The sequence below is a fragment of the Tenrec ecaudatus genome, chromosome 13, assembly GCF_050624435.1.
Source record: "Tenrec ecaudatus isolate mTenEca1 chromosome 13, mTenEca1.hap1, whole genome shotgun sequence".
In the NCBI taxonomy this organism is placed as follows: Eukaryota; Metazoa; Chordata; class Mammalia; order Afrosoricida; family Tenrecidae; genus Tenrec; species Tenrec ecaudatus.
Genome location: NC_134542.1, coordinates 9,985,273 through 10,057,361, shown reverse-complemented (window position 1 = coordinate 10,057,361; position 72,089 = coordinate 9,985,273).

The window sequence follows — 72,089 nt, the reverse complement described above, 5'->3', positions numbered from 1 at the left end:
CCAAATAATGCCTGCACCCTAGCTTTCAGAACTCTATGTCACAGGATAAAAGGGTGTTGCTTATGTAATTAAGGTTGTAGCCTCTAATATGGGGAGTTTATGTCATATCATTTAAATGGATCCACTCTAGTTACATGAGCCCTTAAAAGCAGGAAACTTTCTCCCCACTTAGAATGTGCATAACACCTGGAGCAGAAGATAAAAATCAGAAATATTTGAAGTGTAGGAAGAATTTGAGGTGAGAATCTGAGCTGCGGGGGCTCATGTGAAATAATGGAATCATGTCCTCTGGGCACTGATGGAACAGGGACACCTGTAGGAGAAACGATCATCTCCTGGCTAATGCCCACAGTGTAAAGGGACACAGGGTCTTACAACCACAGAGAACAGGATCTGGCCAACAGCCCAAGTGAGCTTGAAAGCAGGTTAACTTCTCCAACCTCCAGTAAGAATTCCACCCTACATTCCAGCTCCATCCTGGTTACTGCTGTCCTTTGTTCTTTTCCCAGATCCTATCTTACTCCAAAGACGGGAAACCCATAGGGAGGATTGGAAGACCGCATCCAAATGATATTCCTTCATGAAGGAAATGAAGAACAGGCTCCCACATCACATTGAATATACACATACAAGAAATACACATGCAGAGTATACAATAGGTAACACATGCAACAGAAAGATCAAGCTTCCAAACTCTAAACTTGCCGTTTCTCTGTATTTGAATCATGCTTACAGAGATTGTCCTTTTAACCAATCCCCAAAATGACACTCTCAGGTGAACACCCAAGAGATCTGAAAGTAAGGATGCAAGCAGAGATGTGCACGCAATGTCCCGTGTTCCATGATTCACAACAGCCCCAAAGTAGTAGCAAGCTAAATAGCTTTCGATAGATTAACAGATATATAAAACGTGATATGCAGAAGGGGGCTCCAAAATGCTTGTATAAAAGTGGATTTTTTTCTATGACGTTTTGAAGCCCCCTTGTACACAAGATGGGATCTTACTCTGCTGTAGGGTGAACGTCCTGACTCACACTACAACCTGGATGCACCTTGAAAAGGTCATGCTGAGTGAAAGCAGCCAGACACACAAGGACAGACAGTGCACACGCTCACTAATATGAAAGACACAGAACAAGCACAGATATAGAGATCGCGGTGTGACTGTGGCCAGTGGTACAGGCACAAGAGACCAAGGGGATAATCATTATGCAAACAGCACGAGTCAGTTTGGAGTGATGGGAAATTTGGCAATGGGTTCTGGTGACTTTTGCCCTCACAGAACTGTGCACACAAAAAATGGCACAGTGGCAAATACTGTGCTAGATGAACAAATTGTATCAAGAGCAGGATACACCGACAAGAGATTATTTTCCTGAATCGTTTTTGTGAATGGATAAGCCACTAAATAATGAATCAACAAGAACTGCTGGGTCTCTTCTCTCCAGCAGATGAAAGGGCATTGAGAATGAACAGCTGCCTACTAATCTCTGGACACGGATGTGTTTTGAGCCCTTGCTGGCTCTAACTGATGTGCGATACACTTCATAGAACGATGTTCCTGGAAGACTGGAAATCAGTGAAGAGAGGTTGATGGGCAGTAGAGATCTAAATCAACGCTGCCCAGCAGAAATGGAACAGGAGCCACAAAGGAGAGGTAGAATGTTCTAGAAGTGGCCCTAGATTTAAGTAAATATTTTCACAGATGTCAACACATAAGTATGAAAAAATTTTTAAAAGCATTTGTTGATTTTGCATTCTCTTTTTTGTTTATTTGTTTTGCTTTTATACAAAGCATAAAGAATCCAAGGTATATTTAACACTTAGCACATATCCGACATCTGAGTAATTCCATTTCAAGTGCTCAGGGAGCCCATGTGTTAGTCAGATCTATACAACTTTGGTCTAAAGTGGAAAACCATCAACCTTTGTTTTAGCAGCTGAGTGCAAACTATTTGTCTACACAGGGGCTGCCTGCATGTAGGGGCCTCTCTTTCTGGCTTTGAAACTTTTCTTTGGCCTACACCAACCCAGCTCCCGCGGTTGTTTTTGTTGTTTTTAATACATGCACAGCCATGGGGTTATTCTGTCTCAGAACAAGCCTACACAGGGTTTTCTGGGACTGCCCATCTTTATAGAAACAGACAGCCTCATCTTTCTTCCTCGGTGTTGCTGGTGGGTTGGAGCCACCATCTGTGTGATTGGCAGCTCAATGTATCACCTACAATGCTGAGCAAACGGAATTGAAAGTTGAAAAACCCTATGGAAAAAGCAACATAAAGGAAGGCGGGGGAAGATTGAATTTATAAAAGGTGATAGATAGGTCACATTCCTGTAAACAAAACAAAGAAAAGCCGCCCTGTCACTGATGCACAAATGGCAAGATGAGTTGTCATCCATCATCGTATCCGTCTCACGTGCAATCACTTGTTCCCTAGAGCCTTTTCAACGTCTCCCTGCTGTGCAGCTTCTACAAGGTGCTTCCTCTGCCTTCCCTTGCTGCTGATCAGAGACCCGTGTCGATCCCTTCTTCCAAGAGCGCACCTGCTGCCTGATTGTGTGACTGGGGGATTCCCCTCTGCATCCAGGGCAATATTTTGGTGCCAGGGATATAATTCCTGATGCATACATGGAAAACGCTTTCTAGGAATGCTGCAGACAGGTCATGGAGTGGTTTGGCTAAGTAAGGGGCAGCAGTCACTTTTTCATACACAAAAATGATGTGGCCTGAGTTTTACTAATCTGTTTAATCCAACTGGCATAGCTAAGACGAGTGTCAGAGATTACATAAAATTAAACAGTAGCAGATTAATTATGAGCTGTATGGGGGAACTCAATAAATACCAATTGCACCATTTTAACTATAAGAAAAGTTTATATCACAAAGCCCCAAAGCAACAATTGCTAAACATCTCCATTACATCTTTGTACTCTTAACTAAAGAGTTGGAGACTCTAAACACGTATATTTGGTGAACAGTTGTTACACTGACATGAAATGGTGCTTTATTTTTCTTTCAGGAAAATTCCCATGAGTTAGAGTGTGTCAGTCCATCCAATCACCGGGGGTTATTTCTTACTGTTGTTTTTTAAGGATTTATTTGGAGAAACAAATTTGAACATTTGATATAGGGCCCCCAAACTCATAAGCAACTAATTCCAACATATTAGTATTATATACTCTTCCCCCAAAAAACAAACACAAAACTGCACTGTCATTGAGTGAATGCCAACTCATAGCAACCCTGTAGGGCAACACAGAACTTTCCGTGTGAGTTCCTGTGATTCTAACTCTTTACGGGAGTAGAAAGCCCACCTGTCTCCTTCAAATCCTACACACACATCTAAACACATGTGTTTTAATGTTTTTGCTGTGGTTGTCATATGCCATTCCATCAATTTCAATTCATGGCAACCTGCATCTGTGTCCAATAGAACGAAACACTCTCCTGTCCTGGGTCATCCTTACGATTTGTTCTTATGCTTGTGCCCACTGATGCAGCCACTGTGTTGATCCATGCTGTTGAAGTCTTCCTTTTTCTCAATGTCCTTTTACTTTAACAAGCATGATGTCCTTCTCCCGGGTCATCATGTCCCAGACCAGACTTCACTGTTCAGCAGGAAAATCAACATTATAAATGCAACCCACGTCGCATCGTTTGCTCACCTTCCTAGTAGAAATACCACACACATATCTTGGAGTTAAGAATTTTAGGCACCATATTAAATAAAACTAGTTGGAAAAAAGTCTTTGAAAGAATCACTTCAGCATTTTAAAACCAGGCCCCCTTTTTAGAGCACTGTATCCCCCATTAATTATAATATGAAGAACTGCCTTGGTCCCTTGAAGATCCTAATAGGAAAGAGGGCCTTGATTGTTCCAGAGTCAAGTTCTCTGTAACATTTTTTTTCTGCAAGAGTTCTAGTGAATGACCAGCATCAGCTGTAAGGGACACATCACTGCAGACTGAGTAGAAGTCACTGACCAATATGTGTCATCTGGTGGGAAGAAAAAGTCTTTCTGGATCCCATGCTGTGCTCAGAGTCATGCTGTTCTCTGTGTGAGTGAGTCGGACTGTCGTGTACAGCCTGTGTTAATGATTCATCATCATTTGCTCTACAGTCTCAGCCTGTGTTAATGATTCATCATCATTTGCTCTACAGTCTACACACACACTGGGAACCTTATTTAGGATAGCGCTATTAATACAAGTTAATGTCATTTACAAATAGTGCCTGCCCAGAAACAGTGTGTCCCTCACACTCAAACTGGAGAATTTAGTTTGACCCCAATTCCAAGCATAGAGAACTCAGTGTGGGGACTGTGCCCCCCCCCCATTGGCCCAGATTTTATTGTCTGATTTATTTACCACTAACCCACCTGCCAAAAGGACCCTAGTAACCCAGAGTGAGGAGTCGGCTGCTAATCAAAAGTCTACAGTTCAAATCTATCAGTGACTTCATGAGAGAATGATAGGCGGTCTGCTGCCACACACATTTACATTGTAAACCTTTGTCAGAAGATTCATAGCTTGGGGAACTCTATGGGGGTAGCTCTCAGTCCTAGGGGGTTGCTGTGAATTGGAATCCACCAGACAGCAGCAGGTCTGTAACACAGCTCCCAGTGTCCATGGCTATGGTCAAAGCCTCGATAGAGAAGAGTGCTTGGCTCTCTATCCTTAGAACTTCTGTTCCCAAAGTCTGGATGTATGTGTGCAGGAAACCCAAACCACACCCACTATCATACAGTTAATTCCAACTGTATGATCCAATAGGAGAGAGTAGAACTGCTCCGTGAAGTTTCTGAGGTTGTAAATCCTTATAGAAGCAGACTGTCTCATCTTTCTCCTTGGCACCAAATGGTTTGGAACACTGACCTTTCAGCCTGTGTGAGTCTGGGTATACTAGAGAAACAAATTCAGAGACCCTCATAGGTGTATAAGAAGAGTTTTATATAAAAGAGCAAGTGTATATTGAAAAAACATCCCAGCCCAATCCAGAGCAAGTCTATAAGTCTGATATTATCCCAACTGTCCAATACCAATGTATAAAGTCCTCTTCAGACTCACCAAACACATGCAATGAGGCTGAATGCACGAAGATCACAGACCAGTGGGTAGGGAGTCTTGTGGATCCAGTGGTGGTGTAAGCATCTCAGCGCTGGCAGGGGTCTCCATGTGGCTTCTCCAGCTCCAGAGCAATGGCTGCATCAGCATAGCTCCATCAGGTTGGTTGTCAGTAATATCTCACAGGGAGTGAGTCTCTCTGTGTCCCGCCTCCAGTGAGCTATTTTATATCCATTGTATCTCCAAATGAGGTCATCAAACTGTGACCTGATTGACAGGCTAAACTCCACCCCTTGATTTTTAAGTCTCAAATTGACAACAGATTATGTAGTTGCCACACAGCCCAATGCTTAACTCTCTGTACTACCATGGCTCCAATGTATATCATAGAGATGTTTACATTTGAAAATGTTGCAACAGGCCTTTGTACCAAGGAGCCAAGGTCATGCTGCAGGTCACACACTGGACTGTGAACTCCTAACTGAATTAGCAGCTGCCCAGACCCACCAGGATCTCCAGAGAAGAGAGAGCTCTTGTGCAGAGTTACAATCTCAGAAAACCCATGTAGGGTCATAATAGATTAGAATCATCCTTATGGCAGTGGGGTTGTGTTTGAGTTTGGGTTTGGTTCAGCATATCAAGGTATCACATATGTATTCCTTTCTGACTGGATCCTGGATGACTAGGATGGTCTTAGAGTAGAACTGTCTATAAAAAGATCTGCTTCTGAGCTCAGATTTTAAAGGCCCTCCTTCTTCTGCCAAGCCGACTGCTTTGTCCTGACCTTGAATTATGTGTGTGATAAACCTGCGATTTCAGATTCAGGGATGCTGACATGATTAGGGAGCACATGCAGGTTGGAAGGCAATGCCATGCACTGGGTGATAAAACTGTGGATGATGGGGACCTCAGGGTGATGACACAGATGCTGGAATCCAAATAGCTTTTTCTAAATAGTCAAGTAGTTGGGACACATACAATTACTTTAATTCTTTCAAAGTGAGTTCATTTTTTGTATTAGGTTGGTTTCATTCAAAACAGTTCAAAAAGCATATTTTTTTCCAAAATTAATCCAAATATTTCTTGAATAAAAAAATCTTGAATCACTTGCTGTTAAATTACCCATGTCTCCTTCTTCCTAGTGTAAGGAGTTGTCATAGGTACACAGATTCTTCAAAAATAGCCCAGTCCAGTGTGGCTCTCTACTTTGTAAAGTTATGTGTCTGTCTCCATGACGATGTTGTTGGATGCTGGTGGGTCAGTTCAGACTCATCGGGATGTTAGGGAGGAAGCCTATCAGAATTCCCCAGAGCCATTCTGTGAGGGGTTGCATCATTGAGTTGACAGAACATCACAGAGCTCCCACCCTCGTGCTTGTGGTACAGAAAGCATGTAGGTTTCACTGACTGGTTGAGAGAATAAGAAAAGCCACATTAGTGATGAAGTCTTGATTTTCAACTCCGCTTTTCATCTTTATTTTTAACTTGGAGGACTTACTGATCTCTTTGTTCAGTGAACTAGCTATGATTTGATCAAATAAATGTACGACCACATTTTATTTCCTAGTATGCTTCATAGAGACCCTGAAAGACAGGGCAGAACTCCCTGTGAGATTCTGAGACTGTCAGCCTTTCCAGGAGTAGATAGCTTCTTCTTTCTCTCTCGGAGAGGCTGGTGCTTTCAAACTGCTGACCTTGAAGTTAACAGCCCAACATGTAACCGCTACACCACCAAGAATCAGCATCAATTCGATGGGCGTGAGCTTTTGCTTTGGGAATACGTGTTTCCCAATTTCAAGCAACCTTGGAAATATTTTTAAAATAGACATACTTAGTGCTTTTATTGTATCACTCCCGAGAGTAGCCAACAAGGTTATTGAAGAATGAGTGAACCCCAAAACACAAACCCAGTGCCATGAAGTGGACGCTGACTCAGTGACCCTGCTCCAGAGTTTACAAGACTGTCACCTTCATGGAAGCTGACCGCCACACCTGTCTGCCACAGGGTGACTGGGAAGGTTCACCCCCTTTCAATGACCTTTCAGTGAGTAGCCAAGTGATTCGCCATTGTGCAACCAGGGCGAGTGCTATCCACTGGGGGAATAAACAGCAGCCCCCCCCCCCACAAGCTAAAGTAGGAGAATAAACAGCTTGGTTCATTTTACTTTTACATCCTTGGATGCCAACATGGTCATCCAAATCAGGTTGGATCAGCTTGTCAGCCAAGGCCGCAGATGCTCTCACTGGGAACCTCGCATTCTGGAACATTCTGCCCTGCACCCCACTCCCATGGGCTTGGCAGGGACCCAAGGTGCCAGCATTTGGAAAGCCATGCAGACATGCTGAGCTCAGTTTAATGATTTGTTATTTTTCCTCCTCCGGTGGCTGCCTCTCTCCACCAATTACAGTAGGACCGAATGAGAAGCTGAGGTTCTGTATGTAGTCTTAACGAGGTGAGTGGTAAGGTTTTTGCCGCTGGGACCATGACAGATAATGGAGACGTCCCAGTTTTCTCTCAGCCTCTAGTCCTGCTGCCTTTTGACATTAAGTGGGCTTCGTCATCCTTGGCGTGAAGTGCAGAGGAATGCTGCAGTGGCTGGGGAATGGCTTGGGTTAGGGACAGCAGCCATCCTCGGGAAATGTAGTGGCGTTAGCAACATGGTTCCTTAAGAACCGTGGACACGGGGAAGAGCCAGTGAACTGCTTAAGATTTGCAGAATCTTAAGTAGCCCCTTGAATTGTGCGCTAAAAATGACACATTGGGAAGAAAGTAACTAGCTGCTCACAAGAAGAAAGGAAATGTGAGATCAAATTCAGAGCTCTTTTGAAAGCTCTTGTTTGGAAGGATGAATATTTAGATGAATGCAGATTTAATTTAGGCTGAAAAATCAACAATAATAACAGCAACAAAAACAACACCTCGCTCCAAATAATTGAATTTTTCAGTCTCCGTTTCCCTTTGTTTTCCTTTCTTACCCGCCCCACCCTCATATCTAATGAACCCATTTAATTTTTAATATGATGCCAAGAGAACACTTTGAGGACACTTTGAAATTTCCATTTATAGTGTGTCTCCCTCCCCATAGTGAACGTAAGTCTGGGATACTCCGTCATTGCAATAAACTAGAGCGATTACAGTGATCCACTTTACAGCTTTGAGTTGGCGGGCGTTAGGGAGATATGCATGTCCACCCTGACAGAGCAATGCCCATTTACACAGTAGGCAGCCTGTCCATACAGAGTCAGAATTGATCTGAACATGACATTCTGTGGACCAGGAGGCGAATCAACTCTTCATTCCATCTCTCCATGATCGGAAGTAATCCCCAACCCACTGGAACTGACAGATCTAAGTGCTCAATACGTGTATATATATGAGAGGGCTTTAAAAGTTTGTTTTAAAAAGTGAGTTGCAAGTTTCATAAAAAATTCCACAAACTTTTATGAAATTTCTAAAAAAAGCCAGGAAAATTCATAAAGCCAATTGCAGTGAGCCATGTTATATTTCAAATATATCTCTTTAAATAACAATAGCTATAGCTATAAATATGGATATATACAATCCATAATTACATCATCTGGTGTCAATTTGAGAATTAAGAGTGTTAAGGGTGGGGTATATCCTGCCAATCAGGAAATAGCCAATGAGGCTTCTGTGTGGGATGGCTTTCTTCTGAGCATTCTGGGTAGATTCCCAGATCTTTCTTCCAACCTACAGCCTTTGATTTAGCAGGTGGTAAGTTTCTGTGCCACCCAGGGAGCCCTCCTGTTTAACCAAGGGCTTGATACCAGCTGACTGCATGGTAGTACTCACCACTGAGGGCGACTGAGAAGGAGGGGGTTTTTTCCATGGAAAAGTTGGAGGCTGAAGTCTTAGTTTCAGTGAGCACTTCACTCTCCAGGCTTCTGAATGTTTTTAATGTTCAAAACTTTGCTTCCAAAATAAACTCTTTACTCTGAAAGAGATCTCTGTTTGTGATTAAATTCTGCCAAAGTAGACTACACATATTCAGTCAGTTGTTAAGGTCTGATTTCTTCTTTGATTTGAAAGTGTGTGCGTGTGTGTGTGTGTGTGTGTTTAATTAGCTTATTTTCAGTGGCTTGAGTCAGGTGTACCTCAGGCCTCAAAGTGATATCCTTGCTCTGCAAGAATACCCTAAACATAAAAATATTTTGAGACCTTAGTTTTTAAGAAGGCACACATACTTTGACAGCATTTGGCAGAGTGAAGAGTCAGTGGACTTAGAACCACTATGGGTGTGATCATATATTTTGAATTCACGTTCTCTTGATAAGAATAATCACTGAGCGGTTTGACTCTGTCTCATCACATCATTATATATTGGAATCCACTGGCTAGCACTGTGTCTGTGGGGTTTGCTATCTTAGCTCATTAAGTTTTTGTTTATTTTCTGGTGATTTTTTCCCCCTTTACTTTGTCCCTAGCTTTTCTTCATATATTGGACCTCCTGGACGCTCTGAATTATGTTTTCCTTATTACATTTTTAGATACATTATTTTATTCATTCCATAGGTATGTATTGAGCTCCTATGTTCAGACACTTGTGTTTTCTGAGTTCTATCAGCACAAACAACAAACACAAATGCCTGTTGCAATGGAGTCCAGAGTCTACAGGAAGAAGCTAGAGCAAGCAATAAGCAGGAGTGAGCGACCTGTCAAGTAACGAGAGCTCAGACCAGAAGCAGACAAAGTGGCCTGTGAGGTTTGCAGAATGGGGTGGGGTGCAGTGAAATACCAGCTAGGGTCCTGAGGAGCCCCTTCACCGAGTGGGTTCCTCTTGAAGGAATGAAGGGTATCTCTAGCTGGGGAGCTTCATCCTCAGCAGAAAATGATTCCCCCCTCCATCTGTCCACTCGACTAGCGATATCCTAGACTGAATCAATAGCTTAGAATATTTATTTTAATTTTACTTTTCTAAAAGTGTTTTGTCCTTCAAGTCAGTTTATTCTTTTTTATGGTCTTCTCTGTTTTAATCACATTGTCTTCCCCTCTTTCTTTCTGATATCTTTATAAAGTGTGAAGCGGTTTGTTTTATTTTCTGAGTCAGGCGAGATCAGATTCAGTATCTGATCTTTCAGTTTTATTCCTTTCATACGCTGCTTTCTGTGCATGCATGTCTGCTTGCTTTGCTTTCATTATTCAGAGGCCACATTTCCCGGAGAGGGATGTGCAGAAATTCTTTGAAATCTGCTTATCATTTATTCTTGAAGCATCTTAAGTTACTACCAGCTCAGGACAACTTGAAACTGAATTCCTGGCTAGAGCGAACTCCCCATCCCTTATGAACAAGAGACAAAACACTGCCCTGTTCTGTAGCATCTTCATAATTGTTATGCTTGAAATGATTGTTTCAGCCACTGTATCAATCCATTTCCTTGAAAGACTTCCACTTTTTCACAGACTCTCTACCAAACAGGATGTCCTTTTCCAGGTCTCTCCTGATAACATGTCTGAAGTGTGAGAGATGAAGTCTGGCCACCCTCACTTCTAAGGAGCTTTCTATCTGTACTTATTCCAAGACTGATTTGTTTCTTCTTCTGACAATGCGTGGTAATCTGAATAGTGTTTGCCAGCCCCATAATTCAAACACATTACTTCATCTCTAGGCTTCCTTATTCAAGGACCAACTTTTGCGTGCACATGAGGTGATTGAAAATACCATGACTTGAATGAGGTGCACCTTAGTCCTCAAAAGATATCCTTGCTCTGCAACACTTTCAAATGGTTTGGGGCAGCAGATTTCCCCCACGCAATACGTCATGTGATTTCTTGACTGCTGCTTCCATGAGCATTGCTTGTGGAACCAGGCAAGATAAAATACTGGACAACTTCAATATTTTCTCCATTGTCCTTATGTTGTCCTTTCATCCAATTGTGAGGATTTGGATGTCTTTACATTCAATCCATATTGAAGGCTGCAATTTTTTATTTTCATCAGCAAATGCTTCAAATTCTTCTTGCTTTTGGGAAGCAAGGTGGTGATACATGCATATCACAGGTTGTAAATAAGCCTTCCGTCCATCTGCTGCTGCATTCTTCTCCATATAATCCAGTTTCTTGGATTATCTGTTCAGCACAAAGATTGTGAAAGGATTCTACCCTGATGCACATCTTTCCTGATTCTAAACTCTAGCCCTGTCTTGTTTTGTACATGTATAGGTTATGCGTGAGTATAAACAAGTACTCTGGAATTCCCATTCCTCTCAGTGCTACCCATACATGTTCATAAAATGGGTACCCTTATATCATGAGACCAAGACAAAGTTCACATCTGTCCAGAGTAGCAAATCCCATCAAGGAGAAAACTAAGTGTTTTTTCACTTTACTTTCCAAGTTTCTGACTTGGTCTTGCAAGTTTGCCAGTGTTTGAATGCACAAGAAAAACTATTATTTTTTTTTCAGTATTTGTAGTCATTGGAGGGGATGGGTGGGATTCTACCCTACTGATGGAAAAGAAATTTGTCCTTTGCAAAAATAAAATATGTTTAGATTTACATAGTATTCCAAGAACTCTTACAATGTGTCAGTTTTCTTATGTGCCAAAATAAAAATAGGGATCACGTTGTTACTGTATGTTCAGTCTTCTTACTAAACTATATCTTTAATAAATTGTCAATCAATTTCTCCTGATGGTGAATCTCTTTGATAGAAAACGTCTTTATATAACCCTTACTCTTGTTAGAAAATGGCATTATTTGGCCCTTGTTGCTGTTGAGATGTTTGGTAGCAGCTTAACTGTCATTCTTTTATAATAAGTGAAATAAATGTTCTTATTTCTCTGACATCCTTTGAAGTTGTTTTCTTTATGTTTCATATTTTGAAATTTGATTGCAGTGGGTCTAGCTAAAATTAGAGTTCACTTTCAATCTGAGGGCTCACATATTACTACAGCTCTGAAAGAGTCTCTAGCATGAACTATTCTTCTATGTTTCTGCCACTCCTTGCCATCCTTTACTTATAAAGCTTCTATTATGTAAATGTTGTAACCCCTCTACCTGGTCTCCAAGCTCTTAACTGTTTTCACACTCGGCCTCTCTCGCTCTCTGCCACATGTGAGTGCCCTAGAACTGGTACTAAAGTTTAGCACACTTTGTAGCTTATTAGAAGGCTGGAGGTTCAAATCCACCCTAAGGCCCTCAGCCTTGAAACAGCCTGTGAATCATAGTTTAACACACACAGGGGCCACAATAATTTGGAGTAAACCCTTTAGTAATGAGTTTACTTGAGTGAAATTCACAATCCATTAACTCAATTTGTTCTGGGTCTGGATCCAAAGTAGAATTTGTTTGCAATCTTTTCTTTGTTGACAATACCAGCATTTTCTTATCATGATTTCAGTAAGTGATTCCTATCTCTTATTTTTACTTTATATTCTCTCTCCTCTGTAGTCCACCACTTGTCTGTCAGTTTTTCATACTGTGGAGACTTGTGTGTTGCAGGTCACTGAAAGCTATGTAAATCTCAGTGGACGCTATGTCACTAAAAGCTATGTCAATCTCTATGCTGAGCAAATCATCAGAGAAGCTGGGTTATAGGAAGAAGAATACTTTATCAGGACTGGACGAAGGCTTATTAATAACCTGTAATATTCAAGTGACAGAAACTTGCTTGTTGAAAGTGAGGAGGACTTGAAACACTTGCTGATGAAGATCAAGAATTATATTCTTTAGTATGGATTAAACTCAATTTAACTAAAACAAATAGATACTATCGTGATAAACTTAGAAAAGATTGAAGTTGTCAAGGATTTCTTCTTGCTTGGATCCAGAATCAATCCTCTTGGAAGCAGCAGTCAAGAGATCAAAAGGCACATTGCATTGTGTAAATCTGCTGCACAAGACCTCATTAGAGCTTTAAAAAGTAAAGATGTTACTTTGAAGTCTACGGTGGTATTTTCAATTACCTTATATATATGTGGAAGCTGGGCATAGAGTGAGGAAAACCAAAGAAGAATCGTTGCATTTTAAGTATGGTGCTGGGGAAGAACTTTGAAAGTACCATGGACTGTCAAAAGAACCGACAACCCTGTCTTGGAAGAAGTACAACCAGAATTCTCCTTAGAGATAACGATGGTGAGACGTCTTCTCATATGCTTTGCGCATTTTGTCAGGAGAAATGAGTGCCTGGAGAGGAACATCATGGTTGGTAACTTGTGGTAAAGTAGAGGCACAGGGAAAACGAGAAAGGCCCTCAACAAGATGACTTGACACAGTGGCTGCATAGATGGGCTCAAACATAGAATGATTGTGAAGATGGCCTAGGAAAAGGAAAGATTTGTTCTGCTTTACAGAATCGACCTTCTGTTCTAGCCGATGTCCTTCTTCTGATTAGGGTCTCATTTCTCTTCTGTGTAGGATTTTTTGCTAATTTTTGTTTCACTGTGAGCTCATTTTCACTTCTCTGAAGCTGTCCTCTGTCTCACAGTGGGCTGAGGGTTTCAGGGGAGCAAGCACACAAGAGTCTTCAATGGTGCCTCTTGGGGATCTTTTGACTGACTCTACTACTGAACTCTAAACTCTGTGCTTAATCGTGGACAACCATTCTCCCCCTCTTGGTCTTCTTTTCCATGGTGATTCAACCTCACCACTTAGTCCCGGGAACTGCTCAATTTCGGACACCACTGCCCTCCTTTATAGTTTCCCAATAGGTCATGAATTTATGTTCTGGAAATTGTATAAAAGTAAGCACTCTTTCTGATACTACCTTGTGTTTTTCTCAAATTCTGTCCTTGTCCCTTTTGTCTCTTCTGCTTTTGGGTGGGAAGTTTCCCTCGGGCAATAGCACAGCTGTAGCAAAAGACTGGATCATCAAAGCTTCAAATTGATAAATATATTTGGCCAGGAGTTCTCTGTAATTGACTGGTGTGCCTGGCCCAGCCCCCTTACACTGGACAATATCTTCATACACAGTAATAGAGACTCCAGCTTAGGTCTAAAATGGCCTCAGTTACTCAGATAAATCAAAGTGTTTCATTCTGTTTCTCCAGGGCAATGAGGGTTGATGAACACACACTGCTTCCAACTTCTTCCTCTTATAATTTCGAAAATTCCTTGTTTACCAAGTTAACTATTAAGAAATTTAAAAAAACAGACATTAATAAAAATATAACAGCTCACCTTGGCAAAAAGAAAAAAGTTATGGAGCCGAAATTGTGCTTACTGACTCAATTTAACAACTATGACAAAAGACAAAGACTGGACCCATTTCTTTGTAATTTGCAGAATTGAGGGCCAGAAGCTAAACTACGTGCTATATAGCTAAGAAAGACCACTGTAAGACAGACCAAATGGTGGCTTCTTACAATGTATTTCCCATAGATTTTTGGAGTGAGTTACTTCTATCCAAACATTATTTCTAATATTGTCTAATGCAGAAACATTGTTTCTGTATTGTCTAATACCAGTTATTCTTGTTTGATCCCTTCAAGCCAATTCTGATCATAGCTACCGGATCATTGTATACAAGGGAATAAAGTGGTGTGCCATCCTGTGCCATCCTCCTGGCTAGGTCGGAGCCCACTGTCGTAGCCACGGTGTCAATCCACCTCATTGAGGGTCTTCTTTTTGCCAACCCTCTACTTGCTGCAGCGGGATGTCTCCAGGGCTTTCCCACTCACATATCCTAAACATTGGGCCACGCATCACATTGATTCCATCGTACACTGAGAAAGAATCCAAAATGGAAATTACATTCATCCTCTTATTTCGACTGGAAGTCAAATTCAAATTCTTATTGTGATAAAAGTGCCTAAGGGAAATAAACTGTTGTGTCTTCCTTTGAAAAGGGGAACCAAATGTGTAAAAGACTGAATTCAAACCTTATATTGGATCAATGAAGTTTATTTAACATTTGCTAAATAATTCAGTTATTAGAATACACTACTAGAAACTGTTGATTATAAATCTTTTTTACATGAAAACTGTTTGGACCAGGTCCCAACAAAGGCAGCCCCTTGTTTCAGCTTCTGGAGAAGACACATGACTTAGCTGAACTTCAAAGCACCTGAGCTTCAAAGCACCTGAGCTTCAAAGCACTTGCCTTCAGCATTTCACAGAGCTAACCTCCCCGGACAGAACACAGCCCACCCTCTCCATAACATTGTTTCCTAAGAACAAGAGAGTCTCCTTGGACAGAACACAGCCCCCCTCTCCCTAGCATTGTTTCCTAGGAACAACATGATTCACTGACAGGACGTCACCTGGCCCTCAGAGTTGCAACCCCAGCACAAAGCACCTCCCTTTCCCTTACAGGCTCCTATGCCTTTAAGCTCATGCCCTGTATATGTCCCGCTGCCCTTGTACCAGGTGCAACTTCCCTGACCTAACTCCTTGGGTCTCAGAACCCACCAGGGGGCTCAAGGTGCCCTGTCCCTTTCTCTGCTCTTCCTCCCTTCCCAGGAGTTCTTTCCCTGCCTCAATAAAATCTTTCTCAACTTCACATTCCTGGCTTAATTCTATCTCTGTTCCGTGCCTCTGTCTCCAACCTTTCAAAAACAATGCCCATTCAGCCAATTAGTTACTTTAGATAAAAATTATGGATAACTCTTTCATGTAATTCTAAAGTAAAAATGACAGAAAGCTACATAAAGCAATATTATTTCATACTTGATCAAAAAAACAGAGATAAAAAACCCATGCAATTTAAAAATAACATATTATTTGGGAATTTTAATTAAAAGGACATAATAAAATGACTAGAATGATTTTGTGGCAAAATTTTATATTATATGAAACTTTTAACTTGACATTTTACCAAGTTTACAGTGCTATAATGAATGTAATTCTAAAAAGAGATGAGGTTAGGAAAGGAATTAGAATCATTCTGACTAGAAATAATTCTGCCATGTCTTGATGTAACTCCTCCCAGTTCTTCCAATAATCTGGTCTTTACAGAGTCAGATAGTGTTAAGGAGAAGAAAATAAATTTTAATACTTTGACATGATAAGCAATTGAAAAGAAAATAATTACTCTGTAGAGAAATGTCTGGACTAAAAAATGAGAAGAATGGCCAAGAAAAAATTATCATATTTATCCTTTGTCTTCCCCTCATATATACATCAATTATTTTTTCTATGGGTGAGCAATAAAGTAAAATGTTAGAATGCAATAAACCTAAATTGATTATATTTACACAGCTTTAAAATGCTACTCATGCTTGCACCACTGTGGCTCATTTTGTTTTTTTATTTAATAAAATTAGCATTTTAATAAAAATAACCATGAACTCAGATGAGTCATCCATGAATGATATTAGAGGAAATAAGTTAAACTTCAACATTTCTGGTGGTTGTTTTGCTGCATATGTATGAGTGGGATAAGGAGATCTGATTATCAATTTCTGGAAGCTCAACGCTGTAAGAATGGGGACAAATTTAAATAGTGGTCTATTATTTTCCATATAGTAATTTTACATAGAGTCACTGTGCCAAGTAATAATAGTTCAACATTCAACTATTTCAAGAGCTAGCATATGATCAAGAATTGCGGGGGTTGGAGGAAGAAGTCCAAGTTGCACTGAAGCTATTAGTGGAAAACGGGCTTCACAAACTGATGGAGCACCCACTGAAAGGTTTCAACAAACTGATGAAGCAATGAAAGGGCTCACAAATTTTTCCAAGAAATAGAAAATATCTACTTGGCTAAAAGAGATCCATATTTGTGTCCATTCCAAAGAAAGATACCTCCACCAAATCCAGAAATTATCAAACAATATTATTACTATCACGTGCAAGTAAAATTTTGCTGAATATAATTTCAAAATATTTACAGCAGTACATCAATAGGGAGCGGCCAAATACTCAAGCTGAATTCGGAAAGGAACATGGCACAAATGCTATCAGTGTGACATCAGCTGGATCTCAGTTGAAAAGCAGACTGCCAGAAAAACATTTTCTACTAGTGTTTTACTGATTACACAAAGGCACTGAATTTTGTGGTTCATAACAAATTATGGATAAAATGAAGAAGAATGAGAATTTCAGAATATGCTCATGTGGAACCTATATATAAACAAAGAGGCAGTCATTATGAGCAGAACAAAGAAATATTGCATGTTTAAAATCAAATCAGGAAAGTTGTGCATTAGGGCTATATCCCTTTGTCATACTCAATCTGTATGCTGAACGAGTTAGTGCAAGAAAGTGAACCATATGAAGAAGAATGTAGGATCCAGACGAGAGAAAAGCTTATGAACAATCTGCCATTGACACAGTCTTACTGGCTTCAGTGAGGAGGACTTGAAGCACTTGCTGATGGAAACCAGAGTGCGGTCTTCAGTACGGATTGCAATTCAATATATACAAAGCATAAATCTTCATGATTCAACCAGTAGAAAATATTGTGAGGATTAGAGAATAGATTGAAGCTGACAAGGATTTCATTTTGCTTGGACAACCAATGTTGGAAGAAACGAAACCACTGTTGCATGGAGCCAATCTGTTGCACAAGACATCTTAAAGTTTGAGGGCCAGAATGTCCCTTTGAGGACTAAGCTGTGACTGACCCCAAGCCTAGGAATTCTCAGTCACCTCACATGCCTGTGAAAGTTGGACAATGAATGAGGGATTTGGCAGAAGAATGGATGTATTTGAATTATGGTGAAGGAAAAGTACTGAAAATGCCATGAACCATAAAAAGAACCAACAATTCTGTCCTGGAAAATGTACAGCCAGGATGCTACTTGGGAGGTAGGATGATGAGACTTCATCTTACATTCTTTGTCCATGTTATTGGGCTAGAAAAGCCCCTGGAGTAACACCATGCTTGGTGAAAGAGGGCCAGCGAAAAAGATGAATGAAGACCCTCCAGGAAATGGATTGACACGGTGACTGCCACAATGGCGCAAGGATAGCAGCAACGTGGGGGTGCCGCGGGTCCAAGTAGCATCAGCTCTGTTGTACATAGGTTTCCTGTGAGCCAGAACCAACTAGATGGGTGTCACCTGCCAACAATTACTGTACGACAGAGGAGAACAGAGAATATTTTAAGTCTAAAATCAGACCAAATGATATAAATAGGGGCAAGCGAATTGGCCACTTCTCCTTTCGTTTTTCCATTTATAAAATGAGAAGTTTTGGAAAATTCACTTCCAACTCTTACACCCCATGGTTTTGTCTTAAAGACTTAGTTTGATCCTAATTAAGAAGCAGGCTCCTTCTGAGGTCTTGATGTAGTCAGTATACTTAAAGGTGTCTTGAGTGTAAAACACAGATTCATCATTATGTGAAGTAATTGGAGCAATGCAATGAGCCCATACCCCATTAGCAGCTAATTAACATTTTAAATGACATTCGTAAATGAATAACAAAAATGGATGCCAGGGAACAAGGTTACCTCATCAACACTCCAGCTGTTATTTCACTCCGAGCTGTGCTGCTGCCCAATATTCCAATAAATTCTCTTTTATAATTTATGATTAAGCAATGTTTATGAAAAATAACAATATGCTGTAATTACAGGGGAAAAAAGATCCAAGTCCCAAATATTTCTACTTCGTGTTGTGCCTTCATTTTTCATACAATCCTCTGAAATGATTTTAAATATTATTTCATCATTCTTTAATCAAGTAACAATTATCAATGGACAGATAATCTAGAGGGAAGAAAAATGTTTTTCCCTATATTTTCATACTATAATTATTATTTCTATTTGGAGACATAATGCTCCTCCAATACCTCCCGATATTAAGTTGCTTTTTTCCCATTCATGTTTCATGTGAGGAGCATGCTATTGGTCCATGGTGAGCAACCTAGAATGATTTCTTTGCTCCTCATTCACTGTGGCTATGATACTTATCCATCTGTAAAGGGAATTCTATAGGAGATCCATCTGGAAGCTTTAGGCTTTTGAGATCCTAGAATAAATGTGGACTTTACCCATCACTTGGTCCAATAGGCTTGTTTATCAATGAGGAAATGGAGAAATTTAATTTGCACAATAAAATATATACTTCCACCCTTCAACTGCACCTTAGAGTTGTTGTGAAGTTGCTTTGGGGGTAACAGTGCTAAGTACTTGATCAGCACCCTAATTGTGAATCATTTGATCCAAGATTAGTAGAAAATGAAAGTGAGAAAAACAAAAGAGCAAGCCAACTTTTCAAGTGCTGCCATCTATATCATCTTGCATCTTCAGGGGATTTAGTGCTTCTGTTTTACTTTCTTTCTCTCAAGCCCCAAATTTACGCCATTGGACCACAGATGAACAGAATTGAACTTAATCATGATTGTTGTTCTGTGAATCCAGATCATCAGTGCGCATTGTACAGTCTTTTAAAAATATAGCTCCAAGTGTTTTAATAATATAATAAATTGAAAACCAACAGGAAATTAGAATTTTGACATTCAATGACAGAGTCTTCTTGCCTTCTTCCAAGTTAAAAGCTACACAGAAACTTATTTGCTTTATTTTTCTCTTTATAGCCATTTTTATTCGGATGTCTGTAATCATGTGTTATTTTTACTAGCTAATTTCACCTTGACAATTTTAACATCACAATTAGCACGTCACTCCCTTCTTTAAATCCTTGCCTGACTTTGCAATTCGTCCAGAAAATAATCTGAATGCTTGAGTATTACCTAAAAGATCTCAGCGTTCTGGCTCGTGTGCTTCTCTCGAGTGGCCCTGGCCATCTCCTCCAAGTTCACCCTTGCCTAGCAAGTCTGGGATTTGTTCAGCTCTTTGCAGTGGTCCGGCACTCCCTCTTTATGAGTATTGGATGTGTCCTTCCCCCTGCATGCCTCCATTCCCCGGACGGTTTCTGTTTATTCTTCAGAGTCTGTTGAAGTGGCATCTCTTCAGAGATGCCTCTTTCTAATGCAGTTCTACCTTATTTTCCCCATCTCTGTATTCTGATGTTTTTGTATAATGTGGAGGTTACATACTAGATGTTGAAATTATACGTCCCTCCTTGATGTATCTAAGGAGCCCTTATGGCTTAATGGGCTAAGGTCAATGGTTGAGCCTACCAGCCACTCCATAGGAGAGCAATGGAGCGATCTCCTCCCACGAGGATTTAATTTTGGAAACCGTATGGAGCAGTTCCACCTGCCTTGTAAGGTGGCCATACATTAGAATTGACCCAATGGCAGTTGGTTTTGTTTGTTTTTCTTCTTGGATTTGGTCCACAACTCTGAAATTCAGTGTCATCAAGTCCATTTCAACTCACAGAGACCCCTACAAGACCTAGTAGAACTGCTTCTGAAGGTTTCCAAGACTGTGACTCTTCAACAGAGTAGGATGTTTCATCTTTCCCCCATGGAGCAGCTGCTGGTTTCAAATTATTGACCTTGCAGTTAACAGACCAATACACAACTCCTACACAAACAGGGCTCCTTTTGGCTCAGTGTCTCCCCCGAATTAGAATGTGAATTCCTTAATTCTAGGGATCTGTGGACCTTCTATCCATGTCTCTATAACTCCCATCAAATTATGAGTGGCAACACGAACTGGAGCATGTGTAACACTAATAGAGCGGATTGGAAAGTTTCAGTTATCGCCACCCCCACCACCGCCACCGCCACCACCACCATCACCACCACCACCATCACCGCCACCACCACCGCCACCACCACCACCACCACCATCACCACCACCACCACCACCACCACCACCACCATCACCGCCACCACCATCACCACCAACACCACCGCCACCACCATCACCACCACCACCACCATCACCACCACCACCACCACCACCATAATTATAAAGATAGGCCATCTTTGAAGCAGAAGAGAGAGAGAAATCCTAGGACCACTGGAAGTGGAGTGCAACGTCCATCATTACTAGTTTATCTGGATCGTGTTATTGTTTGACTCCATGATGACTTATAGAAACCAGTTGCTTCAAGGATCAAAGGGACATTGAATGGGCAATGACGTGGGTAGGCTCCTCCAACTTCACCTACTCCAGAAACCTAGAGTCCAGAAGAATTTAAACTACCTCTGAGACCACAGCATTTTTTCCATTTGCCTTATTTTGTCTTTTTGAAGGTTTATTATCCATCTAGCAGTGGCAAACACAGTTATCAAAGATACGGATGCCCCAAGCTTGATGTGGAGGGATGATTCGTGAGATTTAAGAATATATATCTCAAAAAAGTTTTCAGTGGGTTGGAATGAAAGTCAGCATTGATAACATGAAATTTAACAGGACTGGCTTTAAAGTCATTTATTGCAGCTCAAATGCTATACCATAGAGATATTAAACTGGAGGGAGACAGTACCTGTCTGCGAGCAATATATGTAAAAAGAACCTCAGGGTTCTGATTGACAGCCAGATTAATATGGGAAGACTGTGCTGTGGCTGCCAGAAATGTTAATGGTTTCCTAGACTATATAAATAGAAGCCTGGTGTCTAGGTGAGCTGTGCCACCATCATCAGAGTGCAGAGCCCTGGGTCCATCCATCATTACCTGCTGTCTCCGTTTGGGTAAAGCCCCTGTGTGTGTGTTTATTGTATAAATGGTACTTTTACATGCACTTTTTTGGGTACATTTTAAAAGTTATAGTCACATTGTTATAAAATTCATCTGGATCAAATTTTCTGTTAATCTTATAGGAGAGACTTTGAAAAATGTGTGGGAAAAATCCATTATCTTTCCATTCCATTTTCCCACAAACTTTTTGAAGGCCACTCCTATGTAGGTTGTTCTCTCCCCTTCCTACATCCCTTTCCCCTTCCCATGCTTTCCTGCCTTCAGAGGTGTAGTCTCCCAAAATGCATCTTTTCTGGTTTTACAAGTGTCATGTAGAGCCAACAATGGGTCAACTGTTCTTCTCGACTGTATGGAGATTTAAAAAGCATGGACCCTGCTGTCCCCCTCGCTGTTGTTAACAGCTGCTGTCCTCCAGCCTGCAACTTGTGATGACACAGTGTGTAACAGAACACAGCACTATCTAGCCCTGCACTGTCTTCCTGATGACATTCAGGTATGGTCCTTGTGATAAGTAAGGATTTTCCCATTGGATGATTTTCAGGAGTAGACCGTTAGGACTTTCTCCATCTTTCCTCTTAGCCTAGAAGTGCAACTGAAACCTGTTCTGCATCATATCTACTTGCAAACCACCACAGACAGACAGGTGGTGTCCACACACAATGCGCTTTGACTGAGAGTCAGACAGAAGCCTCCACTTGGAAGCCCAGGTGCCTACCACTGAACTGCCACCCACCTAGCTGGGAAAATTCAACCTTTAGACAAATAATTATAACCCTAAGAGAAAAGATTAAACAAGGTGGTAAGTAAGAGCATTCATCTTCTGCAATCTCACAATGAAAATTATGCTCTTCAACCAGGAGACTCCTGTTAGTGGAAGTTGGAGAGTCACTGGCAAGGTCAAGTCAGGCTCTGTTCTCCTCACTTATCCCTCCGGGCCTAAGCTCATTAGGCCTTCTTGCGTCCCCCTTGAAGCCCCAGACACTGGTGCTGCTCCATGAGATCGCTGCAAGCTGTCTTAGGACAGCTCCTTGTTGTCCATGGAGTTTATTTAATGCTCCACCAGCTTCAGCACTTCTCAAACTTTATTGTGCATAACGACCACCTGGGGATCTTGTTAACACGGCCAAATCCAGTTCAGGAGGTCCAATGGAGACTGAAACCTACACAGCTAACAAGCTCCTTGGAACACTAGTGCTGTGTTAGAAAATTTTTCAGTTTTCATAAATCCTATTGACAAACTAATTAAAAACCAGCTAAAGGTTAAAAATGCTACTTGGGTCTATAAACTGCACACACAGAGATGTAAAGCATGTATCAAGAAAAGGACTCAGTAAAATGCTTAAGAAGTGTGAAATAATTTTGAAATACTCTTTCAAATAATTTAAGTAGGAGATGAAAAATTTGGAGGAGTGCATACACATATACTACTGCCTAGGAAATATTTCTAATTTCTTTTCCTTTTTTGGCTTTTCTTTCTAGGATGTCATTGAGGCTGTGGCTAATTTTATATCTGTCGATACCAATGATTAACTACTGTACATATCATGCTACCCTGTATATTTCATGGTACAATGTACATACAATTGTATATCTCCTGCTACAACTGAAAACCTCATACTGTAATGACTGATTCCTGAGTCTCCTCATTATGTGTATTTCTTTGGTGATTTCTTCATAGACAGTAGCTCAGCATAAAATAATTACAGAAGAAACAAAAGTATGTAGATGTGTTAGGTTGAGTTGTCTAGAGCAGGGGTCCTCAAACTTTTTAAACAGGGGTCCAGTTCACTGTCCCTCAGACCATTGGAGGGTCGGACTCAAAAAAAAATCTATGAACAAATTCCTATATACACTGCACATATCTTATTTTGAAGTAAAAAAGAAAAATGGGAACAAATATAATATTTAACATGAAGAACAAGTAAAGTTAAATCAACAAACTTACCAGTATTTCAATGGGAACTATGGGCCTGCTAATGAGATGGTCAATGTCAGGTTCCACATTTGTCCCCGCTAGTCCTAACAAGCGATGCAAGTGTACATCAGTTAGTCTAGATCTGGTTGGAGATTTCAGATGTTTCATTCTGGAAGAAGTCTGTTCACATACATAAGTGCTGTGAACATTTATGTTGAGTCACAGCAAAGATGGTGGCCATTTGAGTGCATGGTTCCCGAGATTAACAGATGTCTCAGAGGGGAGAGATGCATGGAAGTTAGGGAGGCTGCTTGACTTGAATGTGTCTTTCAGAGAGTCACAATTCTGCAGTTCAGGTCAGCCAGTTCCATTTGGTAAATTGTATCCCCATTTTCAATGTCAATTGAAAACGGGCTATGGAAAAGCTGCATGTCCTGTTCATGGAGATGAAGCTCTTTAAATCTAAATTGGAACTCCTTCTGCAACTTTTCCAGTGAATCCACATGTTTTACTTGGGAATGAAACCAGTGGTTTTGCCGCTAACAGATTTTGAGTTGTGGGGAGATGGCAGACATTTCCTCCTTCCCTTGTTCGATGAGGAGCCCTGATTTTACTTCAAGTGCTTTCACATGTGATTGCTTCTCACAGAGGCGCTTCCCCTTTCCTTGAAGCTGCACATTGAAACTGTTGAGAAGCTGTTACAGCTGTCAACAGGCAAGGTGCCATTTCCATTCTGCATCATTGAGCTCTGGTACTTCTTTGCTTTTTGAAAGCAGAAAAACTATAATCTGTGGAAATAAGTCATAGAAATGTTTCAAAACTCTCCCTCGACTCAGCCAATGGACTTCTGTGTGGTACAGAACATCTTCATGGGAAACAATTAGCGCTGACAGAAATTCCTGAAATTGTCTGTGGTTTAGTGAATTAGCTCTATTGAAGTTAACACAAGATCCACCATTTTCATAACAGAGTCCCACTTCAGTGATTTACTACACAGCGCTTGTTGGTGGATGAGGCAGTGTATGGCTATTGGATGAGAATAGTTTGTTTGTCCATCTCTTGGTTAATGTGAGCAATTACTCCTTTCTTAGACCCCCACCATGCTAGGAGCACCATCAGTTGTCACACTGGCGAGTTTAGCCCAGCCCACCTCCAAACCACTCACAGTTTGGCACCTTTTCATAGACATCCTCTGCTGTAGCTGTTCCTTTGATGCTTTGTAGTACAGCAAGCTCTTCTGTGACTTGAAAAAGTCATTTTTCCCACGAATAAAAATTAGAAATTGTGCAGAATCACGAACACCATTACTTTCATTGAGTGCCAAGGAAAAGTAAGAACTTGTGTGTGTGTGTGGCGTTTTGCAAATGCTGATGCAAATTGTCTCCCATTTCTTCAATCTTCCTGTAATTATAGGTCCTGAAAGGCTCACTATACTAAATAAATCGGCCTTCTCTGGACACATCTCTTTGGCAACGGAAAGAAGGCATTCTTTAACAATTTCTCCCTCCATGAATGGTCTGCCAGTGCACGTTATTAGCTTGGCAACTTGAAAACTTGCTCGCAGTGATGGAATATTTAGCTGCTTCTGCTTCACAAAAGTATTTTTCTGAGTTGTCAATGTATTTTTCAGTTTTAATATTTTATCTTTTACACTTCTATGACCAAACGATCGTATTTATCTGTATGTTGAGTTTGATAGTGTCGGCACAAATTGTATTCTTTGAACACAGACACTATATTCTGGCATATCCAACACACAGCTCTTTCCTTGTACTGCATGAAAAAGTAATCATAAGTCCACTGTTCTTTGAATGTCCTACACTCTGAGTCAACTTTTCTCTTTCTTGATATCATTGTTTCCTAGGGATTCCAAATTGCTATTAGTAAAATACATACATACATATATACATACACACACACATATACATACATACATATATACAGTACTACAAAAACAATATACCAGCAATAATTTTGCCTACACAGAGACATATAGACTGCACTGTCCATTAATGCATTCTGATCAGTGGCCATCAATGCAGCCTTGCCAGTCCACATCATTTCAGCCTTACCGGTGCCCATATTGGTGGAACTCCGTTTTTACCTTGGGCTCACACTGGTGTGGTGCGGGAATCAGCAGGAGCGCAGAGCCGGTTCCTCCGCCACCTTTCCGGTTCACACTACCCTGTGCGAACAGCACTACGATCTATGAACTCGCACAGGAAGAAGGTGCGAAGAAGGTGAGAAGACCCATGCGATCAGATTCCACTGCATGACAAAAGAAGGCACGTTTGCCTTTTTTCTTCCGAATCTAATGCGAGTTCAGTCAGACAAGCATATGGCTGAGCTCTCACTGCTCAGAGATCACAACAGTGTGAACCGGGTCTTACACAGCACACAACATACAACATCATACACAACAGTGTGAACCGGGGCTTACGAGCAACAGTGTGAACCAGGACTTACACAGCACACAACATACAACATCATACACAACTGAATACCAATCAGAATAGAAATGCACTACTGTCAATGAAATTGGGCTTCCTACTTCTTGGCTGCCTGCAGAGCCGGATTAAGTTCCCTTGGGGCCCTCGGCAGATTACCAGTTTGGGGCCCCCATGTGATAACACTGAAAACTGACCATTTGCATCCACACTGAGTACCTACAATTATCATTACCAGTGAGCACTATTTGCATGACCACTGAGCACTGACAATGTGCATTAGTACTGAGCACTATTTGTATCATCACCGTGATGCAACCCCCCCTAGAAACCACCCCCAACCAACTAACCAACTTAAAAAAAAAAAAAAAGACCTCCTAACTTCAGGGAAAAAATGGCCCTCGTTAACAGCAAAAAAAAAAAAAAAAAAAAGTCCTGCTAACTGAAAAATTAAAAAAAAATAGACCTCCTAACTTCAAAATAAATAAATAAATCCTCACATGTTCTCACCTCGGTCCTCAGGCAGCAGCAGGCTCTGCACACACCCGGGACTGGGAGGAGGAGTGGAGAGCCCAGAGAAGGAGAGGCGTATGAGAGTGCGGCGCACATTCCACACATGCGCACTTCGGGCCCAGGACCAGCCGGCTGCTAAGCAGGACAGGCAGTGGCAGCAAAAACACCCAGTGGGCTGAATAAATGTCATCAGCGGGCCGCACGTGGCCCCTGGGCTGTAGTTTGAGGACCCCTAGTCTAGAGAAATAAGCCAGTGACACTTGTGTTAAGTATAGGAAAGAATTTTATGTCAAAAAGCAACTTTGTATCAAGAAGATACCCCTGCCCTGGTCAGCTCAAGTCCACAGGTTTGATGTCAGCCAAGCCCTCTTCAGACACATGTAGCTGCAGGTGTCAAAAGGTGAAGCAGGAAGCAGAAGATCACAGGCTGGTGAATGCAGAGTCACATGGATCCACAGTCCCAGGAACCATGGCAGGGTGCTGACAGCTCCCCTGGAGGCAGACACAGTCCCAGTGAAGTCTGAGACAGGAGAAAGGTGAAGTTGCGGAGCGGAATTGCCTCTTCATTCTCACTCCTATGCAAAAGGCCATTCTCCCAAGGAAGTGCCATCAAGCTGCCACTAGATCGACAGGTATAACTTCACCCCTAGTCAGGCGTGTCTAGCTGGCACATATTCAACTACTACATCAGGCACCGCTTTTGGCTTAGGTGACATCAGAGGGTCCCACCAAGTTTGGGGGATGTCAATTATATTAAAATATGACTTGAGGTGGGTTTAAATTTCAGATCATTGTCCCATTCTAAGGAATGTGAAGAAAAAATCTGGGAGAAATATATCTTTTGGATGATAATATAGCCTCCATGTAAATCAGTTTATGAAATGAAGACAACTATCATGTAAATGAGAAGTAATTTTAGCAAAAATGTGTTTGTCTCATCACAATTCATTGTAATTTGAACTGTTTATCAATAGGATGAGAAATTCTACTAAGTGGAGTACATTGGAAAGGAAAAAATTATTTTAGCAACCTCAGAGAAATATGAAAGTTCCTATGTTTTATATGATGTCTAACTAAATATTTGCTGTCATTGAATTATCTGTGATTGTGTCAAAGGTAAAAATATAAATATGTTTTAAACAATAACATCCCCCTGATAAAGAGAAGTGGGTCAAATGAGCAAACTATTTGCTCTATTTCTCACCTCTCTCTTACAGAATCTGAGATAATCCCTAAGAAAGGGACCAAGACTTCATATAAGAGATCATCCATGTCTTTAGCTCATAATAATTAACTCCACCCTGATATTTTCCCTTTAAAAATAAGTTAACAGAAATCATTTTATATTGTACATTATGTATTACTTAGGAGGGGGCTTCAATTAGTATGTGGGAAAACTCTATTACTTTAAAAATGTTAATTAGGTGGCGGTCTAAAATTTCAGGTAATTAACTTGGTTTCCAACAGTACAAATCACTCATTAAACGCCCCCCCCCCCCAAAGTTTACCTTTCACTCACTCCCTGATTCTTCTTCTGCCTTTGGGGACAACTGTCTTCCATATCACCCACGCTAACACCCATCAGCAGTCAAGGCCATTGCTTTATCTTCTCTCTCATTTCCTTCCCTACTCCCTCGGAAAACCCCAAAGTCTGTTCCCTTTGGTATAAATGTCTTTAGCTTTGTACCTTCCCTAGAACAGTTGTCTCTTATATTAATTGTCCTTTGGGGCTTGACTAATTTCACTCAACATTATGTTCCCCAGGTCCATCCATGCCATGAGTGCTCTGTGGTTTTCGAGCAATACATAGCATTCAATTGTGTGTTTCCAAGTTTCCAGAAACTTTGTGAAGCCCATTTAGAGGGTCTCTTTTTATATTTGCATCTCTCTCAGTGATAGTGTTCAATATCTGGCATCTAAGGCAGTTTTTCATAAATATGTGTAGAATGAGTCCACAGATTCATAACCCCCTGAAAATTCTAGTGGCTACAGGAAAAAAAACTATATTGAGCTTTTTCTACAAGTATCACAAAAATGTAACATTTGGGGCTTTTCAGGTATAGATTCTCTGTGACAACTACTCAGCTCTTCCATCATAGGGCAACACCGCCCACACACAGATACTACCCTGTGATAAGCTGGGTTGACTAGAGAAACAAACTCAAGTGACACTGATCTACGTATAATAGAGTTCTTTAAGTCAAGAAGTAACTATATGTCATGAAGGCATCCAAGCCCCATCTAACTCAAGTCCATAAATTCAATACTCGTCCATAAATCCCTCTTCAGACTCACGCAGCCACACACAGTTCTGCAGAATGCAGGAAGATCACAGACCGATAGGTGCAACATCACATGAATCCAAGGATGACAGAAGCATGGAAGGGCTCCTGCAGGTCTCAGGGTGGCCAGCAAGCAGGAGAGAGAAGGCAGAGAGGTGGGGGCGTTCCAGGGCCCTCCTGATGAGAAGACCACACCTTTAAGGAGGCACCATCAGGCTGTGACTGACAGGTTGGATACCCCTCCTACATATATCTTTATCTTCGAGTCGAAATAAAATTATCTAGCTAGCATATAAAGAAATAAGCACAATTGCATAGTGTAAGCAGCTTGCAGTTGATTACTAACTTAAAAGCTGACAATTCAAATCCAGAGCTGGTCAATCTGTATCTATAATGGTTACATCTAAGAAAATGCTGTAGAATGTCTCCACTCAAACACATGGGATCTCTCTGAGTTAGAGTTGGGGGCTTGGGTTTGTTGTTGTTGTTTTGTATTCTAATAAGATTTTATTTATCAGAACAAGTTGCAGGAAATGGTTTGTCATTTGCAAAGAGACTGAAATAGAGTAACGTAGCTCACTGAGCTCAAGAAAGTGTGTGAGAATAAGATAAGAATTGAACAAAATCTCATTCAAATGTTCCCACCTAGCAAGGGTCGAAGAAGTGATAGTCAATTCAATTCATATTCCTAAGGAGAGAAACTGAAAACTGAATAAAATTAATAAAAACAAAAGTTGCTGTTCAGGAAGATTGGGGAGCAAGCAGGGCAGCCAACAGTCCCAGTCCACATAACTCCAGAGTGGGAAAGAGACATCTGGGTGAGCTCTAAATTCACACCTACCTGTCCTTGTGTGGGACCCTGGTGGGTCTGTGGGTTAAACATGGGACTCCTACCACAAGATTGGTGATTCAAACTCAGTAGCTTCTTTACCTGAGGAAAATGTGCTGTCTGCTCCCATAAAGATTTATAGTCTTATAAACCCTGTGTAGTCGTGTTGTATGCGTTGGAATCAACTGCATGAAAGTGGGATGTAATGTGTTTCCTTGCATAACCTTACTATCCTAGGCCTTTGGAAGACACTAGCAATTTGCTTTTTACTGCTAACCTAATGGTGGCAATTTGCACCTACCCTAAAAGAAAAACCTGGCATTCTGATTTGTAAAAATTACAGGCAATAAAGCCCTATAAATTTAATTTTACTCTGTATCTCATGAGGTTGCTTTGAGTTGAAATTGACTTGATGGCTCCAGATGTGGGCTTTCTGGTAATGTTGCTAACCACGATTCCAAATAGGGAGATGGGAGGCCAGGGTTGTTAAGACAGTTGGACATTAAATCGGGAACAACGAAGAAGAATGGACGCATAGTACTGGGGAAGAATATTGATAGTACCCTGGACTGACAACAGAACAAACCAATCTGTCTCGGGAGAAGCACAATCTGAGTGCTCCTTAGAGGCGAGGATGGTGAGACTTCATCTCATGCAATCTGGACGTGTGGTCAAGAGAGACTTGTCCCGGGAGAAGGGACTCATTGGTGGTAAAGTAGAGGGGCAGTGAAAAGATGACGCAGGTCCTTGCAGAATGGATTGACACACTGACTGCAATAATAGGCTCAAACAGAGCAATGGTGAGGATGGCGCAAGATCAGGCAGTTTTCATTCTGTTGTGCATAGGACCGCTATGAGCTAGAATCAACTCGAAGGCACCTAACAACAACAAGTGGGGCAAGGAAACAGTCATTCTGGGTCCCGCAATCACATTCCTAATTATCATGCTGTAATACTTCTCATTGAGCTTCCAACTGCAAGGTTGGCAGTTCAAAACCAGCCCTTCTTATGGAAATGATGAGGCTTTCTACTCTCCTAGAGAGATATAGTCTCAAAAATCCACAAGGGCAGTTCTATCCTGTCCTATAGGGTTGCAGTGAGTCAGAATGGGCTGGCTGGCAGTGAAAGAGTAAGGGGGTTTTGCTCTGTTTTGTTTTTAGTATTACCTCTCATTAGGAGCACTGCTAGTGCATTGATTGAGTGCCCCACTGCTAAATGAAAGGTTAGCACGTGGAACCAACCAGCTCCTCTGCAGGGGAAAGGTGAAACGATTCCTTCTGCCAAGACGCCAGCCGTTGAAAACCATCCACTGGGGGCAGTTCCACTCTGCCCTATAGGACTGTTCTGAGTCAGAGGGATCTCGGTGGCATTGGATTTGGTGTTTTTAATTATTGCCCTTCCTTAGAAACCAGCTTGGTGTTCCAGTCCCCAGTGAACATCCTGTAAGTTCCAGCCTCCACACCTTTGATCATACTGCCTCCTCTTCCAGGAATGCCCTCCTCATACTTCAAGACCCCGCTTAGTCATTTGTTCTTCCAGGAAGTTCTTCACCAAGAAACAGCTGCTTCTGCTTCCCTGGTGATGTTGCTCATTGCCCCTGCTGCCTGGGGAGTGATTAGCACCTACCCAGGGCTCAACGAAGGCTTTTTCAATGGAACTGAGATGACTGGAAGTGATCCATGATGGTTACTCATTTGGTGACATTTCATATCTTCCCACTTATTATATTTTGAAAGATAAATTGTATGTTATTTATTCAAAGAGGAGGGGGCTCACTGGGAAAGAAAACAGCTGACATATTGTGAATATTGGGACTGTGGCAAAATAATGTGCAGAAAACTGGGTATTTATTGATCTCTGTGTAGTGCAAACTAACATTCGAATTATTGCTGTTGCCTGATGGGCTAATTCTCATTGCGACCCTATAGGCTACAGTAGAACTGTCACTGTGAGTTTCTCAGACTATAACTCTTCACAGAAATAGAAGGCCTCCTTCTCCCACTGGAAACAGTGGGTGATTTAGAACTGCTGACCTTGTGGTAAGCAGCCCAACACATAACTCACTACCCCAAATTGACTAGATGGCAGTGGATTTTGTTTTGGTTTGATAGTAGATAACCAACTAAAATCACTAAACATACCTAGACTCCCTGGGGAACACACAGTTAAGTGCTTGGTTAGTAACTGGAAGATTGGGACCCTTTGGGAAAAGGGCTCCAGTTATCTACTTCTCAGAGGTCACAGACATTGAGAACCCACTGGAGCAGACTTCTACATGGAGATGCCCCTGGGTCAGAACAGAGCTGATATTTGACTGAGAAGAAACATTCCTGAGATCATACCTAAAATTTAAAATTGTGTTTATTTTGTGTACTTCTAATAAGATTGGTTTATGTTTATCAGTAAGTCAGAGTTTGGGGTTTGGGGAAATGTAACAGATTATTTTCAATCATGGAGATCAGAAATCCCTCATCCCCATAAAGGTGCTCGTTGATGGATTTGCTGTACCTTTAATCAAGACGTGGCATCTTTCTTCACTCTTTATGAACAGATCAATCTGCCAAGTGGAATGAGGGGAGCCTGATGCATGCCAACTTTTGAAGATAGGTCTAAAGAGACTTTGCATTTTCTGTTTTCACCTGCTTACAGCCCTGAATCCATTGCCCTATGAGCAGCCCAGGAGAACCTCCTGGAGGAGAGACCAAATGGAGGGTCACCAGGATTTGCTTGGGAAAGAGGCCCTCTTGAACCCTCAAATACCTGCTAAACCTCCAGATACCAGCAGCTGTATGAGCAATCATATGCCAGATCAGGAAGGAATTCCCAGTTCACCAAGCCAACAAACTTCTGAGTTTGGGATAGCCTGTGCAGCGATAGATCATTGAAGGATTGCTAATGTAATTGTTGTTAAATTCCCTCTAGTCTATTCCTACTCACAGTACCCCATCTATTCAAAGCACCTAACAAAATGCTGCCTGGACCTGCTCCCTCCTCACAATAGTTGCTCTCTCTATTTGAGCTCCTTGTTGCAATTACTGTGTCAATTCATCTTGTTGAGTCATCTGCTCTTGTCCTTTTCTAGGAATTGACCTCTATGAAAACATGTCCAAAGGACGTGAGACAATGTTTCACCATTCTCAAGTCTAAGGAACATTCTGATTGTACTGCTTCCAAGACAGAGTGGTTCATTGTTTTGGCAGTCCATGGGATACTCAGCATTCTTTGCCAACACCATAATTCAAAGGTCCCACTTCTTCCTTGTTTATTATTCCGCTTTATTAGGCATATGAAATGTGTTCGTTTGGGTAGAGCAGAGAAACAAATCCGGGGAGACTCATGTTTATAAAACAGAACTCTACATCAAAGAGCAACTGTTCATTAAGAAAACATGCCAGCCCAGTCCAGATCAAGTCCATAAGTCTCATGTTACCCCATGTGTCAATACTAGTTCATAAATTCCCTTTTAGACTCACACAGCCATGCAGTGACATCGAATGCAGGAAGATCACAGGCCAATGGTTGGAAAGTCTTGTGGATCCAGTGGTGGTGGAAGCATCTCAACACTGGTGTGGGTCTCCATATGGCTTCTCCAGTTCCAGGACTCTGACTCTATTAGTGTAGCTCCACGTGGCTTGTCAACAGGAATGTCTCGCAGGGAGTGTATCTGGCCTCCAGTGAGCTGTTTATCTCCTTCACGCCTCCAAATGAGGTCATCAAGCTGTAACCTGATTGACATGCTGGACTCTACCCCTGCCCAAATTGACAGGAAATGATGTAACTACCACATAAAGCAATTAAGAACTTCAATCGTGCATCTCTTTATCGTGATATTGCTTTTTAGCTCATTCGTGAGGATTTTTGTTTTCTTTATGTTTATGTATAACCTGCACTGAAGGCTGCAGTTTTTTATCATTACAGGCACATAGTGCTTCAGGCCATTCTCATTTTCAACTGGCACGATTTTATCAACTGAGTATTGCAGATTGATTGCGTTTTCCTCAAATCCTGATGCTGTATTCTTATTCATATAGTTCAGTGCCTTGGATTATTTGCTCAGCATATAGTTGAAATAAGTATGGAAGTAAGTTGAAGTAAGGATACAATCTCAACACACACACTTGCTAAGACCAGACCTTGCTCTGGTTGAGCCTCTTGGTCTAGATACAGGTTCCACAATAAAATCACAATCAAGTGTTTTGGAACACCCATTCTTCATGACATCATCTGTAATGTGTTATGATCCACACAGTCAAATGCCTTTGCATAGTGAATGAAATAACAGAAGCTCTCCTCTGCTAGTCTCTGCTTCCCGTGAAGATCCCTTTGACACATCAATAGGATTCTGTTTTTTTTTAACAATGCTATTCACACTTCATCTACATAGTATATAATTCAATAGTTCAATCATATCAAAAAGAGTTGTACAATCACAACAATCCATTTTAGAACATAGGGAGGCTGATTTATGAGAAACTTAAAAAGATGGAGATTTGAGGGTTTGGAACCAGGTGCTTCATGGGGGTAAGAAGAAGATTATGCACAGAAGTGGAAAAATATTGAGAAACTTGTCAATGAGACTTCAAAAGGAGCAACACGTGGAATTCTAGACACATGATCACTTAGAAGATTAAAAAGTTTGCATAGTGAACCTATGGAGATTCCCTTGGGAAAGTTTGCACACAATGCTTTTTTTTTGCTTCTGCTTCCTTTGTTTTTGGACTATATACTGATTTATGTCTACATGTCTTGCTCTTACCCCTCCTTTCTTTCAAAGAATAACATCCCCCAAATTGTGATTGGAACTATTTGATTCAGAAGCAGTGTTTGACTGGGGGAAGATGAGGGAGAGTTGGGAAGTAATAATTTCAAGAAGACTTGGTGATGCAGGGGGCTAAGCATTGGGTTGCTAAAGAAAGGTTAGTGGTTAGAATCCTTGAGTTTTTGTTTGTTTGTTTGCTTGTTTGTTTTACTCACCTCTGCTCTGGGAAGGAAGAGGTCAATATTTGTATCTTATATGCTGCTTGTAAGCTTCTAGGACCACAGACACAACTCACCAAAGTAGTTTAGAATGTCACCTGCCTGGACTGTATTATGCTAATTGATGTAGATCACCCACCCCACCCCCAATTCCCTCACCAGAGACTATGGTTTAACCCCTCAAGGGCAGTTCCTCAGTCCTTCCAGGTTTGGGGTGATGACTAAGACTTTCTTGCTCCCCCGACTCAGCAGTAGACTATGTTACCACTATGGCCACTTTCTTGGTTGGTTCTGACTGTGACAAAATTCTCCTCTCCTTGTTGGAAACGTCTTCAGGAACCCAGGGTTTCCCAGATAGTAAATGCTAGGTTGGACATTGAAGAAGGAAGACTGTAGAAGAATCAGTGCATTTGAGTTATGGTGGTGGTGAAGAATAATATAAAAGAACAAACAAATCTATCTTAGAAGAAGTACAGCCAGAATGCTCCATGGAGGCAAGGATGAGGAGACTTCATTCTGGCATGTGGTCAGGAGAGACTAGTCCCCAGAGAAATACATCACGCTTGATAAAGTCGAGGGGCACCAAAGAAGAGGAAGTTCCTCGACAAGATGGACTGACACAGTGGCTGCAACAACGGAGGCAAAGAAAAGAACAATTAGAAGATGAGGCAGGACTAAGCAGTGTTTTGTTCTGTTGGACTGAGGGTCACTATGGATTGGAATCAACAACAGTAACAACAACAACTTTTAGTTGTTTGCACTGACATAAAATTGAGGGATTTTGCTTTTTAACTACCTGGTACCTAAAGGTCATCTTTGTTTTTCTTGTCCATCCCAGCAGTGAGGTACCAAGAGTGCAGTGGAGCTAATGGCCTGCCCGGGTGCAGGTCACAAGGTGTTGCTTCTCTTTCGATAATTGGAAAATAATGAGCAGACCAGGAACAGGGGCTCTGCAGTATCCCTTGAGGGACAGAAGAAGGGCCTCCGGAGAACACTTACAAGGAGCTTGTGCTTCCACAGCTGCCTTTCTCACCTGCATGACTCATTAGCTCCTCTGGTGACAGCGAACACTGCTCTACCACACTTACACAGCACTGGCTCAGCGCTACCACACTTACACAGCACTGGTTCTCCTTGTGCCACCAAGGACCAGGTGTATAAACTCAAGGAGGTGATTTAGAAATCCTCAGAAGGCAAACAGATTTCCCTGTTGATGTACATGTGCAAGTGTTTCCCCAGGAGAGCTGAGGAGGCTGTTCAGGGTGATGGCTGCAGCTCCCAAGAGAGTGCAGAGAGAATTCCCTTTCCACCAAAGGCAATTAAATCACAGCTGAATTCATAATTGCTCTTAGACCTATCTCCTTCCCTATCCCACCTCTACCACACACACACACACACACACACACACACACACACACACACACGCATCTCTGGTAGTTTTAGGTATTAGGCAAGCAACTCCCTGGTCTAGGGCACAATGAAAGAGGCATCCACCTTTGGCACAACGTTTAAGAGGATTCCAAGAAATCTAGTCATCATGATACGAAACATTGTAATGCAATCTTTACAAGACATCAAAAGTAATATGAAGAAAGCATTTGATGAACAAAACAATGAAACTTAAAGCAAAGACAGGATTCATGTCGGTGATTTTTTTTCTTGCCCCTCAGGCTTCACTCTGGCTTGGAACAGCACTGGTTACTGCATTCAATTGCCAAAGAGGCAGCCAATGGAATGGAAGTTGGAAGGCTATTGAGAAGACCTGATCGAGGAGGTAGAGTTCGTGCTCCGGCTAGACCAGAGCATGTACACTGGTTCCTATCTAGGAACTGGAAACACAGGGAATCCAGGACAGATGATCCCTTCAGGACCAGTGGTGAGAGTGGTGATACCTGGAGGGTGGAAGGAAGGTAGGGTATAAAGAGGGAACCGATTACAAGGATCAACATATAACTCACTCCCTGGGGGACAGACAACAGAAAAGTGGGAGAATGGAGATGTTGGACAGTGTAAGATATGACAACATAATAATAATTTACCAATTATCAAGGATTCTTGGGGGACCGGGGAGGGAGGGGAAAAATGAGGAACTGATACCAAGGCCTCAAGTAGGAGACAAATGTTTTGTTGAGAATGATGAGGGAAACAAATGTACAAATGTGCTTGACACAATGGATGTAATGTGTGGATTGTGGTAAGAGTTGCACGAGCCCCCAATGAAATAATTTTTAAAAATTATGCTGATGTCTTAGTATCAGAAAAGAGCCCATGATGCCTGGCTTTGGAAGGTAGAAGGGCTCGGGGTATAGAAGCCTCCCAGGCCCAACACAAAGATGAGCCAACTCCTTCTGCTATAATGAACCTGGCTTGTTGCAAGAACCCGGACAAGCCCACATGTCTTGGATGTCGTCCAAAGCAGTTGTGTGGTGAGAGAGGGACAGAAAGGCAGGCAAAGTCTCTTCCTATAAAATTTTGAAAACCTATATTCAGATTTTAATTTGAACGCATGTCTAATTTTTTCTCCTAAGGAGTAGCTGGTAGTTTCAAACTACCGACCTTGCAGTTAGTGACCCAACAAGTAGCCCACTCTGCCACAAGGATTCTCATCTTTCTATGCACACTTAACCCCCATGCAATGACAAAGTAACACCATTTTCCATTTATAAAGTATCAACAATTCTTTACAAAATTGAAGGATTTCTCATCCGCTTCCCAAAGATGGAGACCACGTTATCAGACATTGCATCCGACCTTGACTATGAAGGTAAGTTCAAACGTACATCTATAAAGTCACAGCAGGCTCTATTAAATAAAAATATCAAAGCTTAAAGCACACGGATAAAAACAAAACTTGAGGCACACGAGTCTTGGTCTGTACACTTCTGAAAGTGGTGTTTCAATCTCTCAGTATTCCTGAAGAATTCTTCACCCTTCAATCTATATCCCTTCAAGCCAAGTGTTTTGGTCTCCTCCGGGGACTCAAATCATGTTCCTTTGAGATGTTCTTTGGATTTTGAGAATAAAAAGAAATCCCAAGGGGCATAATTAAAGCCGTGTGAGTAAAATTTCACAATGAAATTCTCACAAGCCAGCCCTTTCTATCACTGAAGAATGGCAGGTTCATTATTATGGTGGCGGTGGTGGGGGGGACCCTAAAAAACAAACACTTCTGGCACAACTTTTTTGGACTTTTTCTCACCAAGTTAGGTTTTAATTTTCTTCAAACTTCTTCCCCATAAGCTCTTGTGAGGAAATCTATCAAATTTTGAAATCCAAAAAACCTTCATGATAACTTTATGAGCTGATCTATCTGCTTTGACTCAAGTGTCCTAGAAGATCCCTGTTCTGATTACATCATTCTGGATTTGGGTTTCTTTGGTTTTTGTTTTGTTTGTTTTTTTAGACATCCTAAAGAAAGTAAGAGTAAGATTGTTCCTGAGAGAACTTGCTTTCAGACATCCACTATTATACAGACATGTTTCAACATATTTCGTTTGAAATAAACACATGCATGTAACTGAGCTGTAAGCCTATACATGTAGGCGTCTCCTTGGATATTAAGTTCTCCTGCCATTCAGCCACCAACCCTAAACCAGTTGCAAACCTTTCAGATGCAAAGATGGAGAACAGCTAGTTGACATTCAATCAGATGAGGGGACATCTCTGATTGTTGCCCACCCATTTCCATCTTCAAGTTGATTCTGACTCAGGATGAACTGCTTCTTAGGATTTCTAAGACTATACATCGGTACAAGAACAGACAGTCTCATTTGTCTCTCTAGGGTGAACTAGTGGGTTTGAACTGCTCAACCGTTTACTTTCCAACTCAACTGGGCCACCAGGGTCCCTTGAAGACTGCCAATTTCCCTCTGACTCTAACAGTCATTGAGTCCATTCCAACCCCTGGAGAAGAAGAGAGAACTACCGCTGTGGGTTCCTCAGATTATAAATCTTACGAGAGCAGAAAGCCTTTATTTTTGTTCTGTGGAGTGGCTTCTGGTTAGGCGCCCGATGTTACTTTTCGTCCTCATAATTTTAAAAGCTAATCTTCAGTTGGTAGATGTTAAAACTCTTTCTGATTCCACATTAAGAGAAAAGACGTTTTTCCATCGTGAGAGGCCTTACAGAGAGTAAATTGCTTTGGGGGAAAATCACAACAATGAAAATTTAATAAGGTTCTAAATGTGAAGTTTTTATTTTTATTTTTAAAGCCCATCCCCATTGTTTATTGAAAGACATTTCTGTAGATTTCCCCCTCAGAAGCATTTTTAAAACACTGCAGAATTATTGCTCAATTTAGAACTGGTTTCAACGGTTCCCCTATGATTGGAGTGTCATAAACACATCAATGTGTAATTTTTCCCCTTCATTACATGTTTCTTTGAAACATTTCAGCCATTTATTCCAAGCAAACATCAAATTGAATGACAATTTGGATAGAGGCATTTTAATAATACTGTCTCTTTATTTTGTTATTCTTTAAAGAAGATAGATAACTTAAGCTAAGCACTAACCATTAGTGCTTTACTTGACAAAATATTTAACTGTAGCAAAGGCAAACAAAGACAACTGGAATCATAACAGTTGATGTTGGGCAAGTGAGATTCCTGTCATCGCACTACGGCCGGCACCGCCTTCTCCCACCATGCTCAGTTATGGCCTAAAGGAGTCACTCAACAGCTTCTCATCACTTAACTGGAAAGCCACAGAAAAGACATCAGGCACAGAGTCTGTGTCTTAAAGTTCTGGGGTATCTCCATTATCCTACTAGTGTTGTAGTGATTATACTGAGCACAGGATGGGGGATCAACAAGAACTGTGGGATCTTGTCTCCAACATCTACAGTCTGTGACCTCAGGAGCATGGACAACAATGATGAATGCCACAAGACTGTGATTACTGACCCGAAATCAAGGTGACCCCAGGCACATGGGAACAGAATGCTGCCCAGTCCTGGGCTATCACCATGGTAGATGCTGATTGGGTTGCTATGATCCAGAGCCATTTTTATTGGTTGAATTTAGGGAATTAGGTCATTATTTCTTCATAGAATATTTCAGGCCGAAGAGTCATGGGAACCCTTTCAACATCATGTCTCCACCGACAAGTGGGTAGTGGCCCCACTTGTGGTGCTTAGGTCAAAATCCAATGCAAGTCTCCTTCAGTGATGGTGAGAATTCTACCACAGAACAACCAAAGCATCAAATTCAAAACAACAACAAAGTCATAGCTAATAATAGATAAGAGTTTTCAAAACCTATGGTATAATGGTGACGCATTGGCTATGATGCACAAGGTCAGCGGTTTGAGACCACCAACTGCTCTGCAGTCGAAAGACGGGACTTTCCACTCCCTTGAACAGTGACCGTCTCAGCTCACAGGGGCAATGCTACTCTGTCCTACAGGGTCTCGTTGAATAAGCATCAACTGGATGGCAGTGAGCTCTCTGTCAGTCTTTGTAATGCACACTTCATGAGCATTGGTCCTTCCAGTCTTTCCCGTGTTGGCAAGGCTAGGCACTATCAAGTTGGTTCTGAGTCTTAGTATTCCCAGATAAAACAGAAAGTAACACCATGCCATCCTCACAATGGCTGTTAGGTTTCAGCCCATTGTTGCAACCACCATGTCAATGGTTGCTTCTAGGGCGCATGATGACTGGACTTCTTTCAAGAAAGGGCTGTTTCTTTTCCTGGCAGCATGTGGTACTTTCAATATTTTCCTCCCACACACACTTCTACGCTTTAAATGCAAAGTAAACATTACTGAGGATTCTGTCTGCTTCCGGAAGCTGTCCATGGAGAAGGGAGGGCAACAACATGTATTTCCACAAGGGATCTCACCCCTGGTGTCTGCTGTCAGCACCCCTTGAGCTCATGACCATGCCCTCTCTACGCACGGTTAGCCAGAGCAGCCTGTGTCCAATAGCACCGGACATAAAAGTTCATCTCATAAAGCTTGCCAAATGTGTTTCATAAAACAATATTATTCAGAATCCTGGGACCTATTTCCAAAGACCCTGATTTAATATGTCTGGGTAAAGGCCTACAAACTTGTAGTTTTACCAACTGTACAAAAGCTAGTCCCACGAAGCCAGTCCTACAGACACATTTCTCTGCCACTGGTTATAGAAATAGTCACAAGCATTTACACCCAGATGAATATTTATACTTAGCACTTAATACCTTCAGGCTTATTGCCTTTCAGGAAACTTTCCCAAAACTCTGATTTCCCTAGGTGAACCACTGCCACTTCCCTTAGCCAATGGCATCTCTAGAAACAACATTCTGGATGGCAGCCATAGTGCCAATGTCTGCCAGCTTCTACTTTGGGCTTGATGATACAGGATTTGCTTCGTTCCTGAAATAAAGCATTCAGAACCCAGAACACAAAACTTGGCAAAGCTGAGGAGAAGAGAGAGGCTGCTGCACATGTCTCCCAGGCGCCTCTACCAGAAGGATGAGCAATGCAGAGAGGGGGAGAGCATTTAGGCAGATGCCACAGTCAAATCTTCAGTTGAATGAATGGTCATCCAGGACACACTGAAACTGCCTTGACCCTACGTGAGATTTGTGTCAATCCCATTCTCAGACGGTTTATCACTGAAATGGCAGGGACCACCAGGAGCATCAGCAGTAAATGTACTTTTAGATTCCAGGATCTCAGTTACTTTGGCAAGACAGAGACTCTCAACAATTTTTTAACTCTAAATGGAACTATATCATAGTTGGTTAAGTAATGGAGGAGGGGGAAAAAAGAAGACCCGAGCTAGAGGGACTGGCAGAGCGGCTGCACCAATGAGCTTAAACATAGCATCAGTTGTGGGGATGGCCCAGGACCCTGCAGTGTTTCCTCGTGTTCATGGGATGGAGGGAGTCAGGTCTGACTAAATGACATCTAACAACCACCAAGACAGATGAGGAAGAAATGGTGATCGACCTCCCCAAATCAGCGAACAACCCCACCTCTGGATCAGAGCAATCCAATGCTCTAACAACCAAGACCGCAGTTAAACCATCTGAGGAAGAAAGAACTGCTATGGAAGCGCTACAGGGTTGCTCTGAGTGGGAGTAGATACAATAGCATTCGGTTTGGTGTGAGTTTTATGGATTCATTATTATCTCCTAGAAGGATACGTTGAAGGTATTGAAACTTCGATCGCTGAGGCTTTGGAAACGAGATCTTTGAAGATGTTCTGAGTTAAGAAAAGATGAGGCCCGGCTAGATGGGACTCTATCCTAATCCTATTATGAACGATGCCTTTATATAGAAAGGTTTCCATCCCCATTTTGTTGCAGATGAAAGCCACTGCGACTGAATACATGCAACATATTAGAATTGTGTTCAGAAAAGAGAAATTATAATTTCCTATTTATTTGATTTTTAGTTACAAGTACTCCTTGGGGGGTTAACAGAGCTGAAGGCATTGGAGAGCACATATTTATTCCTAGTCTATAGTTTAATTATTTGAATTCGAATAATGGATACTGGATACGAGACGATAGAAGGCAAAGTGTGGTTGCCACTCTGCTGAGGGGAGGGCTGGAAGCAAGAGCTCAGACCCAGATGACTGAGAAAATAACAGCGAAGAGGTGGTGGCCAGGCCTGGAGTGGAGTTCAGCTCGGAGCATTAACAACAGCCAAGTCTTTCTGTGCACAAATGTCCTTGGGATAGTTTTCTTATTCATTTCTTTACCTTTTTTTTGGGTGGGTGGCGGTGGGGGAGTGTTTTATGGATAATTGTTTTCTAAACCAATATTAGACATTATGATTACTTTCTCACATAAACATAATTTTTAGAGAAAATTAAAATATAAAATAAGGCAACTCAGGTCAATACTGATGAATAATTTTAAAAATAATAGTCTAGTTCTTAACTGATCTATTCTTTTTTCCCCTTAAGTCCCAAGACCCTTAGTTCTTTTTTAAAAAATCATTTTATTGGAAGCTCTTACAGCTATCATAACATCCCAAAGTTCAATCACATTGTGCAGTGTTGTACAACTGCTACCACAGTCAGTTTCTTCTTGATGTTTTTGAGATCAGCTCCCCTTAATGCTCTCCTTCCCCAACCTCCCCCAACTAGGAACCCTTTATTTCCCCATTTTTCCCAAACCATCCAATATATCCATTTATGTACAATTCTATTGTTCGCTCCCTTCGAGTGGGGTTAGACAGTCATCAGTGCTCTCTCCACACTCCACCCTGCTTCCCCTTCCCTCAGGGAATCATTACTCTTGTTACTGTTTCTGAAGGGTTATCTATCTTGGCTTTCATGTATTGAACTATCTTAATTATACAAATTAACATCTACCAGTCTAACATGATTAATGAGGTAAAACAAATAAAAAACATAATAGCAAGGGTAGTAAATGTGGTTCAACAGTGCTATACTGCACCCTGGATTTATCATCCCTTCCACATGGCCCTTCTGAGAGGAACTGTCCAATTAACTTACAAGTGGGTTTCGTGTCTCCACTACATCCAAGCCCTTTCACAGCAATTTGGTTGCTTGGCTAAACATGATAGTGGGGCAGGAGGAAAGAAAAAAGTAAAAGAAAGACTATATATATATAATTATTTAAACAAGGGTATATTGTTTATATATGTATGTAAATACAAATGCAACAAGGCAACCGATGGATTGGGGCCTCTACTTAAATCTTAATTCAGTTCAAGGATGATTTTTTCTAATAATGTGGCAATCTATGACACCTTCCTGACAGCATGCTGAAGACAAAATGGGTGCATAAGAAAATGTGGTGAAGAAAGCTGATGGTGCCCGACTATTAAACGATAATGTATCTGGGGTCTTAAAGGCTTGTAGTCAAACAAGGGGCCATCTAGCAGGGAAGCAACAAAGTCCACATGGAAGAAGCACACCAGCCTTTCTGATCATGAGGTGTCTACGGAAAAGGTATAAGAAGTTCCTAAGTGATCTATTCTTGAAATAGGAAATGTTTTAAAAAGCACATTATCCTTTCAAATATTATCTTTTTATTTGAATATTGATGATTTTGAAGAAATCAGTTGAATAACCCAGAAAGACAGAAAACCTAAAATTTCTTGAATAAAAACAATGCTCATTGGCTCATCTCAGTCACCAAAGCTATCAGCTACTCCTCTTTCCCCCATCCCCTCCCCTCCCCCCAGCTTCCTGTTCCCTCAGGGAACCAGTTCTGTTACTGTTTCTGAAGGGTTATCTATCCTGGCTTTCATGTATCAAAATGATGGGCTACTATTTGTCTATCAGTTTGTCAGACTGTGGTAGCTTGTGATGCTGGAAGCTATGTCACTGATATTTCAAATACCAGAAGCATGAACTGCATTCAAAGGAGCGTCCAGACTAAGAACAGACTACAAAGAAGGAAGAGGCTATTCAGTTTGGAGGAACGGACTTCTGAAAATCTTATGAACAGCATCCAAGCAGCGTCGGACACTGAAGGCTTAGTGAGAGGACACTGTCAAAGATAGTGCCATCCCATGAGCTCCTCAGCTCAGAAGGCACTCAAAATGTGAGTGACGAAGGGTTGCCTTCTCAAATTAGACTTGACCAGAATGATGTGAATAAAGTCTGGGGGGAATGAGGCCTTGAAGACTAATTTACCGATAGGGCATGACACAACATGGGAGTAAACCGTGGCAAAAATCTACTGGTAATCAGAACTTCGAATGTATAAAGTATGACTCTAGGAAATTGTAATTCACCAAAAATGACAGGGAAAGAATAAAGATCGATGTCATAGGAGTTAGTCAGGTGGCATGGACTGGTATTGGCCATTTTTAATCAGATGACCACATGGTTTATTCTGCTTGAAAAGGCACATCAAGGGGAATGATGATGTATTCATCCTCAAAAAGGATGTGTCAAGATGAAGAGCAAGTTTCAGGCTCTTCTGACATCATTCTGAAATAGTCTATTTCCTTCATCCATTATCTTATGTCCCTTGCTTCCCTCTTGCCTTCACAAATTATAATAGAAACTATCCATAATCGGATAAAGTCCACTTTGCCAATGTTCCATGTTCTATTCTTTGTACTAAATGGGAGCCCTGGGGGCCGGGGATGGGGGTGGGGGAGTGTTGAAGCACTCAGCTACTAATGGAAAGTCTTTGGTTGGAACTCATATGCTGGCCCAGAGGAGGAAGCGATGCACTCGGTCTCAATCAAAATGTGAAGTCTTGGAAACCCCTTGGGGCAGTTCTACTGTGTCCCGCCAGTGCACTGATTGGAAGAAGAAAAGGGTAAAAAGATGCTACAGCTCACGGGCACACAAGACCTCTGTGAGACTGGCTTGGTGATTTCTTCAAGGCACGTACCCCAATATCTCACACAAGTGTCCAAAATAAATCTCTCTGTACTCTTGAACATTTCACCATCTCTCCAGCAAACCGGCTCAGTGGTGAGTCACACAGAGTCTAGAGATGCGTTCAGGCATTTAGCTCAAGCACAACCAGACTTGGACAGCGATTCTGAGGGCAGATGGCAAAGATATTTAGGACCTGCATAAGGTGAACGCCAGAAATACGTTTCATTTTTAACTAGGTCAAGGAGATCAACCTATTAAGTAGTTCTTGTTTTCAATGTCTTTGTCTAGCTTTCCACTTCACTTTGCTTAGAAAGTGTTTCACATAGCAGGAGGGAGATGGAGCACCATTCCTGTTTTAATTGCATTGGTTACTCTGGTGTTTCTCCCTGAAATGCCTTTATTGCTTTGTTAGGTGTTTGTGGGGACCAGGGACAGATATACTTTTGTTCAAATACTTCAGATGCATAGCTGCTATGAAACCAAAAATGGTTAATACATAATCCTTACTCCACAGGAACTTAGTTTCTGACAAACTGTAATACAAAAACAGAGACCAAATTTTGCTTCTAATGGTGATTTTATCATATATATAGGAGATGCTGATTTTTATTTTTGATCCTCCGTGATGGCCAAGAGTAGGAGTTGTCTGGAAGAGCATGCCTCCTTTCTCCATTTCAATTATATTCCGGGACACAGCTTCTTCCTTGGAAACTCAGCCCAACATCTAATTGCCCTCGATTTCCCCCAATGCAGTCTTTTGATTGCAGTCAGACTCTCATATTGGAGTTTGCCTGGGTCTTCGTGACACCAAAACAAAATGACACGAAACTATCATCATTTGAATTTTTCCAAGATGTTGAATAGCTATATTTGAAAACATGTCACCTACTTCTGACGTGTCATTTGAATAGTGTAATGCATACAATTCAACGGTTGAGTCATATCAAGAAGGGCTGGACAGTCATCGTCACAATCAACTTTGTATATGTTCTTCCTTCTATTATGAATTGATGTACATTCTGCCTTCCCCCCTCACCCTCCTTCTGTGCCCCCAAGTAATCATCAATCCCATTATTATCTTCATATCCCAATCAATCCCAGTTTCCCAATACGATAGAAGACATTGGCAGACACCAAGCAAGGATCCATCAAAATGACCATTCAAAACCAATGAAGATCTCAGTGGAATAGAAACCAAATCATATTAAAAGTGTAGATAAATTCACCAAAGAATATGAAAAGTGGAGATAAATTCACCTTGGGTTCATAGAGAGATAATATTGTATAATGCTATATTCCAGCTAGAAAAGAGTTGCCAAAATCCCCTTTATTATGCTTACCATTTGATTTGGGGGTTATTGTTATATCTAGCCAACTGGGAGTCACTGGAGGCTCGAAACAAAACTCAGCTTTATGGTCAACATAAAGATGGAGACTTGTGACAAAGGGGAAAATATGATTGCTTTTTGAAATGGAAGCCAGGCTCACATTCTGTTTCTGACAAGGGCTTCAAAGGATAGTTTGCAGTAGCTAACCACTGCCCTCCTGGGCCCCCCAAAACACCAGTGCCAGTGTCCTCACAGAGGAGCTTTCCACAGCTTTGAAAAACCACATGCAGCTACTTAGAGACATTCTACCGCTATGTATTCTCAGAGCTGCCTCATTTCAGAGGTTACAAAGGGAACATTTTCTATAAATCAAATACCATGCTCAGGTGATTCAATATTAGCCAAATGTTCCTGTCCTGTGCAGGTGGACACTGAGGATTGCACACTAAAAATGAAGATAGAGAATGATCACTCTCCATTTATTCTCAACTATACCTCCAGCCATGAATGGTGCTATTACTTCTACTGCTTTTGCTAAGTACGTCTATTCTCTTATGATTACTGGCTCTGCTATTAATATTGATAATGGTGATAATCACAGATAACATGTTGAATGACTACTTTATTGGAATGTGTTTAAACATTTTACATGCACTAGTTCCAAGTGGTACTGTCAGGTAATCATTGGACTGCTAACCAAAGGGTCAGAGGTTCAACCCCACTCACTGCTTTTTGGGAGAAAGATGAGTCCCCACCCGTTGCTCTATAGGACAAAGATTAGGCTGTTAGAGATTTATAAACCTCAGAAACCCTATATAAGTTTTTCATGAATTGGAATAACTTGGCAGGAATGTCTTAGTTCCTTTAGTCTTTACAAGGATGGCATGGACTACGTGCAAGTATGGTCTCCATATTCTAGTTGTGGAAACTGAGGCACGGCGAAGTTGAGTTAGGAACAGCTTAGAGATGGCAAGGCCAGGATTCAACCCAAGGACATGTGACTTCATAAATAATACTCTTACTCATCATGATCTGTCACTTCTGGAGGAACCTTCAACTGTACCAACTGTAACAAATGTTTATTATCTATCTCTGATCTTAAAATATATTTTTATAAAAGTCTAGACCTTTTAAGAAGGAGATGTGATTTAAAATTAAGCCAAAATTCTTGGGAGAAGACTGTTCTCCAATGGAAAGCATTTTTGAGCTTTAATTTTTTTTTCAAAATAGTTTGAACCACATTTAAACTTGCCCTTTGCACATGTTCACGTTTTAACCTCTACTGCTATCTGATTAACCAGCAAGCTAGTCAGATAACATTTATAATATGTAGAAATTATAAATACATTTCAAAGCATTATCATTTTAAAGTATGATGTATTAGGTCTACATGCACATAGATTTATGATTTACAAATACATGTGTACATAGATATAGAGAGATACTAAGTATCAATGACTACCTTTTGGACCTATCAAGTATCAAACTCACTGCCACCGACTCAAGTCGAGCTCATAGTGACCCTCCGGTGCACAATACAACTGCCTATCGTGTTTCTGAGGCTGTGAGTCTCCTCAGAAGCAGAAGGCCTCATCTATCTCTGGTGGTTGCTGCGTTCTTAGGTGCCAGTAAGTCAGCTCCACACCAGAGAGACCGCATGCACAACAGACTGAAACAGTGTGCGATCCTGCACCATTTTCACCATCGCTTCTATATCTGGGCCTATTGATGCAGCCACGGTGCCAATCCATCTCATCGAGGGCCTTTCCAATTTACCAAACATAATGTCCTTATCCAGGGACTGATCTCTCCTGATAATTTGTCCAAAGTATATAAGATGAACTCTTTCTAGCCTTGACCCTAAGGAGCACTCTGGCCTTAAGAGCACTAGTCAGTCACACCTTGAGCAGTGGCTCGTGTCTTCGAACTGGTGACCTTGCAGTTAGCAGCTCAATGGAGAACCCGCTATGCCACCAGATTGGTTTAGGCCTGCAGTTTCACTAAAAAATAGTCCACCTCTGGGAATACCATCATAATACAAGGTGCCATTGGGATAACTGATGGCTGCCTGGAAACCTTGGCTTTGCTATTTCACTAACAATAATAAGAATCCCCTTGGGGGTTAGGATGGAATCTTTCTTCCCATCATTTGAACTCTACATCTAGTTTTGGGGACATCGAAACACCCCATGTGGATTTACTGAACAATAAATGAGTCGCCACTTAGTCCATCTGCTGTCTGTTGTCTGTGTAGCATAAGGATGTTGGTGGCCAAAAGACCTTATACATAGGCTTCATGGAATAGACAGCAGTCCTCCCCGCTACCCCCTACCACCCAGGTGAGTGTTCACTTTGAGAGGGGGGAAGGATGAAAGAAAGCTGAGGTCCCCTAAAAAGGTTCATTATGTTATGAATGAAAATCTGTGATATCTACATTCTCCCACACAACCAGAGAGAGAACCAACTAAGCAGCATTTATCTTACTCACATTCTCATCAACTCTAATTAGCAAGTCAGGAAGACCTTTGTGCTAAGAATAAATAGTTATGAATAGTATAGGGACAAATTGTATGAGTTAAATATAGGCCCATCTCCAGTTACATGCAATAAAAATATCCTCCATTTCCATGAAACCCTGGAGAGATGTGATCATCGTGTAGCACTGACCACTAGAAATAAAATAGGGGATATTTTTATTGCTTATAAAGTTGGTCCTATATTTAACTCAGACCATTTGGGGGCTGTGATCCAGCAAGTCTAATGCCAGGCTTTGGGGAGAAAACTCATCTGTCCAATGACTTCAGCAGTTGACCCATCAAAGTAGGATTTCTGAAGGTGAAGTTAGGGCACTTAAAGAATAAAGCTTTTTTTTTTTTTTTTTGAAGGACTCACCTCACCCAGTTGGTTTATTTCTCACAGTCTCCAGCACATGTAGGCTGCGAGGCAGGCACTCACTTCTTCGGAAGCTCAGAACAAACAATTAGTACGGATGCCATATGTTGTTTTTGGAAACAGCAGGTCAAACGCCTCCTAAGAAATAAGACAATGGGCTTAGAACACAAGAGGCAAGATTTAACTAAATTAAATTACAAGTAACCTGTAAAATCCAATGCTAAATTTTCTGAATATTCTCTTATTATGGGTCAAAAGGATTGATCATGGACTGGCACACTCTTTATAGACTGAATAGAGTTCTTGTGGGGAAAAACATTCATTACCATGAAACAGAAAAAAAACCATTCTGTGTGTGCCTTGTCTGAGAACCCATGCCTTTACTTTGGGTGTCTGCATTAGCAGAAGGGGAAAAAAAAGATACACAGAGAAGATCGATCGACTTACTCTCTGATTGTCTTTGAGCTCAAAGGTGGAATTTAAGGAAGGAAAATCATCTTTTTATTAGTTCTGTTAGCATAGATGTTACCTAGTATGCAGTTTAATCATTAAGTCACAGTAGAAAGAGTTGGGCAATCACCATCACCCTCGAGTTCCGAACATTCTCTTTTTCTACTTGTTCCCATTTCCTTCCCATCCTCTGCTGTCTCTCTAGGTCTATCCAGCCTGGATTGTATATACAGAAATTCATACAAAGCTAATAAACAGATAAGAACACCAACAACAGCTAGACAGACAAGACATAGAAAAGCCTCAAAGAGGAAGTAGAAAATATGAAAAACCGGAACAACATTACAATAGGTCAAAAGGAAGATCAAATGATAGGGCATTACATTTGAACTTCACGGTGTCCACTGTAAACAAGGTTACAACCTGTTCTCTATGACAGTATGCTAATCACATCCTTCGACTACAGTCAGAGGGAATTCACTGGAGGCTTACTCCATGGGAGGCTCCTGTAGATGGCTTGAGGGCTTCCTCTCTCATCCATAATCTTCCGTAACCTGGGTTTTCACAAGTAAACTCTGATGCGATTTCTTCCTTCAGATCTGGGTTTTGTTATTTACAATCCTTGGCTCACACAGGCTGCTGTGCTTCTTCCAACTCATCTTTTAATAGTTCTTCAGGTCAGGATAAAATGGCAATGTTGTGAATATTGGAGGTGGGAGGAGGTGAGTAGTAGGACATGTAGCTCCAAGATTAATATCTGCCTGTTTATTGTCGGTTTTGCGGGGAACAGCTGTTGTCTACAGCAACTTGCTGCCAGCTCGTTGAAAGTTTAATTGTTACTTTGGTATCATGCTAAGCATTTAGAATTACCATTCATTCCTGAGAACAGGCATTGTATAATAATAATTATTCTGATGACTTTTATTGGCAGATAAAATTGGCTGAATGCTATTTTTCTAGGTCCTTTGTTAACTCTTTTACCTCAATCATCTCGTTTATTCTTCTCATTAGTTTTATGAAATAGACCCTATGGTTATTTCTATTTTACCACTTAAGGGAAAAAAAGTACCCCACAGAGATTTAGAGAGGTTAAATAACTTGCTTAAAGTCCCATGATTCATAAACAATGGAACAGAGACTCAAATGCAGATCTCTGCCCACACACGTTGGCCTCTTAGCTAAAATTCTCTATTGGCTTGAGTTTCTGGTAAGGCAAATGGATCCTGGCTAGTAGATAGATGTCAGAATGATAATACTCGAGCCCATTTTGGTTGACTAGAAGCTACAAAAATGAGATAGGAAGGATAAAATGAACTTCATGGAAACCACCCACCATGCCACCATGCCTGAAACATGCTGCCTCACCCATGGAGAGTCCATGGCTACATTGTCAAGGTCTCACCCCTGAGGGATCGGAAGGACTTGGAGTTCCTTCCAATGGTATCAGGAAAGAAATGGAAGACAGAGCTTCCGTTTTCCAATAGCTAGCCTGCGGCCTGTTGGGGAGATAGCCGGAGAATCAAGGACTCCGGCACGACTCTCTTCCTACAGTGACAAGTAGACTCACGATGGAAAGGCTGAAACTGCAGTGAGATGCAGAAGTAGCGAGAATGGCCCCAAGAACCCACTTGGCTCTACAAGAGTTGGCTTTGAATGCCTGCCACCTCCAAAGAGCACCAACTCTAGCTCAAGTTGATGCTGCACAGTCAGAACCATCTCACCCTATCTCTGCCCTCCCTTCACTAATCCTCTAATCTCCTTTGCTTTCGATGGGGAGGAAACATCAGGTATGTGAATAAGAAGCTGGGGTGGAGGCCGGAGGAAAGAGCTAGAAGAAGAGGAGGAGGAGAGAAGTACATGGGAGGGAGAGAAGAGATTCGCCTTGGGTGGGCTTCCTAAACTGAGGGTGACAAAGAGGACTAGCTCGCCTTTGGACTTGACGATTAAACTGAGCTGAGCATTTAACGAGATTGGAAGGCTTTGCATTCTTTAAAAAAAACCAACTGCATAGTGTAGTCTTAGCATTTAATTAATGCCACACAAAAGTTGATATGATACCAAGTTAAACTAACTTGTGGTTCACACTTTCTTTGATGTTGAGAGAATGATTTTTCACTGGAACTCACAGGAGCTTTCAGAATTGAGCAGTGACTTCCCTGGTCTAAATATTGTTGTATCAGATAGGCTGTGTACGTGTATAGTTTCTACCATGTAATTTAGAAACTAAAAAGACCATGTATAACTACAATGAAAACTGCTAGAAGAAACTTGAATATATTAGAAACCCTTGCATATTTTATTGTGAAAATAAAAACAATTTTAATAATACCAATAAACTAATCTTTTACATTGAAAAAAAAAGAGTTCCCTTAAAAATATACAGGACCTCCCTAAGATGTTACAGGAGCCCTGGTGGCATAGTGGGCTATGCATTGAGCTATCGACAACAAGATCTACAGTTTGAACCAACCATGTTCTCTGAAGAAGAAAGATGGGGATTTTTGGTCCCATAAAGATTTACTGCCTCTGAAATTCACAGGTCTATTCTATTGGGTCCATGGGGTAACTGTGAGTCAGAATTGACTTGACAGCAGTGAATTTGATTTTCAGTTTATCTAAAATCACAAATTTATCTAAAATCACAGGGAAAGATCACAAATTTCTTACCCATAAGATTAAAGGCATTGCTCTAATACGCACACGATTGTCTACCCTGTCCTAGATACTGGTTCCACTTTCCTAGCTGTTCCCCTATCCATGATGCCGTCCGGTTACCACACCCTTCTCCGGAGAGGAAGCACTAAGAGGTAGAAGAAGGGGGAAAGTGATGGCTGGGCAGGAGGAGGAAAAAGGAAACAAGAGGCAAGCTCTAGGAAGCAAAGGCATAGATAGGGAGATTAACCGAGGTGTGCACTTATGTACATACATTAATCCATAACAATAGTGGTATTGGCCTATGTACATACATTTATAAGGCAATACACTGAAGCTGCAGATGGGCCTTGAACCTCAGCTTATACCTTCCCTCAATACAAGATCACTTTGTTTTAACAGATTGGCATTCTGTGATGCTCACCTCCCCCACCCCCCACTACTACACAATCACTGAAGACAAAATAGGTGCATAAGCAGATGAGGTGAAGAGAGAGGATGGTGCCTGGCTATTTAAAGATATAGTGTCTGGGGTCTTAAAGACTTGAAGTTAAACAAGTGGCCATCCAATAGTGAAGCAGCAAGCCCACATGGAAGAAGAATATCAGCTGGTACAATCACAAGGTGTCATTGAGACCGGGCAATGGGTATCAGAAGACTCATAACAAACAGTACACTAACAAACAAAAATGCATTGGTGAGAATGGAGGGGGGTTGGAGTGGAGACCCAAAGCCCATCTATCAACAATGGAACATTCCCTCACAGAGGAGTCACAGGGAGGGGTTGAGTCAATAAGGGTACAGTAGAGCACCAAAAGATCACACAATATATCTCTGATCCCTTGAGGCCTCCTCACCACCCACTATCATGGCCCCAATGCTGCTTCCCAATCTAGACTAGATGGGAGCATGTACATAGGTATAGGCAAGAGAAAAACTCACAACACATGGAACCCAAGAACAGGAATGGGAATAGAGATATCAAAAGGGTAAGGGACAGGGGGGAAGAGGTAGGGATGGGGGGGACACTGATTGCAAGGAATGGAGCATAACCACACACCCCCATCCAGGGGGAAGAGCAACAGAAACCAGAAGAGAAGGGAGACAGTAGTCGGTGTGAAGTTGGAAAATAATTAACAATCTACAATCTATCAAGGGGCCACTAGGGTTAGTGGGGAGAGAGGGAAAAAAAGAAGAGCTGATCTCAAAGGCTCAATGTAGAGTAAATATCTAAAAAAGAACAATGGAATATATGTACGAATATGTCAGATACAATTGATGTGTGGATTGTAACAAGAGTTGTAAAAGCCCCCAGTAAAATGATTACTAAAAAGAAAAGATCATGCAAAAGCATTTGACTGTGTGGATAATTTAAAAAAAATGATTAAAAACAATAATGTTAAGGATAACAAAATAATTTTTGTTTTGTTTTGTTTTGCTTGTGTGCCTTTGTCAAGTTTTGCTTTTAAATAATGTTATTTTATGTGCCCAGAAATAGTAAAATCTATCTAAGTATGAGCTATTTTTGTGCAATGATTCCATACTTAATTTCACAGAGGAACAAAGGCCAGAGGAATCTATAAAAGGTATAAGCAAAAATTAACTTAGGATGAAGAAATATTATCTTATAGGACACCCTATGCATCTAAAAAGCTGATTGTTAGAACTATTGTGTCGGAGGATTGAAATAGATGATTAGTAAGCCCTTTGTGGATATTCAGACTCTAGGATTCACAATTCAACACTAGTTCAGGACCAAGTTCATTGCTTCCCTTAGGGTAGTCTCTGCATCTGCACATTAAGACTGTCCTTCCTACTTAGGTATGTTCAACAGAAACGCAGCGGTTTGTCTGTTTGCCTAAGCTCTGGGCCCAAAGTTATTAGCTTGCTAGAGAGAATGGATTGGCCTATAGAGGATGGGTCCATGGGTCTAAAGAAAATGTTTACCCAAAAAGAACCCATAGAATTGTCTTTTAATACATTTAAGAAGTGGCATGACTGGAGGAAGCGATGAATGAGCTATCTCAACAAGAACAGGTATTGTAAACAAGGGGAGAGTGTGGCACACAGTGGATGTAAACATTCTGAGCAGAGAAAACAAGACTTGTTTTCATTAAGACATAGATGTGACCAGAGGGCACATATGAAATAGTAAGTTTACAGTAAGGACCTTCCTATGTGAGGCAACTCGGCCTTACAGTCAGTTGGAAGAGATATATGGAATATGCAATAAACTTTTCATTAGTTTGTTTAATCATGTAAATACACTCATTCCCCAGTCTTTGGCACTCAGACAAAGACTTTCTTTCTTTGATTATAGATTGCTCGGTTAATGTAGTGAGCTGGTTAAGAGAAATCCTACTGAAGATATAACCAGAAGTCAGGGTTCCCAGGAAAATATTTGTCTGATTCTTCTCCAAGAAGCGTTAGCTTTGTGCTCAAATGGACTATTAAAGGAGGTATCAGTGAAGGGGTTTGCAGCAAATAATATAGTCAAAAGCAGCCCAGTTGGAAAATTGGTTAATAGGTCCTTTGGTAACTAAAGGTTGGTGGTTCAAACCAATCAGGGGCTCTGTGTCAGTATTATTTCATAATGACATCAGCCTAGGAAACACTATCGGGCAGTTCTTTGGGGTTACTGTTTGCAATCAACCTAGTAGCAAAGGGCTTGGTCTTTACAACTTGGTGGCAATGAGTTGGAGTTCAAGATGGCCAAAATGGAATATGAACTTTGGGAAGAGTAATGTGGAAAAGATCTGAGGCTTGTTTGTCAGAGCCATAAATAAGCATGCTTCCGTGGGCACTGATGAGAGAGATAATGGGGAAAGTCACAAAGAACGACATGGAGACACGGCCATGTGCTGCGAAAAGAGAAGAAATTGCATTGCCAAGAGTTGGGGCCCGATGTCCAATGAGACATGGGCGACTGGGTATCTAGAAAGACATTTCCTAGATGCCCAATTGCAAGGACTGTGGTGTGGGTAGAACAAAGATATTTTTTTTCTTGGTAGCATGTGCTGAGTTTGAAACAAACCCTTTGACATTCAAGTAGTGGTGATCTCTTAGAGATGTTAAACCAAGACTTAAGGCAACAAGATTAATTCCAAATTTATAAATCGACCATAGTGGAACTCACCACGTCTTTCCATTTGGGTCAATCCACTTTGGCCGAGAACCTGGAAGACAGCACCATGGGCTCTCAGACTTGCTACCAGACAAGGCAGGTCCCATTCATTACCGTGTAGCCCAGCTTCAAGATGCTTGCCTGCTAAGAGGAATGACTATCATACTTGGAGTAGATCACGAAGCTATAATATAAGCATCATATTTGGACAAGGATCTAAAGTCCTCATTCACCCTTAAGGAATTTAGATAATATTTTGCATCCTTACTAAGGAATCCTGGAGGATGATGTTAAATGTCCGTCGTCTCTGCTGAGTAATCAGTCTTTGTGAAGGACCGGATTCCTTAGGGAGAAGGAAACTAATGACTCACTTGAGAGGAAAGGCAGCTTCTAGGTTCAGGTGCCCGGAAAAGGCCATGAGTTTGGAGAGACAGGAAGAGCTGAGTGTCCTGTAGACATGGAAATGCTGACCTCCCCATAGCGTCCTGCAAGAAGACCCAGGATCCCGCTCTTCTTCCAACATCAACCCCTAGCTCTTTCAGTCCCTTCTTCTTTTCCAACATTCACCCCTGGAAAAGAAACCAAGCTCCCCCGCCAGTCAATCCTACAAGGGATACAAAACATGAGATTTAAAATGGCCCATGTTTAGTCAGAGAATCTGCTACAGATTATTTTGTGAGGTGGGGCGAGGCTATGTTTTGCTTCCTTTTAATAATGCCATTGCTGGTTAACCATAAAGGATCTTCCTGAATTAACTCTGGATGTAAGAACATCGACGAAGAAATGTTTGCAATTAAGAGACTTCGCTGCGATTGGGTTGGCTGGGCTTTTGGAACTCTCTCTGAGTTATTATTCGATTCTGTCTGTGTACCAACTAATTAAGCAGGGCCCTTTGGCCCAGCTGGAGTTGTTTCTATATATAAAGAGAACAGGGGAACGAGTCCCCAATTAAACGTTTCTGCATTCTAATGCCTGTAATTATTGCTAAGGGACAAGAGACGGCGCAGACTTCCTTATACCTGCTGTCTATTTATAACGGTTTTAAAAATAGAAGCCTGTGGCAGGAGTCTTAAAAACTATATTCCTAAGGTATGCGCAGTGTAGTAGAAACTTCTAGAGAAAAAGGAGAGCTAGTGACCATTGCTGGTTGAAAGGACGTGGTCACTTGGGTGCTTTCTGCAGGACCCTGGGCAAAGAGTCTTTAGTGGTTGCTTTGTGTTGAACTTGGATCTCCAGAACTTTCTTCAGACATATCTCTGGGTAGATTCAAACCTCCCTCCTTTGGAGCATATTAAACATTTGTACCACCCAGAACTACAAAACTGTGGAGAAATGCTCAATCAACCCCATGGTACACAGCTACAATCTCCTGTAGAGCATAAGTGTTGTCTGTGCCTGGCCCTATATGAGGGTAAGAAAAACAACAACAACGTACTGGGTTCTAGTTCATATATACATGGGTTTGTTCTAAACAAAATGTGTGGATGACTGCAGCCAAGTTCCCTCAGAAATCCACTTGTCTTAAAGTGCTTCTCAGGTGGGGCAGAGTTGAGCTGCCTTGGTGGGTTTCTGAGACTGTGACTCTTTAGGAGCATTGTCTTTCTCCTGAGGAATGGCTGGTGGTATGGAATTACTGACCTTGTAGTTAGGAGCTATCAGAGGCCTTAGTCTCCTTAGAGCACCCTTAAAAATACAGAAATAAAATAAAGCAATCAAATCAGTGGTTTCTGAAGGAATCTGCTGGGCCAGTTAAATGAAAGGCAGAGGAGTAAGCTCAGAAGGTTATGGCAATGCAGGGATTTCCAAGGTCTAATCTTGATAGATTCGAATGACAAAGGATGATTGATCATATGATGAAGTTTTATGACAACTGAAAACTACATTGGCCAAGAAAAGGCCAGAACATTCTTTTTTTACCCCCAAACAAAACAATGTACCTACAATAACAAACTCAAGGTGGGAATTAGAGACCCAGAGGTAAAACCCAAGGCTATCAGGTTCATGAATGAGAAAATCGGGACAAAGCTAGGAGCCGTAGACCAGGGAATACATGGGATACCAGAAATAACAAAGTAAATACACTATGTGGAAGGTAAAGTAGATGAATGGGACCTATTAAAAATAAAGCACTTGTGCATATCAAACGGCTTTATTAAAAGAGAGCCCACAGATTGGGAAAAACATACTTAGTAATGACACAACACACAATGGACTAATTACTAAGATCTATAGAATTTTATAAGCCTAGAACAAGAAAAACAAAACAAATGGCCATCTGAACAGGTGGCCAAAGGACCTGACCAGAGGATTCACAAGGGATGACACTGGACTGGCTCATAAACACATGAGGAAATGGTTCCAGTCATTAGCCATCCAGGAAATGCAAATCAAAACAACAATAAGAGACTACCTATAGTCCATTATTGTAGCCCATTTTTTAAAAAACTGAGAACAACAAATGTAGGAGAGGATGTGGTGAGATATGAACTCTTACTCACTGCTAGCGGACTTGTAGTTATGTACAGCCACTGTGGAAGGCAATATGGCAATACCTAAAACAGATGGAAATTGAACTACCATATGGCCCAACAATACCATTACTGGGCATATGAGTATACCCCAAAGAAACAAGAAATAAAGCACTAAGAGACATTTATTCCCCCATGTTCATCACTGCACAGTTCCCAAGAGCAAGAAGATGAAAACAGCCTAAATTCCCATTAATAGAAGAGTGGATAAAGAAACTGCTACATACACACAATGGAATACTACACATCCCAAAAAACAGCGATGAAACCATGAAACACCTCAACCTGTGGAGGGATCTGGGAGACGTTACGCTGAGTGAAGTTAATCGAGCCCCAAAGGGTAAACACTGTCTGAGTCCACTGCAGTAGGACCAAGCAGCAGAGCAGGCACCATCTTGCAGGCCATCCAGTCTTCTGGTGGAAGGTCAGACAGCCTGGTCGAGAGCCTGACCAGTGCCCATGAACCACACATCATCTGCTCCACGTATGTATAATGTAGATCACTTGGCTGGAGGGCACCTCATGACAGCTGGGATCAAATGCCCCAGGGTGAGGGTGGGGGGTGCTGTCTGCTGAGTGGCAGCGATGTGGAACTGGGGTGAGGTTCCCTTAGAGAGGGGCAGCCCTTTCAGAGGGATGAGGCGTACTGACGGGAGGAACAGCACAGGAGATGGGAGAGGGAATGGTCATGTCAGGGAAACCATAGGTGCATGTCTGCTAGGGGAGGGAAGTGAGGGCTGACTGCCAAGTGGGGGGAAGAGAAGCTGGGTATGTCCTGGGAATCACTAGGTAGGGAGGGTGCTCATTTATGGTAGGGAATATCTCCGAGGATGTCACCCTTGGGTCTCACTCGCTTGAAGCTGTGTTATTTGTTGCCTTAATGTTCAGTAAATGGAAGCCAGGGAGGTTGAGCCTAAAGGAAAAAAAACATTAACAAGGGTTTGGGGAAAAGGGGTTATAGCGGGGTGGGGTAGATAAGAGGGAGGTGATATCAAGAAATCCAGGGAGGAAAAGTAAGTTTTGGAAAACATATGATTATGGAAGAAATTGCACAATTATGTTTGGTGTGATTGAATTATGGAAAAATACAACATATGTATTGCCTGTCAAGTCACAGAAAATTTTTATAAGGGGCATAGATCCAGGCATGGGTTTGGAGCTCACACAACATGCTAGCTCCAACTTAAGAACAATTAGTTCTTACATCAAGGTCCTAGTACATATTCACCTTCATGAAATGATCACTGAAGACAAGGGTGCTACAGCGAAGTGGGATGAAGAAAGCAGACGGTGCCTGGCTATCAATGGGAATAGTGTCTCGGGTCTTAAAGGCTTGCATTGAAGAAGCATCGAGCTTGTGTGATCCAAAGATGATCCTTACAAAACTTGAACATGGTAAGGAGAGAAGCACCAGAGGGAAATTTATCAACACCCAATTTGAGGAGGATTATGGGGGACAGTGGGAGCTCAAAACCCATCTGCAGAATCTATTCAGGCTGAGCCACTGGCAGATCCACCCTAGCCATAGGCAAAAGCCTCGAACAGCCTAACAGGCAGAGACCATTGTGATACTTGATACTTGGCCAGTGGACCACCCTATAAGGTGGACCTGAACCTGCTCTGGGTGCAAGTATCTCTTAATGGTTCCTTGACAGAAATTCCTTCCCTGGCTTTTTGGATATTGCTGGACATCTGCCCTTTCTTGCACATTATTTGTATCTTTGTCTGTATACTATTATAATTTTAGCCTTATCACCTTGGCATGATTATTTTTTATTGTTTTCTGTTGGGTCTCCCAGCTGTGAAGGACAGGAGGAGTGCATGCGTAACGAGAATAACTGATACCAGAAACTATAGGGAATGCAGGGATTCGGGGTGAGATGGGTGGATGATGGGGAGGATAAGGGGATCTTGGGAGTGAATAGTGGGGTTGGCATGGGGGGGGGGGAGCACTAGACTGGATTGATTGCATAACTTACCTTAGAGGCGATTTAACCAAGGGAGGGGGAATGTTCTAAAAAACTTGATGTGGGGGTAATTGTACAATTCTCCTTCATATATTGAATTATACATGTAAATTACTTGCCAATAAAACTTGAAAAAAACGCACCTGCTCTTTCTCTGAAGGTTGCAAAGGTCGTCCTGTGACACCCCCCCAGGACCTTACCTTATTGAACCTACAATTCTGACCTTGTCCTCTCAAATGTAATTTTCCCCCCCTAAATCCAGAGAACATTTAAATGAAGACTTGAACCCCTTGAGGATGCCCAGTCTGCTGATTTAACATGGTGTAAATAGAAAAGCACACAATTCTTTGGGAAGAGGTAAACAGATGGAAACACTGGCTTTAGAAGCATAGAGACCTCAGTAGAAACTTAGGAAACAATAGCTTCACATTTTGGTATTGTTGTTTAAGAGTTTCTATGATATTGTAGCCATCCTCTGTGACCTAACTTTGTGCAATTCATACAGGAGCAGACAGTGTCTAGTTCTGTTGTCCACATGGTTACTATGAGTCAGAACCTCCTCGATGCACCTGGAACCATAACACCCTTGTGCAATTTGTTCTGTTCACTAACGAGCTACGTACAGACATTAAGAGGAAACTCTAGCCCAATCAGAATATCTTTTATGTGTTGAATTTAACAATTTTTAAAAATCAGACCTTCCACGTTGTTATTTCTGATGCTAAGTCGTTTGATTTCTCTTATTCTAGCAAGTCAGAGCCTGCAACCGACTAAAAATATTGGGACGATACCTTTTCAAGTGGTCCTTGACCTCAAATTGTAAAGTGAATTTTTTCTTTTTCCATTTTATTGGGAGCTCTTACAGATATTATAACAATCCATAGTTTAATTAGATCAAGCATGATTGTACAATTGTTGCCAACATCATTTTCAGAATATTTTCTTTCTTCTTGAACTCTTTGGTATCAGCTCCCCTTTATCCCCACCCTCCCCTATCCTACTCCCCAAGAATCCATGTTATTATATTAAATATTATTATTAGTGTTATCCCCCATATCTTACACCATCCAACATATCCATTCACCTGCATTCTGTTATTCATTTCCCTCAAGTGGGATTATATAGTCATCAGACATTTCTTTCTTCAGTCAAGAGATAAAGGGAGTGAACACTTCCTGGGAAAGCAGAGCTATTAAACATGTCAATAGTTTATCTAGGTTTTTATTTCTTGGACTGCTAACTAAAGAGACAATACTCACTCAAAAGTTCAAAGTGGCAACCAGATGAGAAGCATGGGTATTTCGTTTGGATGTAAACACAAAGGATTGGGATGACTTTGGTCTGGGAATGAGATGAGCAATGAGATTCATTCCCTGCCCCTTGACACTGTCTTATGGTGGAATGTGCTTATATTACAGGAGTCACCAGGAGGTGGATATGGGCTTGTGATCCTGTGACAGTTGGGTTTATTGTGCCACCTAGGCTAATGGGAACATGTGGGCAGAGTTTGTTAGGGTTGAAGCTTGATTGGAGGATGGCCTAAATAAATAAGGCACCTGGCATCCCAACTCTTGTTTGCTCCCTGGTGATCAAACCAGCATGCTACTGCTTTAGCTACTTCTCTGCCTCAACCTGTATGCTACACTACCTGTGAGCCAAGCCAACCTGTGGATCACATTGCTAGAGCTTGTGGCTCCTTTTACATCAGTAGATTGATGGTGGCCTTCTAAGGTCCTGATGGAATAGACCCTCATTCTGAATTTGTTTTGTTTGCCATGGTAGCAAATATTTCAACTACAATCCCAAATTAAAATATAATATATTGCTTCAATCTGGGTTTCCAGTTAAGATATTGTCTGATAAAGCAACCCATTCTTGTAGGGGTTGATAAATAAGCGTCAAAAAATCATGTACATTTAATTCATCCTCACTATCCACCAAACATGGAAAGCTGACAGAGAATAGAATGAATTACCCAATGTACACTGGTATTTGACGAAACTTATGATGACTGGCTGGTAGGAAAATAAACTAAGGGTTAGTTAGTTAATTAGTTAGTTTGTTAGTTTGTTTGTTTTAATCTAGGTCTCTTAAACCCACTGTTTCTAAAGATATATGTGCATCTTAACAGAAAAGGGATTTATTATGGATTCTTCATCAGAAGCAGATTTGATAGAGGAAGCATGGAATAAAACTACATGAAGAACTTTAAGTCAAGTCAGAGGGGATCTTGTGAATTGTAGAAAGACACAGATCATTAAGATGTTAAAGAAAACCATGCATGTGCCCATGGTTTGCCTTAGAGCTGCCCGTTTAGCGGGGTCATTGCTGACTCAGATTTTAATGTTGATTTACTTCAGTCGTTGGAATGAATTTGCATTCCAACTACTGCAGTCTGCATTTTTGACTTCAGATCATAAAATAGAATGCTTTAACATGAATTCATTTGATATCCTTTGGCCCATGACTGCATTTGATATTCATGCATTTTATCAATGCTTTAACATCAGTACAGGGAATTTTCAAGTCTTGTATAAAATTGTTTTAAAAATTGCAACATGTTAATAGAAATAAAGACATACTGTTTATAATACAGAATCCAAATAGAATTTGGAATAAAATGTCTTCAGACTGTACTAGGAGTGACTCAAACCTCTGCCTACCTACTTTCAACAAGAGTGACTCCCTCCTCAATTTGAACTTCCTGTTTCAGGATTGGTCATTACAGAAGTTACTGATATAATATTGATGAATTTTGCGATCATTAGTACAGAAAATAATTATGCAATAAAAGAATGCATTGTTCTCATAAATCATGAAACCACAAAAGACTTTCAGTTTGTTTGTTTCAAGTGAGCAAAGAAACTTTGAGAATCTGTTTTCTAGAAGCTCAACTACAAAGATATTTTTAAATGGAAACTAGGTCTCATAGTCTGAGTGGCCCAATAGAGAGTTCATTTTACACGGGATATTTCTTACTGTTAAAAAATACACACTTATTGTGTGGCTCCTCTTTATTAGGTGCTTATCCAACACTTAGCTAAGTGATTCACACCTTTGCTTCAACAATTCTTATAATATCCCTTCAAGTTGGCTAGTACTTGAGACTTTTACGCGAAGGGCATTGTTAAAGGCACTGTTTTTGAGAAGTAAAAGGAAAAACAAAACAAACACACAAATTCAATTTCCTTTTGGTCCCTTTTATATTAAATACAAAATTACTGCTTATGCTAGAGCTTTGAAGAAAGTCAATACTTACTGGATTGGTAGCTGGTCAATTATTTTGATTGTGAAGGTATTGCAGGCCAGGCAGTAATTCATTCTGGTGTATGTGGGACAGCTGTGAGCTGGAAGCAACTGAACATCCCCTCCTGATAAAAACAGCGATATCATATTGCTGCCTGTCACGCAGACGTGTAGACACGACACACAGCTGTGTGATATTGCTGTTATTAGTTCCCACTGGGCCAGCTCCAACATATGGCAACCTCATAGGCTAACGGAACAAAGCATTGCCTGGTCCTGGGCCATTTTCACCACCCTTAGTGTGTTTGAGTTCATTGTCATGGCAATTGGGTCCATACAAATTATGCCTCCAAACACAGTGTCCTTGTCTATCCAAACTATCCGGTAAACTATATTTAAACTCTGCACACACCCTAAATAAGCAGAGACCCTCCATGTTGATTGAATGGTGGAAGTAGTAGATGATAGCCCAGTGCCTTCCCCCACATGTCCTTTCTATCTGCTCTGCTTTGTCCTTCTTCCAAAGAGATTGATTGCTCTCCTTCTCTAGTAATGGATCACTGGACTAGAAATCAGATAAGCTTGGGAAAACTTGCTGGGACTGCTCTAGACGATGACCCTCCTTGCTGAAGAGGACCAGCATTCGAGGGCTTGGTGCCGTCTTTGATACTCATCGAATAAGCCTGTGCAGGGGGCACACAAGATCAGCACTGTGCATTCTGGAGCAGATGCGTCCTGGTGCTGTTAGGTAAAGTCTTCCGTCTCTCGGGCTTTGGGCTTCTATTAAAATGAGCTGAATGTAAATTCAACACCGAAGAACTGAGGAGGAGTGGTGGCCCATCGTAAAAATCAGCCCTTTATACCAGGTCCTTACAGGAAAGCCAGGTGCCCTGGTGGTGTACTGGTGAGTCGCTGGGCTGCCATCTGCATGGTGGCTAGTTTGAAACCAGCAGTGGCTCCATGGGAGAAGGACTGGACTTTGAACTTCAGTAAGGAGTTGCAGCCTCGGAAACCCACAGGAGGTTCACTGTGAGTCAGCATTGACTTGATGGCGATGGGGTGGGGTTTTATGTTTTTGTTTGTTTGGGTTGTTGTTGGTTTTTAGTTTTGTATAGGAGAGTCTTCCAGGGTAGGGCTGAGGTGGTGGTGGTGCCCTCAGCATTGGCTATTTTTCCTCCCAGGATTCCTGTGAAGTTGAACCAATTAACATTTGGAAACACATCTTCCATCTCAGAGAGAATGTTAGCACGTGTGCTTTTCACAATTACCCACTGTTAACCTTTCATGAACATGCTGTCCTGGATGCGAGTTTTGAACCCATTGTTCAAAGGCTTAGGTAGAAAGATGATCACTCTAGGGAAAAGGTCTGAGAAAGAGGCTTTTGACCTTCTAGCAAATGCTGCATTTGCCAGCTGCACCCCAGTGTCTACCAGCTCGGCCCCAGATCCTGCCTCCGTGATGAAAAAACTGATGCCTCAGTTTTCCATAGCCCACTTCAGTGCGTAGTTAGTATTTACTAGTCTGACAGTGTGAGAAATTATCATATTGGAGGCTTTGTGCAGACAATGCATGGCATGAGCAGTCTGTATGAAAAACTAATAGATGAATTAACAAAGGTTGGGTTTACAAAGGTTCTAGAAATGGTCACTAATATCCTCAAAAGAAGTCCAGAATTGTCAAAAAACTAAAACTCCCTGCTCACCCTCACCTGAAGCCTTCCCTCTAGTTTCTGTGCCATGAGAGCAGCTCTGCCTGCAGGGATGACATGGGACAGGCCTAGGGGCTCCTTCCAGGTGACAGTTTTTCAGATATTTAAAAATACTGTATATACTCATGGATAAGCCGATTTTTTCAGCACAAAAATGTGAAGCAACTTTTCCTTCTCTTGCGCATAGGGACGCTGTCACTGGATGGTCCCACCAGCACCGCCATCTTTATTTCTGACAATGGGAGTGTGGTTCGCATCGAGTATGTAGGTACCCCTCCTTCTTTGCATCCTACTCAACTCTGTCTCCTCCCTGGTGGCCCTGGTCACTGTTCCTTTGTCCCTCACATCCTGGTCCATGGAGGTCACTCTTTATGTTCCTGTGTCACCAAATATGATGCATTGCTACCACTTGATAAGTGGGAAGGCCACCCGCACATGTGGTTTTCCATAATTTAGTAGTTGAAGTGGACAAGTGGGTGGTCATCTTGGCCAATCCATAATCTTAAAACCAACCCTTGTCCTCTGTAGTTAAGGTGTAGGGGTAAAAGTGGGCCATCATTCCTATTTTAAATTGTGGTTCTTACTTTTTCAAAAGACACTTGATTTACTCTTACTCAAAACCCTGCTCAAAAAAATAAACACGCACTTTGATAAAGACCAACATTCTTGCCATCCTCACTTCTAAGGAGCATTCTGGTTGTACTTCTGCCAAGACAGTTTTGCTTGTTCTTTTGGAAATCCATAGTACTTTCAATATTCTTCCCTAGCTCCATGGTTCAAAACTTTCTATTTTTCCTCGTCTCTCCTTATGCAATGTCCAATTTTTACATATAGATGAGGCCATTGAAAATACCATGGCTTGGGTCAGGCACACCTTAATCTTCCAAGTGACATCTTTGCTTTCCAACACTTTAAAAAGATCCTGCGCAGCAGATTCGCCAGAAACAATGCATCATTTGGTCTTTGACGGCTGCTTCTATGAGCAGTGATTGTGGATCCACTCAAGACAATATCCTTGACAACTTCATTCTTTTCTCCACTTATCTTGATGATAACTACCGGTCCAGTTGTGAGGGGTTTTGTTTTTCACATAATTTGCCATCCAGATTGAAGATGACCTGGAGTTTATTTAAAAAACTACTCTATTAAGTAAATTCAGGTGATGAAATTTCACACTTTAAAAATCACCACATGTTAGCATTTGAGTCAATTTTATCATGAACACATTTTCTGAGTCGATGACTGCTGAGCTATGGAACCACAGAGGAGCAGTGACTTGAATGTTCCTTCAGCTGAATGTTCCTTTAGTTGTCCTTGTATGTGTATACTGACGTAAAAAGAATTTTTAAAAACCCCAAACCAAACCAGTTGCTATTGAGTTGATTCCAACTCATGACCACAAAGGAGACCTTAAACAAAGAAGTGATCTTAACATGAAGCAAAACAAGGATCGTGTCCACAGCATTAAGTATCTGCAGTGTGCCTGGCACATGGTGGGGAGCTTGGCTGCTAACTAAAAGGTTGGTGGTCCAAACCCCCAGCTACTCAGCTTGAGAAAGATTTGGAAGTTGGCTTCAACAAAGATGGTTGTTGCTTGGTGCCACCAAGTCTGGTCTGGCCCATGGAGACCCTCCATGCAACAGAAGGAAACATTATTTGGTCCTATGCCATCCTCACGATCATTCCTCTGCTGAAGTCCATTGCTGCAGCCACTGTGTCACCCCATCTTGTTGAAAGATTTTCCTCTTTTCTATATCCCTCTACTTTATCAAACATGATGACCTTCTCTAGGGGCTGGTCTCTCGGAACAGCATGTCCAAAGCATGTGAGACAAAGTCTCACCATCCTTGCCTGTGGGATGCAAAAGGGTTTTTCCCCAAGTTGTACCCCAAATATATGCCAAACCTAGGATGCTGCTCTCTAGCGCATGGTGGGAGGTCAGCTGCTTAGAGGTTATCTCCTAGAGGGCATCGCCATCTAGAGCAACCAGACACTCTTGTCTGTCCCACTGTAAGTGGGGCCCACTCCCCACTGATAAAGACAGTGGATTGTTTTCTTAAAGGAGAGCCCAGAGACAAGGTCAAGCCAACTCAAGGACAACCAAGGTTAGGCTGACATCTTGAATCTAGGATCCGTCCATCTTGTCACATGTGTTCCTCTAGTCCCTCCCCTTCCTGTTATGTGTACACCCTTAGCTCATCCCCTTCCTGTCACATATATGTCTATTGCACAGCCCCTTCCTGCAATGATGTGGTTTCCTATAATCAGATGGATTTGCATTTCCTCTAAATATTTATAAGCTGTGATTGGAAGGATACTCTCGCATTCTTCCTCTCTATGCATGGACCTGACTGCTGAGATCACGTGTGTCCCGGAGGTGAGAATGCTACTATGAAATATGTCTGACTCCTTTATTTTACTTTCTCTCCTATCTTCTATGACTTTACTATGATCTTTATATATGATAACCGTACAATTGTGCCTACAGATTCCGCAGTTGTTAGGGGCTGGATTACTCTGACACCTGCCTCTAAGGAGCATTTTGGCTATACTTCTTCCAAGACGGATTTGTTGTTTCTTTTCGCAGCTGGTGGTACATTCTATATATTTTTTACCAGCACCATCATTCAAATTCAATGATTCTTCTTTGGTCTTCCTTATTCAAAATATTAAAAGACAAACAAACAAACTCACTGCCATTGAGTTGATGCTGACTCATAGGAACCTTATAGGACAGAGTTGAACAGCCCCTGTGATTTTCCAAGACTGTGACTCTTTATGGGTATAGAAAGCCCGGTTAACCTCCCAAGAAGCAGCTGTTGGGTTAGAACTACTGACGTTGTGGATCAAAGCCCATTTCGTAACCACCACATGACCAGGGCTCCATTCAAATTATCACAGACTTGGAAACACTATGTAAACACACTTCTACTCTCTCCTGTAAAATGCTAAATCTATTCTGTCTTATTCTGCATTGTGGGGGCATAATGGGCGTAACCATTAATACTTGAACAAGTAGAGTTTCAATGAGCTTTTAATTTTAGTTCATTTTAATTGATTTAAATTTAGGTAGCTGCACTTGGCTAATTGTTACTATATTACCATCGCCTTACAGCAGTTTTTTTGTCTCCGTTTAAACAGAAGGCCTACACACACTAAAGGCCTCAACAAGAAATCTAGTGGTTGACATCAGTGCTTTAAAAATAACAAATTGGAATCGTACAGATGATCTCGGAGCTACTCACACACAACATGGCTGAGCATTATTTCATGAAGTGTTTGTCCGAGGAGAGAAGAGATGAGAAGCGAGCCACGGAAGAAAACGTGTTTTGCCCGATGCACTGCCCACTGCCCATGCCACGCCCTGGGAATCTCACTGCCGCCCAGCCCATGCAGACGCAGGGCCCAGAGGACAGGGTGGAACTGCCTCTGTGGGCTCCCGAGGCTGTAACCCTTCATGGGAGAAGAAAGCCCGTTTGGGGGCCCGGGGAACAGTGAGTGCTATATGAGGAGGGGAAGAAAAAGCCCACTTAAGAAACAAAGCCACTCTTGGGTCAGGCAGGAGAGCCAGCCAGAAGCGGTGAGCTGAGGGTGCCACCTTGAGGCGTCTGAAGATATTTCCTGCGTGAGAAGGCCAGAGGGCCAATGAAGAGGAACACCTGGATGACCCCTGAAGCTCCACACCTGCAGCATCGTCTCAATCAAATAGCGTGATGTGAGCCTGAAGCTTGTTTGCCAACCATTCCCGCCCCACTGGGGGCATTTAGCCAGGCCCTCCCGTGGGAAGCATTTTTTGTAAGTCAACTGAGCTCACTTCCATCAAGTTGACACCAATTCCTAGGGCCCTGGAGGACCAAGCAGAAGTGCCTCTGTGAATTTCCGAGCCGGTTGCTCTTTAGGGGAGTGGTAGACAATCCCGCCTTTCTCCCAGGGTGCGTCTGCTGCTTTCGAACTGCCGACCCTGACATTTACAGCCCAACACGTAACCATGACACCACCAGGGCTCCCGTTTCTGGAAGCATACGGTGCTCAGTATTTTCATAGCAACATTTTTTAAAGAATAAAATAACATGGGTAAAAAAAAGGTGTGAATGCCTTCTTCCCCCCACAGTCCCACAAATAAAGGCCCAGCACATGCCGGTCTTCTGGTGCCTCACTCACTCACTCACTCACTCACTCACTCACTCACTCACTGCCATCGAGTCAATGCTAACTCAGCCAATGAGGAGGAACACCTGGATAACTGAGTTTCTGAGACTGTAACTGTTTATGGGAGTAGAGAGCCCAGTCTTTCTCCCAGGTAGCTGCTGGTTTTGAATGGCCAACCCTGAGAATCACAGCCCAACCCTTAACCATTACAGCACCAGGGCCCCTTAGAACCTGGACTGGCCATCTCAAAATTCAGGTCTGAATTAGAATCTATGGCTCTGTCACAGGATAGCAAAACCAAACCCACTGCTGCTGAGTGGACTCGACTCCGTGGGGCCACAGGGCCAAGCAGAAGCGCTCTGCAGGGTTTCCGATAGATATTCTTTACTGAGAGGAGGTCTTGGTGGTGCTGCAGGGTAGGGATTGGGCCACTTGGCTCAAGGTGGGTGGTTCAAACCCACCAGTCACTGTATGAGAGAAAGACAAAGCTGTGGGCTGCTGTAAAGATTTACAGCCTCCGAAACCCCGTACAAGGGCGTCTGAATGGTTTCCATGGCTGTGGCCGATCTTTTCTGGGAGCAGATTAACAAGTGTTGTTGTTGTTGTTTCTCCCTTGGAGCAGCTTGTGGATTGTAACCTTTTGATTAGCAGCTCAGCACTTCATCACTGCACCCCCCTGGCTGCTCCTGGCACAGGAGACGCGTGTTGATATTATAGGTAAGGGTTCTGGATAATGAACTGCAAAGAAAGGCATCCAGTCCCACTGGGCTTTGACCCTCATCCTTTGCAAGCAGCTGTGAGTTTGGGGTTACTCACTCACTGCCACCCAGTCAATGCCACGCACAGGGGCTCCAACTTAAGAACAATTAGTTCTTACATCAAGGCCCTGCCTGGGTACTTGCCCTCAGAAAGAAAGCAGAGAAGACATGGGTGCTATAGCAAAATGTGGCGAAGAACGTAGATGGTGCCCAGCTAACAGATAAAATAGCATCTGGGGTCTTACAGGCTTGTTTCCAAAGAAGCAGCCATCTAAGAGGGAAGACCAAATGAAAGAAGCACACTAATATCAGTCACCAAAAGAAGGAAAAATCATATAATCAAAAGTCGAAAGAGGGACTTTTCTTTTTAAGCTAACAGTTATTAAGTACATAGAATATTCTTAGCACTTTACAGGTGTCAACATATAATATTCACAAGAACCTATGATATAGAAGTTATCATTCTTCCTTATTTATAAATGATGGGAATGAGACACAGGGAGGTTAGGTGATATGCCCACACTTACCACTAGTGCTGGGAATTGAGTTTTGAAGTTAGTATGCTTGTGTACTACTGTATGGTACTCCATCTCCGTACTAAAGAGGAATATTGTATAACAAAAATATTGAAAACAAAAAGTGAATATTGGCCGTAAATAAAACACAGTGGTACATTAGATTATCTATATAGCTCTCTATCATCTATCTATATATCTATCTAGTATCATCTATCTATCATTACTATATTTACACAGAGGAAAATCACAAGGATATCTAAGCATAATGAAGTCTTTATTTATGTTTTCACTTTTACCTCATTTTGAATTAGAGATATATTTAGTTTCATGATTTAATGGATCTGTAAATGGAATAAATCTGACTACTATAACTCAGTTAATATACTAACTCTATTGGTGGAGAGGCAAAATAATAAAATGGTGTAGAGTGGAAATGAAGAGGCAGAGGAGACACTGAGTCCACCCAACAAGCCAAGTACTACATAACCCTCCAACTGCCATTGAGTTGATTCTATCTCACAGAGTGCTTATATAGGGTTTACAAGGCTGCAATCTTTTAAAATTTAGCTACCTTTATTCTTTTATTATTATTATTATTGTATGTGCATGTATGCATGTGTGTGTATATATATATTGGTGGTGGTGGTGGTGGTAGGTGCTGTCAAGTTGGTTCTGACTCATATTGACCCAATCCACACCAGAGGCAAACACCGCTCTGCCCTATGCCATGCTCATGGATACTCTTAGATTTGAGCCCATTGTTGCAGTTGCTACCTGCAAGGTCAGCAGTTCATAACCACCAGCCTCTTTGTGGGAGAAACTCCCACAGAGTGACAGTCTCAGAGCCCCACGGGGCAATTCTCCCCTGTCCCATATGTTGTTGTGAGTCAGCATCGACTCCGTGGCAGTGAGTTTTGGGAGATATTAGTTACTACAGTGTCCTAAGCACGTGCTTGCCCTGCTCGCTGGGTGGGCTGTACTGACAAACTGCATGATGATAAATGGAGAAGACATGGGCCCTTGGATGACAGTTTTGAGGTGGAAGTCTGTCAGCAACCATGTACAATCCTGCACTAGTGATTCCTCTTCATCAGGTCAGGGAAGAGTCAAGTCCTAAGACCATGAAATGTGTGACTTCTTTGGCCGGCCCTCCTGCTCAGAAGGCGGACTCAAGGCTGAAGATAAACTGCTTCTAGGTCTTCACAAAATAAAGTGCCTTAGAGCTTTAGAATTGCAGTCTGGAATTTTAGTTCATTGATCTAGATTTTGGTGAAATAAAGTATTGGAATCTGACCTTTAAATCACTTTCTATGAACTTTTGTTGATGTGATGAGCTGTTTTCAACAACAACAACAACAAAGTGTGCATGTGGACTGGGGTTGTGGTGGTGGGGGGGTTCTGGATAATATGCTATTTGTCCTTCAGGATGTCGATATTTTAAAAATTGCAAGCAAAGATTTCCACTGAAGCTAATATACACTATGTTTGACCTGGAAGTTTCTGAATGTCAGAACTGCTAATTAGAACAGCTGCTTCAATTAAGGAAGCAATTTCAAGGTGTCCTATAGACTGAATGGAAAATACCTGGCAATGGTGGAGCTGTTCTCACATGACTGACCTGAAGGCCACATTTCCAGGTGTGATGAGTTCTTCCTGTCTGAACTGCATACATTCACAAAGTCAAAGCATAAAATGTGTTTCAGAAGAATGCATAGGGGAAGGAAGGTAAAACCTTACGGAGAGCGAAGGGAATTACATGTTTTGTCTTATCTTTGGTCTTGTATCTACTCTACAAAGTAATCATAACTGACTGCCATAAAATATCAAGCAAGTTTCAATAGCAATCTCTGTTTGATGGGAAGAAATTTAAATGGCAAACCATTGACCAAGAAGTTGGAAGAGAATATATTTTCATAAAGAAACAAAACAAATTTACTGCCACTGAGTTGATTCCAACTCATCGCGACCCTATAAGA